Source organism: Solanum verrucosum, unplaced genomic scaffold, assembly GCF_900185275.1.
Source record: "Solanum verrucosum unplaced genomic scaffold, falcon-dt-bn FXZP01000100.1, whole genome shotgun sequence".
In the NCBI taxonomy this organism is placed as follows: domain Eukaryota; kingdom Viridiplantae; phylum Streptophyta; class Magnoliopsida; order Solanales; family Solanaceae; genus Solanum; species Solanum verrucosum.
Window position 1 is genome coordinate 900098 of NW_026020254.1, and position 53392 is coordinate 953489.

The 53392-nt window shown below is 33.9% G+C and overlaps 5 protein-coding genes across 5 annotated transcripts; 3 read left to right on the plus strand and 2 right to left on the minus strand.

Annotated features, from left to right (window-relative positions):
- The first annotated feature begins 1814 nt into the window (after nucleotides 1-1814).
- On the plus strand, nucleotides 1815-3142 carry LOC125833151 (uncharacterized). Its single transcript, XM_049512292.1, has 2 exons — nucleotides 1815-1838; nucleotides 2597-3142. The coding sequence occupies exons 1-2, from the start codon at nucleotides 1815-1817 to the stop codon at nucleotides 3140-3142; spliced, it is 570 nt and encodes a 189-aa protein (XP_049368249.1).
- A 9589-nt stretch (nucleotides 3143-12731) lies between these two features.
- Nucleotides 12732-20268, plus strand: LOC125833192 (uncharacterized). Its single transcript, XM_049512336.1, has 16 exons — nucleotides 12732-13137; nucleotides 14006-14127; nucleotides 14216-14304; nucleotides 14394-14429; nucleotides 14614-14707; nucleotides 15306-15348; nucleotides 15436-15536; nucleotides 15965-16029; nucleotides 16154-16647; nucleotides 16737-16824; nucleotides 16912-17049; nucleotides 17384-17952; nucleotides 18589-18724; nucleotides 18810-18878; nucleotides 18989-19120; nucleotides 19623-20268. The coding sequence occupies exons 1-16, from the start codon at nucleotides 12935-12937 to the stop codon at nucleotides 19734-19736; spliced, it is 2493 nt and encodes an 830-aa protein (XP_049368293.1). The 5' UTR covers nucleotides 12732-12934; the 3' UTR covers nucleotides 19737-20268.
- Nucleotides 20269-21198: 930 nt separating this feature from the next.
- LOC125833219 (F-box protein At5g52880) lies at nucleotides 21199-25698 on the plus strand. Its single transcript, XM_049512365.1, has 6 exons — nucleotides 21199-21480; nucleotides 22497-22651; nucleotides 24476-24563; nucleotides 24707-24894; nucleotides 25124-25266; nucleotides 25390-25698. Exons 1-6 carry the CDS (start codon nucleotides 21293-21295, stop codon nucleotides 25501-25503), a joined length of 876 nt encoding a protein of 291 aa, XP_049368322.1. The 5' UTR covers nucleotides 21199-21292; the 3' UTR covers nucleotides 25504-25698.
- Nucleotides 25699-26253: 555 nt separating this feature from the next.
- LOC125833221 (reticulon-like protein B2) lies at nucleotides 26254-28759 on the minus strand. The gene is made up of 5 exons (XM_049512368.1): nucleotides 28399-28759; nucleotides 27051-27231; nucleotides 26826-26967; nucleotides 26656-26725; nucleotides 26254-26555 (listed from the first exon to the last, which is right to left on the minus strand). Exons 1-5 carry the CDS (start codon nucleotides 28601-28603, stop codon nucleotides 26386-26388), a joined length of 768 nt encoding a protein of 255 aa, XP_049368325.1. The 5' UTR covers nucleotides 28604-28759; the 3' UTR covers nucleotides 26254-26385.
- Nucleotides 28760-32303: 3544 nt separating this feature from the next.
- LOC125833203 (alpha-farnesene synthase-like) lies at nucleotides 32304-35594 on the minus strand. Its single transcript, XM_049512348.1, has 7 exons — nucleotides 35433-35594; nucleotides 34630-34903; nucleotides 34186-34543; nucleotides 33862-34080; nucleotides 33631-33778; nucleotides 32675-32926; nucleotides 32304-32594 (listed from the first exon to the last, which is right to left on the minus strand). Exons 1-7 carry the CDS (start codon nucleotides 35592-35594, stop codon nucleotides 32304-32306), a joined length of 1704 nt encoding a protein of 567 aa, XP_049368305.1.
- Nucleotides 35595-53392: the final 17798 nt, after the last annotated feature.

Here is a 53392-nt window from a genome sequence, read left to right on the forward strand (position 1 = left end):
TATTTTCTCTTTATTAAATTAAAAGAAATATAAAGGTATCATGTGGAGCTGATGTGTAAAATAAATTGAATAACTTGGCTGCTGCGTAGATGCCAACATGTATCAGATCACTCTTTTTCTCTTTTATTTCTTAATTCTCATTGACCAGACCCTACCCTAACCCTAACCCTACTTTCTTCTTTTACCTTTTTCTTATGCTGTTAATAATTTCTTCTTTTTCCCTATCCATCCGTGTTTCATTGAAGTCCCGACTAAATTTGAGTTGCTCACGGTAGAATCCATTCGGGGGTGACATAAATGACATTCCAACAACGTTTTCATTATACTTAGGGCTCAAACTTTAAACCTCTAATTAAGGGTGAAATAGTTTCACCACTGCTCCATAACTTATGTGGTATTAATAATTCATTATTCTCATCCGTTCAATTTTATATTGTCAGTCACTTTCCTACATAAGTGTAACGTGTTGAACTGATTTTACAAATAACTAATTACTAATTTAGATAATGAAATGATAATAAATAATAGTATGCTTGATTGAAAAAAATTGAGACAAAATAATTAGTGATCTTTATGTTTCAATTCATGTGATTTACATTTTTAAAATTTATCAAAAAGCACGAATTTTTTGTATATTTTTTAAAAAAAAATTATGTGTAATGAAATGATTTATGGTACAAATATATATGATTTGGATATTATAAGAGTATATAGTAAAATCACTATTGTATAAATTAACAAGGTGGCCGGGGCATTTAAAGTTAGGTTGGGTTGATTTATAAGTAGTCCCACAGCTCAAAGATGCTTATATATATATAGAAGAAATTAAAGGTAGAGATTCCTAGTTACCTTCTTTATATTGTATACTTTAGAACGTGCATACATATATATGATTTGTCTTTATAATTTAATAAAGTGGCCCAATAATATAATCACACGAGGCAATCCAGTCATACATACACAGATCCCACGGACCCATCAAAATTTCTCAACTAGGCCAAAAAAAGAAGAAGGCATTTTTGAAGATGCAAAAAGTGAAAAAGAGACCAATATATACTACTTTTCTAATTAGAGAAAACATTTTTCAATTCTTGTGTGTCTGGTCAAAATATTTTTTACAGATTTTTTTATTTATTTAAAATGAGAAAAAATGACTTCTCTCATCGAAATAGGAAAAATAAGTTTCATAATTAAGTCACGGTAAATATTTAAATTTGTAGGACTTTACAAAATGAGTTATACCTAGCTTATGATTATATAAGGGTATTATATTCTCTTTAAAAGACAACTGAAAATTCCATAAATTCATGGGATATTTATAAAGAGATTAAGATGTGATCTCCTATGTTCGAGAAATAATCAAGGAGAGGAACAAGATAGTAACTACACTATTTATTGATTACAATTTATTTTCAATCACTTTAAAATTTGTTGTGACATATCAAGTTCATTGACTTTGCCCACTATCAACCCAACTCATGGCCAGGCCACCCTTGGGGGCCTTATTCTGTAATATTTTACTAGATTACAGATAAAAAAAAATTTGGGACAATATTTGTTTCCTTACTTATTAAGTATCATAAATAAGTAAAGAAAATTATGTATTTTCTATTAAAACTATTTCTTTTCTTAAAAAGACATTCTCTATCGTCCAAACACACATACCAACCAATTAATGGATTCTTTCTCATACTTTTTATTTTGTACCTTTGTTTTTCTCATAGATTTTGTCGGGCAATCGTGGCAGTGTTGTTGTTAAAATATGTAGCATTATACTATATACTAATTAACTTTATAACTTTTGGTTTGCTCCAATGGGAAGTATTCCAATAGCTTTGGTGCGTATAATTAACCAAAAAAATGACCTAAATCTTTCTCTGTTATTCGTGATTTAATTAGAGATTCCAATAGTGAAACAAAAGCCCATATTATACACTTTGTGGCCACCTTTTTTACCTACTTTAGCCTAATTTGTTCTCTCCATCTGTTGGGTTATAACTGCAACCTTAAAAAGGAAGTATCGAGTATGTACCAACTTCTATTTGTGGTTCTCATAAAAAAAATATTGGTGATGTATATATTATAGTTACAATTGAAGTTTTGATTGTCACCAAAAATGACATAGTTGAGTCCAATTTTTAGATGACAATTGACATGGATGAACCATTTATGATAGTTCGACGATATATTTGACTTTTTTTCTATAAAAAATAGTGATATATATACTAGTTACCCCAACAACGTAACTTCTCTCATTGGAGATATATATATATATATATATATATATACACTATTGGTTTAATTTATTTAAGGGATTAGTTTCGGAGTCAATAAGTACTATATTTGAACTTGTTTGCAAAGGTAATTTTTGAATTTCCATTGACAATACACAAGAATTTACCAAGAGATTCAACGTTGATATATAACCCCAAACACTTTTTTTTTTAATTTCAATAATTTAATTTTCCAACAAACAAATTAAAGTCAATTGAACCTCTTATTTGTAGCTACCTAGCTCCTATATGGAATAGTGAGCAATTTATAGTTGAGACCTCTAATTCAATAAAGTCGTTTACTTAATATACATCGATAACAGTGCTTACCATGGCAGAAGCCACCTGATCACCACTTCAAACTAAACATTGATGGATCCTTTAAGCCTAAAACAGTCAAAGGTGGCACTGGAGGGTTGATAAGGAACCACTCAGTACAGTGGATTACGGAATTTGCATGTAAAACTAAAGTGGACAGTGCTTACCAAGCAAAATTATTGGCCCTACTACATGGCCTGACACTAGCAAAAACAAAAAATATAAAGAAAGTGCTGGTGGAAACCGACTCACAAGTACTTCTAAATTCCCTATACATTGACGATGCTTTGTGCTCAAACATACGTGTTGATTGCAGGTCATTGCTCCAGCAATTGGAAGGACCAACACTCCACCATCCTCCGAGGGAGGCTAATGGAGTCGTTGATGCTTTAGCTGAATACGGAAGAAAAACAAAGGATCCTACTATGATTGTAAACAAACTACATATTTTTGACGCATCTCCTTCGTTTGCTACTAACATTCTAGAACGAGAAGCTAATGGAATTGCTTCAGCTAGATCAGTTCCCTTTTGTATGGATAATTCTTTATAAATAAATAAAACCTTCCGTTTATTAAGCAAAAATATATATATATACATCAATAATGTATTTTTGATTTTTACACGATCAAGATAATATATATGACCTACACGAATAGGTATCTGTCTATAATAATCCTAGTTTGGTAATATAAAAAAGAGAAAATAGTCAAATGCCCCCTTAACCTATTAACCAATTCTCAACTACACACTTATACTTCACGGGGTCCTATTACCCTCCTGAATTTTTTATTTTCGATTTTTTGTGATTCTTAAACGTTGACCTGTCTAAGAAGGTGAATACACCTCTTGTAGGCGCGCAAGGGTTCAACAAAAAGACATAAAATGACTAAAATTGAATCAAATAGTCCATGTGGCAGTCTCTCACTGGAGATTATACAATTAATTCATTTTTTGTAATTCTTTCCTTGTTCTTATATCACAAAATTGTTATACCCATTTCATGATTTCTTCAAGTTTTTCTCAAAGTCCTTCAATGGTGGTCTTCTAAATTTCTTCTCTAGGAGATTCAAATCAGTTTGTAGCTACTGATTTTTGCTTAGTTAATCATACATTAACCGTTTTTAGCAATAACAATCACCTAAATCATAAGAAATTTTAATCTATGAAGCTCAAAAATGGAGTTCAAGTTTTTTCTTATACCCCTCATAATTTTCGCAAAAAAAAAAGAAGAAGTCAAACCACAATGAACCAACAATGGTGAATTTGAAATTTCACTTTCTAATTTCATTCTTATCAAATTTGTTTTTCACTCCCACATTTGTGAATACTTAATTTGTGGATTTTGTTTTTGGGTTTGATTTCAATTGAAAGTTTATGTAGACCAGCTATGGAATTGTTCCTCTTCTTTAATTTGGTGTAGAGATTTTTTCATCATTTTCTTTTATTATTCTCTAAAGAAATCATTAGTATTTTGAAAAAGCAATCTCTATTTGAAAACATTTCTTTTTAATTTTAATTTCCAGGTTTGATAAAAATGGAAACTTTACATAATTTTACAGGGTATTATTAAATTATTATTTTGATTAGGTTTATAATTTACAAGAAAAAAAATAAAAAAAATGAATGTAGAGTGATTCATCGCGTGTGCTACACAACTTTGAAAAAACTGGTTAGATATATGACTTTTTAGGGAGGTGATTATTTCATATTTAAATAGTTCAGGGGTAATAGCACCCCGTATAGAATAAGTATGTAGTTGAGAATTAGCTAATAGATTAAGGGGTTTTTTTGGCTATTTTCTAATTAAAAAATCTTGAATTACTGCTATAATTAATTAGTTTAATAATACACCAATAGTGCAAAAGAAAAATATTGTACTCGAGTGTATACAGGTTTAATCCATTATGATAAGTTTATACATTTAACAACTGTGAGATTGATGTACTAGAATTTGGTAAACTACTTGCAGAAATAAAAAAATGAACGAATAATTAGCTATATATTTTGAAGTCCTAAAGATAAATATTTTTCTATTTAGACGAAAATCTGAATTTGGATGTAGATTCTGCAAAGATCAGAATTAAGATAAGTAAATATAAAACGGCAAGTTGGCCATAAAATTGGCCAGCAAAGATTTAATTTCAAGTAGCCAAAGGATATATTATTTTTATGACCGTTAACATTCACTATTAAAAATCGCTATTTTTACACGAATAAATAAAAAAACTTCTTAATATTTCAGTCAGAATCTGTTCGCATAATGCATTTTTACATAAACTAGCCCTGCTGTAAAAATGGATGGAAAAAAAATGTTTTACAAACTAATTTTTCATTAATTCGCAATGAAAAACGCTATGTTTATAGTAGTGGAAGTCAAGGAGGCATATTATCTATGGACATTCAAGGGGGAGTGTTATAAAATAATATATTGTGGATGTCCATTACATCAAGAAGTTACTCCATTACTTTCCTCTATTATGAAGATAACCATAACCTCCAACTTTATAACCATTATTCTTGTAACCTTTCACTTCTATAACCTCCTCCATTATATTCATGTTAATGTCATGTTTATGACTAACCTTTTGTATGCCTCTAACTCTATGTTACACTAGAAATAGAGGCATAAGGGTTCATATTGTATATACTTGAAGATTTGGTAAACACTTAAAAGAAAGAAAGTTATCTGATATGACTAAGTCATATTAGTAGACAATAGTTAGTACCCTACCGCCGCCTCATCCACCATCCCTGGCAATATCAAACTGCTTTTGGATTTTTGCTTACAAAAAGAAAACTGTTATTCGATCTGCTTTTTTTTTTTGTAGACTTTCGGAATCAATTTTTCAAATATTTCACAACGAGCTGCAAGTGAAGGACCGATTCTTTTGCGCTAATGCTCCGAGAGCTTCTCGTATAATATGTAGAAAGGAATAATTATGCCTTCCGAGAGATTTGAAAATCTTACTTCAAAAACTTTTAACTTAAAAATGAACTAACTATATTTTCTTTTCGCAAAAGCAACTCATTTTTTTAAATAAAAAATTGAATTTTGTGCGTAATCTGTTTAATAAAACCCAACAATTAAGGAAAATATTTTTAAATAAAACTTTCTAAAACTAAAGGAGATCTAAATCGAGTTGTGCCCCTGGGCAGATATAAAATTAAATGTTAGGGTGTATCTTAATTAGAGAATTGTGCACACCTTCATCGCTCACTCGACTGGGGATTAATGAGGATTCGAATGTCGCTGTATCTCCCTCAAAATAAAAATAAATTCTTTTGGGGTCTCCATTTTTTTTTATTATGAAGAAAATAATAATAAAAATTATAAGATTCAATGTGGAGGTGGGGTCAAGATATGTCAAAATAGTAGGGGAGAAAGTGTAATATAATGGGATTGGGTGTCATCCACAAATCATAAAGTTAGATTTATTAAATTAAAAGAAATATAAAGGTATCATGTGGAGCTGATGTGTAAAATAAATTGAATAACTTGGCTGCTGCGTAGATGCCAACATGTATCAGATCACTCTCTGTCTCTTTTATTTCTTAATTCTCATTGACCAGACCCTACCCTAACCCTAACCCTACTTTCTTCTTTTACCTTTTTCTTATGCTGTTAATAATTTCTTCTTTTTCCCTATCCGTGTTTCATTGAAGTCCCAACTAAATTTGAGTTGCTCAAGGTAGAATCCATTCGGGGGTGACATAATCATAGGCAAATCCAGGATTTGAAGACTTCACATGCACCAATATTATCTCTAAGCAAAACTTAAAATAAAAACAATGAAAAAGGCTTTAGTTGGATTTAAAAACCTGGTCTTAGGGGTGACTTTTCTAGCTTGTACCAACAACACAATGACACTCTTATGCTTCTCATGGATGCACTGTGATCTATATTCTAGTTTCAAAGTTTGTGGGTGCAGTGCACCCCTACGAAAGGTGTGGGTCCGCCTCTGGTGACATCCCAACAACGTTTTCTTTATACTTAGGGCTCAAACCTTAAACCTCTAATTAAGGGTCAAATAGTCTCACCACTGCACCATAACTTATGTTGGTATTAATAATTCATTATTCTCATCCGTTCAATTTTATATTGTCAGTCACTTTCCTACATAAGTGTAACGTGCTGAACTGATTTTACAAATAACTAATTACTAATTTAGATAATGAAATGATAATAAATAATAGTATGCTTGATTAAAAAAAATTGAGACAATAATTAGTGATCTTTATGTTTCAATTCATGTGATTTGCATTTTTAAAATTTATCAAAAAGAACGAAATTTTTGTATAGTTTTTTAAAAAAAATTATGCGTAATGAAATGACTTATGGTACAAATATATATGATTTGGATATTATAAGAGTATATAGTAAAATCACTATTGTATAAATTAACAAGGTGGCCGGGGCATTTAAAGTTAAGTTGGGTTGATTTATAAGTAGTCCCACAGCTCAAAGATGCTTATATATATATATAGAAGAAATTAAAGGTAGAGATTCCTAGTTACCTTCTTTATATTGTATACTTTAGAACGTGCATACATATATATGATTTGTCTTTATAATTTAATAAAGTGGCCCAATAATATAATCACACGAGGCAATCCAGTCATACATACACAGATCCCACGGACCCATCAAAAAATTTCAGCTAGACCAAAAAGATAAAGAAGGCATTTTTGAAGTTGCAAAAAGTGAAAAGAGACCAATATATACTAATTTTTTAAGAGTTTAAGTTTTGTGCACCGTTGATATATATAATTTTTTATATCATCAGTTATTTTTAATTAAATTTAATCATAGTAACTTACTTTAATAAAATAATCATAATTCATGAAAAAAGAAAATCAATAATTTACTAAAAAAAAAAAAAAACATCAACAGGTAGTTGAATCATACTAGGATTCTAACCAAAATTATTTCCATAATTAAATTGTTTTTGGGACAGTATTTGTTTCCTTACTTATTAAGTATCATAAATAAGTAAAGAAAATTATGTACTTTCTATTAAAACTATTTCTTTTCTTAAAAAGATATTCTCTATCGTCCAAACACACACACCAACCAATTAATGGATTCTTTCTCATACTTTTTATTTTGTACCTTTTTTTTTCGCATAGATTTTGTCGGGCAATCGTGACAGTGGTGTTGTTAAAATATGCAGCATTATACTATATACTAATTAACTTTATAACTTTAGGTTTGTTCCAATTGGAAGTATTCCAATAGCTTTGGTGCGTATAATTAACATAAAAAACTGACTTAAATCTTTCTCTGTTATTCGTTATTTAATTAGAGATTCCAATAGTGAAACAAAAGCCCATATTATACACTTTGTGGCCACCTTTTTTACCTACTTTAGCCTAATTTGTTCTCTCCATCTGTTGGGTTATAACTGCAACCTTAAAAAGGAAGTATGGAGTATGGAGTATGGACTAACTTCTATTTGTGGTTCTCATAAAAAAATGGTGATATATATACTCTAGTTACAATTGAAGTTTCGATTGTCACCAAAAATGATATAGCTGAGTTCAATTTTTAGATGACAATTGACATGGATGAACCATTTATGATAGTTGGACGATATATTTGACTTTTTTCCTGTAAAAAATAGTGATATATATACTAGTTACCCCAGCAACGTAACTTCTCTCATTGGAGATACATATATACTATTGGTTTAATTTATTTAAGGGATTAGTTTTGGAGTCAATAAGTACTATATTTGAACTTGTTTTCAAAAGTAATTTTTGAATTTCCATTGACAATACACAAGAATTTACCTAGAGATTCAACGTTGATATATAGCCCCAAACACTTTTTTTTTTAATTATTTCAATAATTTAATTTTTCAACGAACAAATTAAAGTCAATTGAACCTCTTATTCGTAGCTACCTAGCTCCTATATGGAAAAGTGAGCAATTTATAGTTGAGACTTGAGACCTCTAATTCAATAAAGTCGTTTACTTAATATACCTGTATTTTGTTTTTTACACGATCAAAGATAATATATATGACCTACACCAATAGGTATCTGTCTATAATAATCCTAGTTTGGTAATATAAAAAAATCTTGAATTACCTGCTATAATTAATTAGTTTAATAATAAACCAATAGTGCAAAAGAAAAATATTGTACTCGAGTGTATACAGGTTTAATCCATTATGATAACTTTATAGATTTAACAACTATGAGATTGATGTACCTAAACTACTTGCAGAAATAAAAAAATGAACGAATAATTAGCTATATATTTTGAAGTTCTAAAGATAAAACATTTTTCTATTTAGACGAAAATCTGAATTTGGATGTAGATTCTGCAAAGATCAGAATTAAGATAAGCAATATAAAATGGCAAGTTGGCCATAAAATTGGCCAGTCAAAAAATTTAATTTCAAGTAGCCAAAGGATATATTATTTTTATGACGGTTAACATTCACTATTAAAATTCGCTATTTTTACACGAATAAATAAAAAAGCTTCTTAATATTTCAGTCAGAATCTGTTCGCATAATGCATTTTTACAGTAAACTATCCCGGCTGTAAAAATGGATGGAAAAAACATGTTTTACAAACTAATTTTTCATTAATTCGCAATGAAAAACTCTATGTTTCTAGTAGTGGAAGTCAAGGAGGCTTACCATAAATTTGATGGAAAAATAATTTTCATCATAAAATAAAATAAAATTTTATTAGTTGATATTTGCAAAAATATCAATGATCAAGTTGACAATTTGACATCTTTATTTAAGCGATAAACAAGTAGATTAACGGCATGAATTAGACAGTTGTGGTAACAAAAACTTATAATAAATTCGTAGGAAAAATATAAAAAAATAAAAATACAACGTAACTCATCCATATTATATTATTATTATTGGTTAAAACTATCAGATCTGAAGAGGACCAGTTCACAGTGTAACTGTCCAAGTTAATAGTTAAACCACCATTTACTTGGACCATACTGCCATATGAAGAAAAATAAAATAAAAATGGACATGTTTTATGTTGTCTAGTGGTAACGTACCTATCGACCTTTTTTTTATTATTAAATTGTCGCCCACCATTGTCATTTTCTTAGGGTTGGCTTCTATTTCAACTTGTCACACTTTGCTAACCTTACTATATATAGGGTTAATACCTCATATGGTCACTCAACTATCCACTTTTACCTTAGAAAGTCACTCAACTTTTAATTTTCACTAAAAAGTCACCATGTGAGTGACTTTCTGAGGAAAGACTGGATAGTTGAGTAACCATCTGAGGTATTAACCCTATATATATACTCCACATATATGGTACAACAACACTAAATTTGAGTTTAATTGCTTTAATATTGATAAACTTAAGAACAACAAAAAGTCTGATTCTAATGTTGTATTACAAAAATGAATATTATAATTGATTTATTTAATTTTAAAAGCTAGCTCGAGGTATGAATGTTTTTCAAAATAACATAATTAAGGATGATCCCCAAATGGCATCTCTTCTAATCTCACATGTAAGTGATTATCCCCATGCTTTTCTTAATCGCAAAAATGTCAGAAAAAGAACTTTGTACATAGTTTAATTAAAAAATGTTCAAATATGAATTTTCTCTCTCTCATTTTTACTTGCTTACTAAGCAACTTGCAAACCTATATGTATAAGAATAAATTAATAATCCTTAAAAGTGGAGTACAATTTTCCAATAATTGGGACTTGCAAGTTGTACTATGTACAAAACGGTTAAATATACGTCTGGACCACTAATTACTTATTAATGCGTCTACAATTAATCATTAGTCTTAATTAGAAATATTAGAAGTTGGTACAATCACTAAAATGAGCTTTTATACATATAAGGCGACAAATTTACAACTCAACCATTTCTAATTCAATATTCAGTTAATTAGTAGATAGATATAGAAAGCATTTCATAATATGTAAAATGTAAATACCCTCTCCAAAAATACCATAGTACATAACTATTTAAAATTACTTTGTTATTACTTACTACTAAAAAGTCACTATATTCCCACTAAAAAATTGTTTAGAATCTATTTTCATTAAAAAAAACAATTAATTGAATCAGTAAAAAAAGAAAAAATATTAATATTTTCGTACGAAAAAATAGTAAGTTATCCATTATTTCAATAAAAAATTGATTTTTACCATTTATTTTTTTCAGTAAGCTATTTCATAGAAAATGAATAGAAAAATGATATTGTATAACATAAATTTCTTACTGATTTACGGTGCGAAAAGTGTTGGTTTTTAGTAGTGTTACACATTTGTAGCAGTGCATGCAAATTAATTAAGTCTTCATCATATGTGGAAAGGTACAAAAGAAAAGGAATAAAGTTATAAGAAGAAGCAATGCATGTGCCTAAGTAAGCTTTTACAACCGTCCACGTAAAGTAATGACGGCTTTATAATTAATCAATTAATTAATTAAACGAATGTAGTCATGAATTAAGCAATAAGTAGATTAGTCACTTACCCATATGTTGACATTTCTAACTCTCAAAATGATAAATTTAGAATTGTCGTAAGTTTGGAATGCAATCTCAGTTCTTATTCATCGAATTTATGTTTAACATTATCATTAGAAGTAACCTGCTATAGAGGTGTGTTCGACACAAAGGAAAATATAAACGTTTTTTTTTTAAAAATAAGTAGATTTTTGTTTTTGTGTCGATATGTTGAAAAAAAGATTTATCCTAATAGTAATTCGTATATAATCTAGACAAATATTATGACAAATGGGTAAAGTGTGGGGTGACAAGAATTGGAGCTACGGGTGTGGTGGAGATTAAGATGAAGTGTGTTGGAAGGTGAACATGAGATAATAAATTTGGAATGTCACTGATCATGAAACTTGTTTTTCCTATTTTCATTAGAAAAATAATTTTTCTCATTTTTAAGAAACTTGTTTTTAATGCAGTATGGTCTCAATAATAAAGTTTGAAAAGAGTATAATATATGTAGACTTTACCATTTTAATCAAACAAATGTGAGAAAATTGACAATAATTTTTGCAGAAATGTAAAATATTGAACAAATTTTTTGTTAATATACTAGTAATAGTTTAATCCATTTAACTCTCTCAAATATATATTTTTAAACTAGGTTGACTTCTAGTGAATTAACACCAAACTTCACTAATGTTTTCCCTTGAAGTTTGGTTTCCCTATAAACTTTCATTAGACACGAAGGAAAATTTGGTGATATTACCGATACCTCATGCGAATAATTTAAAAGTTAAAAATCACATTGCTCCTTTTTTTCTTCTTCTATTAAATAAAAGATAAAAGAAAGATTGAGAAGTAATTAAAACTGAGATCACAAAATAGGCAGCTATTGACTCTACTTTTAATTAACCTTTGGTACTCGGGCTGAATTATCGGTGATATTTTCAAATGAGAATTTTGATAAATGAAAAAAAATAACGTTTCAAAAAAATAAATAAAATGCAAATGTGTTAGTTAGTCAAAGTGTGTCTGGTACTGAGAAAAATGTCTTTTTATTTTCTTTATACTTGATTGATCAAGATACTTTTTTTTAGAACAATAAATTTTTCAAAAAAAAGGAAAATGATGTTTGCAATAAATTTACAAAAGATAAAAAAAATTACAATCACTAATAAAATATGAAGGAACATAATTTTATTGATGTTTGTTCCTTGAATCTTGATTCTTCCCTCTCAATTAACTCTGTGATTCGAGAGGACCTTGATGACGTATTTCTCAAATTAAGATCGATTAAAACTTCTTTGATCGTTTTATGAATATCCCAACAGGGATATTTAAAATGCCGGATATATAATATCATTTATATAAACATGAACTAGCGTTTAGAATTGAGTAACCTTTAAAAAATCTTAATTAAAAATAAATATCTATAAAATGCCCATTAAAATTAAACACACTTTATAGAGTCAGGTAAAATTTCGATGTCTGCCAAGTAAGAGCAGTCCAAAAACAAGAAATAAACAAATTTAAAGGGAAAAAAGAAAAGAAATGAAAAAGTTGGTACATTTGAGTCCAAAGGTCAACAAAGCTTCCCAATGGGGTTCCGAATTCACCTCTCTCTCTCTCTTAAATTCTATAAATTGAGACGAAGATAAAGCATTACACAAAAATACAGAGAGAGAGAAAAAACAGCGCGCAGTGGGATCAATCGATTCATCAAGTTGTTACATTACCTGTCATTATTTGTCTTCAAAAGAATCCTTCCAATTTTCTCTCTCTCCCTACATTTCATCTTCTTCTTCATAATACACACATTTACATTTTATTACTATTATTTATCGATAGATACAGAGATAACAGAAGAAGAGATTTTGTTGAATATGGAACAGAAGCACGTATTGTTATCGGCATTGAGCGTAGGGGTTGGAGTTGGCCTTGGATTAGCTTCAGGACAAGCCGTTAATAAATGGACAAACGCCGCCCAAGGCATAACACCTGACCAAATTGAAAAGGAACTTCGACGCCTAATTATTGACGGCAAGCTTACCAAAATCACCTTTGAGGACTTCCCTTATTATCTCAGGTAAACCTTTTTTTTTCTTTTTTCATAAGGATAAGATCATTAAAACATGTTCGTTTACAAAAATGATTGAATCCCTGGATCTCGTGATATTAGTTGTATTCAGGCTGCTTGAATGTGATCTTAAGTTGGGAGCTCTCTGCAATTTATTCACTTTTCCCCTTAATTTTCACAAACTATTGGAATTGGTGTCACTTTTGAGGGATAGGTAAAGGCTAATAGTTTTTACTATTCTGCTAAGTACAAGTTTATACAAAGCGGATTCAAATAACCGAAAATATATGATATTGGGGATTCAATTGAACCCCTGAACAGATTTGAGTAATAATAATGAGCCATCGGCAGTGGTGGTGGAACAAGGATTTTCGTTAAGGGGTTCAAAATATGAACAAGTACAACACCAACTATATTTACATTAATTTTTTATGTATATTTTTTTTTTAATCATGGGTAAATAGTGTCACCGGCTAATCCTTGCAACCTGTGAATTTTATGGAGCTTGCATGTCTGCGTTTCTTATGAATACAGCAAAGTTATCGACGAATGTGCAATCACTATAAGCAGAAGAATTCAACAGTTTTTTGTTTGACAAAAGTCAAGTATTGCATATTCCTTTAACACTTACACCTAAAATTCTATAAACCCATGTGCTTTTCTTTTCTGCTTAGTTTCTCCTAGTCTCACTCCTTCACCTAAATGTTCTCTGTTGTTGGAGAGTATGCTAATTCACTGTGGTGGCCTCCAGTTGATATCTTGCTCAAAGTTGAAATATTTTCCAACATATCTGTCTCTACTTCTCTGATAATTTCGATGAATATATGTTGAAAATGGATCAATTTTTATTGATCTCCTTCAAATGTGACTTTGACAGTGAACGAACACGGGTATTATTAACAAGTGCAGCATATGTTCATCTGAATCACTTAGATGTGTCTAAACATACAAGAAATCTTTCTCCTGCAAGTAGGGCCATATTGCTTTCAGGGCCTGCTGGTATGGATTTCTCATTTAAATCATTTTCAACTTTATATGTTATTATCTGTATTTAGCGCTTTGACCGTGTTCTGATACATGAATGCAGAACTTTACCAGCAAACTCTCGCAAAGGCTTTGGCGCATCACTTTGATGCTAAACTGCTGCTATTGGATTTAACTGACTTCTCTCTGAAGGTACTGTGTGAGGCCTTCTTTTCCATTATTTTAACTCATCTTCTGCTGATACTTCTATTCACTCTATTTTATCGGTCAACCATTTGCAGATGCAGAGCAAGTATGGAATCTTCAAGAACGAATCAGTAAGTACTATCATTTATTCTATTGAAGAATTGTATTCTTTGTTGGGCAAAATATTGTTGTCTTCAGGTCCATTTCTTCATGTTTCCTGTAACTGTTGAATCCGAATTCACTTTCAGTATAAGTAAGAGGGAATCATTTTGCCCCTAATGGAATATTACCTGATTCAGCATCTTATTTTTGTAGGTTTTCAAGAGGTCAATCTCAGAGTCTACGTTGGGACGTTTGTCCAGTTTGCTTGGTTCGTTCTCAATTCTTCCAGCAAGAGAGACTAATGGAGGTATATGACGAAAGGCTATAGTTCTTCACTATTGGGTACACTTGACTGTATTTGTGACAACATTATACATTTGCAATTAATGAATATATCTGCAAACTTAAAGATAAGGATATGAATCCAAACTTTTTTTATCTCCAGATCTGCTGATTTTATTTATGCTTATATTTAAAGAAGGTTCTAGATGCTTATTGAATTATGAAATAGTAGCTTTCGTACACACTAGCTTTTACAGTACCTTAATCTTGTGGGAAGTGCAAATTCCACATCCACCCACAAGTTGTTTCTGTCCTGTATCTGAAAAATAAAAGGAACCAAAGCTGATTTTAACTTCGTAAGTCCCAAGGTGAATTAATTTATCGTAGAGAACTTTGCAGAGGCTGTAAAGGTCAAACAACTCATCAAAAAACAATGAAATGTTAAGTTCAAGTAATTGCAGCTATCTTTCATGTGGAGCTCGGAAGCCAGTGAGTCGATGGTTCTGATTTCAATCTAGACCTAACCAGTATTGTAGAACGTAAAATCTAAGGCTTGATACTTTCATGTTGTTTTACATTTCCTGATGCTCTTCATATACAAGTTTCATTCTCTTTTTTTGCAGTCACCTATTCAAGGCAAACAGTTGGGTTTGACAGTAAATCAAGGTATATTAGTTTTATTCATCATTCAGATATAAATGCAGGTTTTTGGAGATGATATATCATGTTAACCCTTACCTTTGGAATATGCAGGAATAGGGAAGGTGCCAGCAACTCTCTAAAGCATCGCAGAACCGCCTCTGTGTCTTCTGATATAAGTAGTATCAGCTCTGAGTCGTCTGCTTCAAATCCAGGTGGGACACTTGTAGGAAATTGATTAAGTTGTCATGGGTTTGCTATTTACTTCCTGCATGTTTATATATGGAGTTCAGGGTCCACTAGCATTTGCAGTTTTCATTTATAATTGTTAGAAAGTTGTTAATTTAGAAATTCATGATTTGACTATCCACTAATTATATTAAAGTCTCATTTTCCCCCCTTCTGATGTTCTTGCTACTATAATGTGGTTTGCATCTTAATGTTTCTTTTGTTGAAGAATCTCATCAAATTTCCTATCTAACCGTCAGCTAGCTTTACCAGATACTATACCTGCAATGAGTTTCTAGATTCATCTCTTGCATTTGCGTCTGTCAAATTCATATTGCTGAATTTTGATTAACCTGTAATTAGTTATCTTACGATTGAAGATCATTTTCTGATCAGTTCTTGTTTCTTCATCTAGCTCCAATTAAGCGGGTCAACAGCTGGTCATTAGATGAGAAGGCTTTCTTACAGTCACTTTTCAAGGTAATAAATATCTCTTGATTTCAAACTTGTATCCATGTTGTTATGGAATATGTTCTTCTCAGTGTCTTTCACTTTATGGTTGTTTCATCTGAAATCAGATACTAAACAAGGAGGTTATTTGCAGGTTTTGGTGTCAATCTCTGAAACCAGCCGCGTTATTCTCTACATCAGGGATGTTGACAGACATCTTCAATCCCCCAGAGCTTATAAACTCTTTGATCGAATGCTGAAAAAAATATCAGGATCAGTGTTGGTTCTTGGTTCCAGGATGTTTGAGCATGAAGATGATTGTGAGGAAGTAGATGAGAAACTCAGTCTTTTATTTCCTTACAATATTGAGATTAGTCCCCCTGAAGATGAGACACATCTTACGGACTGGAAAACACAACTGGCAGAGGATATGAAGATGATCCAGTTTCAAGACAACAAGAATCACATTGCGGAGGTGCTTGCAGCAAATGACCTCGAATGTGATGATCTAGGATCAATCTGTCATGCTGACACAATGGTGCTGAGTAATTACATAGAGGAAATTGTTATCTCTGCTATATCACATCATTTGATGAACAGCAAGGATCCAGAATATCGAAATGGGAAGCTCCTCATATCATCTAACAGGTACATGCCAAACTTTCAATTGTTATTAGCTTCTTTTTCCATTTGCATACTTTATGTTTCACGTGTGTACTTTTCTGCTCCTGGTACAGTTTGTCCCATGGATTAGGTGTCTTCCAGGACGGCAAGAGTGGTTGCAGAGACTCCCTCAAAATGGAGGCGAATGCTGAATTGTCCAAGGTTTCTTTTGCATTTTAGTGTTTCTGTTGAAAATTGAGGAATTAACTGAGATGAGATTGATTTTAATCTCTTTTCAATCAAAAATAGGATGCTGCGGTGGATGATATTGGATTAAAGCCTGAATCAAAGTCGGAGAACCCCACATCCGAGAGTAAGGGTGAGGCTGAAAAATCAGGACCTTCAACAAAAAAGGATGGAGAGATTTCATCTGCATCAAAGGCCCCGGTATGTGCAGCACTTGATAAAATATCACCACAATCTTCTTTAGAGAACCTTTCAGTTGGTAAAAGTTGATATAGCTGAACTTGATAGCTGTATTCTTTCTTTTTTCCCCTCAAATGTCAGGCTGAATACATTTAGGATGTCTTTGTGTTCGCCTGAAAAAGTTAATGCTGATCTATTGGTTTCAACAACATCCTGTCACACTATGCTTATACATTTTTTATTCTCTGATTTCGTATAGCTTTTACTATCTGGTCCAACTTGATTTTTGTTTGTTAATTCAGTCCTCATTTGGTGTTTCTGCCTTTTGCTTCAATGGGTAATTTGATATCTACAGGAAGTTATTCCTGACAATGAATTCGAGAAGCGGATAAGACCAGAGGTCATACCTTCACATGAGATTGGAGTGACATTTGCAGATATTGGTGCCCTAGATGAAACGAAAGAATCACTTCAGGAGCTGGTCATGCTTCCTCTTAGAAGACCTGACCTCTTCAACGGTGGACTGCTTAAGCCTTGCAGAGGTATACTACTCTTTGGTCCACCTGGCACCGGGAAGACGATGCTGGCTAAAGCAATAGCCAATGAAGCTGGAGCAAGCTTTATAAATGTCTCAATGTCAACCATTACTTCAAAATGGTTTGGGGAAGATGAAAAGAATGTCCGAGCTCTTTTCACACTTGCAGCGAAGGTTTCTCCAACGATTGTTTTTGTGGATGAGGTTGATAGCATGCTAGGGCAGCGGACAAGAGTTGGAGAACACGAGGCTATGCGAAAAATTAAGAATGAGTTTATGACTCATTGGGACGGATTATTGACTAAACCAGGTGAGCGCATTCTTGTTCTTGCTGCAACCAACCGACCTTTCGACCTCGATGAAGCAATAATCAGACGGTTTGAGCGCAGGTACTTCTACAGCTTGGCACCAATCATTTACTTAGCTTAATTGCTTTTTCCAGTCCTTTGAGTTGATTTTCACCAGTATGTTATACATTTTGAAACTTCACTGCTGATCTTCCTACATCTCAAAAAAGAAATTCTGGAAAAAGAAAAACAAGAGGCAGAAAGAAAGCCAGATCTTTTTCCTTATTGGCTTGAACTACATGATGATGGCCTTAAGTTTCTCCACTCTTGGATGAAGATCTTATAGTCTTATTGCCATTTTCATTGATATTTTCTACCTTGAGCATAAATTTGAAAATCTACAGAATTGTTATCCTGCATTTGTTATGTGTTTCTGTTAATTCCTAAATAACCTTCTGCTAGACTAGTGGAGCGATTCTCCTGGTGACAATAAGTCTTCTGTCTCAGGACTCAGAGATATGTTGCTTACCTCAATGACTTTGGTAGGAAGTCTTGCCTCATCTTCTGACTGTTTATTAAAAGGCGATTTGTTTTTATAGATATATTACTCTGTGCAGTGGTTCCTATTGATAGATTGACATTAAGGGAACTTTCATTTTTAAATATCATGACCTTTTTCAGCTTATGATGACGTTGCAGAATGACATATGTTCTCAAATTTTGTTTTCTGTTGGGCAGAATTATGGTCGGTTTACCTGCAGCTGAGAATAGAGAGAAGATTTTGAGAACTCTTCTAGCAAAGGAAAAGGTAGAAGATCTTGATTTTAAAGAGCTCGGAGTCATGACCGAAGGGTATAGTGGAAGTGATCTTAAGGTTTGTGATAGTTCTTTTTCCAAAGTGATGTAAGAATAAAGCTTATTATCTGGTAATAACTGAAAGCATTAATCTCCCAAAACAGAACTTGTGCACAACAGCAGCTTATCGGCCTGTCAGAGAGCTTATACAACAAGAGAGAAAGAAAGATTTGGTAATACACACGTCTAGCTCCCAATTGTTCTTCTTCAACTTAACCTTTTTTGACTATCTTCTTTATTATGTATGCTTTGTGTTCTCTTATTTATTCTTTCTTTCTCATAGGAAAAGAAACGGAGTGCTGAAGAAGGGCAGAGTGCAGAAGGTAATTCAGATGAGAAAGAAGAAGCCGCAGAAGAAAGAGTAATTACTTTGAGGCCTCTAAACATGGAGGACATGAGACAGGCAAAGAATCAGGTAACCAGTCCTTATGTTGTGGGTCCGTTGAGTATTTGTAAAACAACAAGGATTCCTCACCATATTATAAAGATATTCCTGTTCTCTTTTGATTGGACCATCTGAAGCATTTAGTTCTTTCTTTAGTTTTTTTTTTGGTCCTGTCATCTGAATTCATAGCTACACAAACTTTCTTGGATAGACCTATCCTTGTAAATAAAATAGGGTTCCTTATACTCTCTCATGGACATTACAGTATCTCTTAGCAGGTTCATGTTTTTCTAACATAAAGTACAATATGAACCTAGTTTTCTTTTGTGGAGTCACAGAAGCAGGAAATATATACTTACAAATAATGCATGCGAAGGACTACAATATGAACCTAGTTTTCTTTTGTGGAATCACAGAAGCAGGAAATATATACTTACAAATAATGCATGCGAAGGACTTATTTCCTTCAGTTTTATTGTTGCATTCATTTTGGATTTGCACACAGATCTTCACGAATCACTTCTTTGGTTAGGTTGCTGCAAGCTTTGCTTCTGAAGGATCCGTAATGAGTGAGCTGAAGCAGTGGAATGACCTATATGGAGAAGGCGGTTCTAGGAAAAAGCAGCAGTTATCTTATTTCCTTTAGGTGGTCAAATCTATGCATCAAGAAATGATTGTCTGCATTATTTTTCGTGAAAGGGGTGATAACCATGATCACTGCATAACCTTCAGAATCAAATCCCCATTCTCCTGAAACTAAGGTAGAGATACTTTGAACCTGTGCCAACTGGTCTCCACTTCCGAGGGGTGTGACATGAATATGCATGAAATGTGTCTGTCAAAGGCTTGCTTGCTTGCTTGCTTTTGTATACGCATGGTCAGAGAAAAGGAAGGAGAATACAGCGTCTGTTCTGCTTAGAGCAACATTTGCCCCACAACAGTCTTGTAGGATATCAAAGATGATCTCTAGTGTGGCAATTGAAAAGGCACAGGGGCTTGGAAATTTCAGAGCAAGTTATGATTTTGTTCATCAATTGTGATTCCATGTAGTAGTGTATTCTAGTGTTGTATACAGTTGTTGTAATTTATCAATCTGTAGTTTCTTGGAACTAATATATTTGTCATTTGGAACACACGGATTTGATTCTTTTTTTTTTTAAATTTATTTTGGAAGTCAATGTACTATGAATGTGATAGCTGCCACTTGTTTCATGCAAAATTCTTTCGACACATTTCTATATCAAGTAATAATTTAACTATTTATAGGTTATATCCACATAAATATCTATTACTTATTTAGTATTTTTAGACAATAAGTTTCAAAAGTTTTCCTTTCTTTCTTAAGTTTCGTGTCAAGTCAAAATAACTCGTATAAAAAAAATGGGATGGAGAAAGTATATGAACAAGTTTACACTTACCTATTGTCCGGTGATTTTTATGAACGAGTTTACACTTGCCTAGTTAATTATATTTTAAAAAAAACCATAGGTATGATAATTGATAGTACAAATCATCGCACTAAACTTAATATGAGAAACATATTTCATCCAATTTAGCTATCATAATAGTTTAAAGTTCTACCTGTTCATGAAACTTGATACAAGAAAATATTAGTATGGCAATCACCAAGTTTAAGGGTGTGTTACGAAGGAAAATATCTTTCAATACAAATATATTTTTGAAAAATAAGTTACTTTCTTACTTACGTTCACAATTTAGGTGAAACATGAATGTAAGAAATTTATTCGACATTTTTTTATATTTGATAAATATACATAAAATATTATTTTCTCTGTTCCATATTAGTTGATCATTTTCCAATTTACACGATTCTTAAGAAATTATAAATAAGAAAATGATTTTACTAATCTACCCCTTAAAAACTTTTTAAACTTTCAAAAAGAATTAGTTACAAGGATAATATAGGAAAAATTAATTAATATTTTCTTAATTTAATAAAGTTATTAACTAATTAAAAGTGGACGGAGGTAGTATGAGACAACTATATATAAACTCCATCCGTCCATTTTTATTTTTCATGTTACGCTTTTCGAAAGTCAATTTAATTAATTTTTAAAATTAAATTAGATTACATTAATTCAAAAAAGAGCAACCGGGGCGCCGACTCTGTAGCTCCCCAAATACACAAAGGATATATAAATTTTACGATCTAATGTGTTGGTTTGGCTCGAAATAGTGGAGATGGGAAGTTCAATGATGGAGAGGTATCAAAAACTAGGGTTAAAGGAGTCGTTGAATCAACCCTATCGTTACCCAATTACTTGTGATGAGCTAAGCCGTATTCTAAGAAATGCATATTCCAGAATTCCCAAAAATTTGCAATCTCTCATCTTCCAAGACTCCCTCGCCGCCTTTGGTCTCCTCCCTGAGTAAGTCACGCCTTCTTTGTCAATTTTCATTCGAAATTACTGCATAGTTTGCCTGAAAATTAAATGGGTTTCCCCTTTTATTTTCTTTCATTCGATTAATAGGATTGTAACTCCGCTCTGTACAGAGCCAGTGTATCTACAATGAACAGGATTTCATGTTGTCAACTTAATTAATTTGGGGTTTGAGGCATAATTGACTAATGAATTAACTGGTAGAAAAGTTTAATTCTCATCAACAGCACATGATTTGTTATGTACTGAAGAATTGAAAGATGAAAAGAGATTGAGAACCGGAAAACTTTTATTAATCCATGAGTAAATGGAAGTATTACACCATTGATAAACTATTCTAACTCCTGCAATTCAACAATGGAAGAAACGAAAGGTTAGGGTGAGAGAGAAGTAGTTAGGAATTAGTTGTACACTTATACTTCATCATAAGAAAAAAAAAAAGAGTTAGGAATTAGTTGTAAGTGATTACTAGCTATTGCCTGATTCTCCAACTTCAATTACGTGTACTTAAATAGTAAGGATTGGTTGGTTCCTCTTCACTCACTAGGAAATTGTTCATTACTACAGTTGAGAATTCGAAGTTCCTGGTATATGTATCAAGAAATGGGGAAGCATGTAGCTAAACTTGTAACTTTGGTTATTAATGACATAGTTGATCAACATTTGCTGTGGGACTTGTCACTTGTGTTAATGTGTTGGTCGACCATATAAAGACACTAGTTACCAAGTTTTCACCTTTTCCTGTTTTCTTGATGGTAAGCATCTGCTGCTAATAAGGGCTTGACGGAGCCCTGCCATATTGAACAAGAGATGCAATCCTCTGTACCTTGTTTGAGGTCCCTGAATCAGAAGATTTTATAGATAACTTAATTTGCTGATATTGAGAAAAGAAAATTTCAGATGTTCCTTGTTTATGAAATTTGTTGTTGTTGGCATGTATTTAATGATATTTTTGCTACTCCAAGTAAAAGGAACTTTAATATTTAATGTTTTTGTCACTTCAGAATGCAGACACAAGCGGCTATATCAGCAGCACATGGCTTGCTTCAAAGCATGGAAGCTGCATTACCAAAACAAAAGAAAGCCTTAGCTGCATCTGAATTCAAACAGGCTATGGTTACTCATAGGAGGCGTAGGAAGGTCCGACCAGTGTTAGAAGGTACTTTTAATTGAACATGTGTTCTAAATAAAAATAGCACTAGACTCATTTAGTGCTTTTGGTGTGGACTCCCTCTTTGTGAAACCCTGGATTAGGACACCTGTAGCTCCTTTGCGTTGCTTTCCTGCCATAGTGACATTTTCTTGCAAGGCCATTTTAGATTTCAACTTGCAGCTGTGTCTGACGGACTAGAGTTGACAGCACTTTCAAAATCAAAATTTTGATATAGTAGACTTATTTCCAGAACTTGGACAGAGTTACCATACTTATGTTGGTGGGAGGTATCAGGTACCCTGGGGAATTAATCGAGGTACGTGCAAGCTGGTCTGCCCACCATTGTTATGTTTTATAAAAAGAGTTATTTCCAAAACTCTGAAATGCAAACAACATCTCTCGCCACCCCCAAACCCCCAGGAAAAGAAATTCAAGAGATGTTCGAGTGTCAAGTTCTGAGAGGCCTTAGATGAGAACATCCCTCCGCCTCTCTTTTTCCCTGTAAAGGGGAACACATTAGTGGAGAGATGGATAGTGTAGTATACTGCTTAGTGAGGCAAAAGTTCATCCTCCAGTGAACAGTTAAAACTCAAAGTTGTACTGCTTCCACCAACCCTCATGGCACAGCTAAAACTGATGTAGTTTTTAATAAGGAATGGTAATGTTAATAACAGATGATTTGCTTAAATAGTTGTAGAGAATCATCCAATATGGCATCCCTTCTTTGTTATGAAGCAAGAGACTTTCATTAAAAGGCATCATGAAGATGCATAACAAAAAAGGGATACAAGTAAAAAGTGAGCCTGCTCGTGTACAAAATCTATGTAAAAACTAAGGAGCAAACGCAGTACAAAAAATGATCACAACTGGAAGCATGGGCCTGATTGAGCCAATTAAAAAGATTAAGCAAACACATAGCCTTGAGGGCTTGGTTTGGAGTTGATATCCCATTAGCCGATTTTTTTTTATGCATTTGCCAACTCTCCACAAACACCAGCTTTCATATGCTTCTTCAATACTATTAGGCATGATCTAGGCTAGTCCAAAATTTAAGAAAAACATATTCCACATGTCTGCGTCACTTTACAGTAAAGAATAAGATGTCTCACATTTTCTGCGTCCATCTGACACATAAAGCACCTTTCATAGTGTAGATGTTCCTCCTACTGAGCATCAACTTGAATCTCTCAGCCCAGTTGCTTAGACCCACATTATAAATCATTTAAAAATAAATTAATAGGAAATTTACATTGTATGAACATTGAGATATAATTATTACATTTTTTTGCTCAACTTTCTAAATTTACCCATGATAGCCCACTTTTTTGGCAAAAGAAGTGGCTCCTCCATCGACTACTTTGTACAAATATGTCTTCACCAAAAGCAGTTGTTGAGCACTATTCTGTAGAATGATTGCATGTACTACCATGTCACTGTTCAGAAATAGTTGAAGCAGTTGGGTTATCTTTCACTGTGAATTTACTTTTTTCCATACTTGTACGAGTTCGATACATTATTTAAACATATTATATATGTTTTATATTATATAATTATGTATAACAATGTAAAAATATGTATAAGTACCTCTTATACACTATTATACACATTTGTATAAGATATGCTTGTTCACAGTGTATATATCTTTCACTAATATATATGCTTGTTCACAGTATAGATGTTCCTCCTACTGAGATTATCTTTTATAAGATATGCTTCATATAAAGTTATCTAGGATGACACCCAATATGGCATCCTTTTTTCAAACATTTCTTAATACTTCTGCATCTGCTCACTGCATTCTAATTTTGTAGTGCTGCATTTGCATTCCAGGTATGAGCCAACTTCCTCAGGATGTTCTTGTACACGTATTTGGTTTCTTAGACTTGAAGTCTCTTGTTACTGCTTCTTCAGTCTGCAGGTATGAGGCTTTCCTTATCCAACTTAAGTAGTTGCATTAATTAAATTCTGTGTAGGCATCTCTTGAACATTGGACCTAGTCCTCTATGTGATTTAATCAATTATCATATCAGATGGTATCTCAAAAAGTGTATAACTTTGCAGGTCATGGAGTGTGGCAGCTAGTGACAATCATCTCTGGCAGTCTATACATATTATCTTTTTTGGGAAGTCAAGTGACATCCCAAACATTATCAGGTTTACTAACGGTGTGGAGAGAATTTCTTTTACTCCGGGAAATACCTCTGCAGATAATGTTGACTGGAAAGATGCTTTCAAGCGAGCTTATAGAGGTATTTCCATTGGCTGTGATCCCACTTTGGTTAGATGGAACTACATTTCCAGCTATGGTTTTCATTATTTTTTCTATGTTGCATGGTTCATAGTCCACTTGGACTATTTTAGAATTATCGTTTGTCTTCCTTCATTCAGAGAGGTCTTTACTATGTCTGCTTGTTTTCTTTTTCCTTTCCAAATTTTCTTGTGTCGGTTCTTTTTATATACCTATCTGTTTTGACTCAGGTATTTCAAACAAGGTATCATCCCTGAGGGGCTTTTGCGAGCAGTGCAATTCAATTGTTTGGTTGAGTAATTCCAAGTGTTCCAATGAATGCGATGGGAAAATTTCTGATGAACATCAGATCATACCTGTGTCACTTGAACAGGTTTGTGAATGTTGTCTCCTCAGCACTGTGTATTCAGATTTTCTTATTTCATTAACTATGTTTCACCATCTTAAGTAGCTAGTCCTACAAGGTTTTCTCAATGATATCTTTTGTCGTTGTCAGATTGTTGACTATGTAATAGAGGAGTCCATACCTTCCTTGGATAGTGATAGTTATTCAGATGACTCAGATGACACAGTTGATAGATCACTCTTCAGGCGGTGGGGGCTATACTAGGCGAGTTAGTGAGCCACATGCATGATGTGGAAGCATATGGAAGATCCTTGTTAATATATCAAAACATACTGCGAATAGTTCCTTTGCTGGGGATTGAAAAAATGATGTGAAGGATTGTAACTAATATCAACATGAAAATACCACATTTTGAGAATCTGCTGCATATCAATCAAATGTAACAATAAATTAGCCTTGCATGTTGTTTCGGCATTTCCGGTGCTTCTGGCTTGCTTGGGGAGCTTTACATGAGATGTTCAAAGTGCATCCTCGCTAATTTCAAGATTATGGAAATGAAAAATTCTCATCCATGAAATAGATTTTGTAATTGGGTTCGTACAGATTGAGACTATTGATGATTATAACAACCTAAACATATATAAATTACCTATCAGAACTACTGCGAGTAGACAGACAATGGATAGCTACCAATCTACAACTTTTCCTAGAGGTAAAGTCACAAAAATATGACAATTTAGATATATCTTTTTTCTAAAGCTCGAGTCTTTCCCATCGTAACTCAAGCTAATAACTGTAATGAAAACCAGTGGATATTTGCATCGTTCCAGAATTAGAGTAGCCACTCACAGAGACAGACATTGCTATCAAACAAGAATCAAAGTTGTGTTTCCATTATCTGACTTATAATTTAAAGCAACACTCACTTGCATATTGATGTTTTACCGTCACATGATGACTGCCAAAATCTTACAGCAGTCTTTAAAAATTTAACAAAAAGAAAACCATATCTGGAACTCAAAACTACCACAAAAACGCCAAGCCTGTTTAGTAATAATCAAGCAAAACAAGTAAACAAAGGGTTTTCTACCATAACTGAATCACAACAACCAGAGGAACCTAAAGGGTGGTGCCACCTATTCATGTCTATAAGAACTTTTTGTCTTTCAGTGGACCTCTTGGAATTTTGCTTAGAACCTTGACGTTAAAAACAGCATACTGCTTTTTGATCTCTGCCTCAGCCTTCTCAGCAAAAGCATCAACCTGGTCCTCAAATTTCTCATAAAGTACAGGGACGGTATGGAGCAATACAAAGCCTGTTTTTGCAGATAGAAGAGATCACACGCACTATTAGAATTTTACTGAATAATACACCCTATACACTCCAAGTAAGCAACATTAGAGTAGATCACTTACATATGTAAAACAAAGTGAGGAAGTTCCAGCAGTTGCCCAATATAGAAAGAACCCACAAACCAGCAATAACCTGCATGTAATTTTTGTATTAAAACATGGAAGTAGTAATCAAGCTGATTCTCTCAAGATAATGGAGAGAATTATACAACAAGAAGGACATGATAACATACAGCGAGGAATTTCTTCAACTCCTTCCCAGAGGCAATATCCCGAAAAATTTCAAGAGCTTTGTTTATTTCAATCCTGAGTGCAGCAGCAACACCCAGGACAATGTCCTCAGGCAGAATGACATCTGGAATTTGGGGTGGAGACCTGGTGCATATATTTCAAGGTCAATCCTAAGGTATGTATATCTGGATAGACAAATTACTAAAGAAGATAAAGAGGATACTTACTTGTTGATGAAGGTGGATGCATTGGACCAAAGGAAAAGGACTGCCAATGCAAGGATCAGTATATGGCACACAAGTGTAAGCAAATGGTACTGAAGCAACTCAAAAAGCACCCAAAGTGAAGTGGCAAACCCAAGCACACCGGCAGTAATTTTCTTGTCCCTCCACAGAAAAATGTCCGCAGCTGCCCATAAGAATTTGAGTAATTAGATACATAAACACAACCATGCAGATATAAAAGAAACTGCATAACTGTTTAACTACACATCAGACACGTCTACTGAAGCTTCAAATTCTATGAACTTCAAAAGTAGGCCAAAAAAAGGAGTTTGAAGAAAATGGGGTGGAAGACACCTGGGAGGCGAAAAAACACTTGGCTATTTTGGGTCAAAGCAAAAGAAGATGAATCCTACATATAAAAGGTTCAAATCTTGACTAATGCACGTAAAAACTAAAAAATCCCTAGTAGACACATGCACACTAGCACTATGACTCAAAGCCCAAAGAGAAGGGGGTGTGAAAAGCTAGAATAGCTCTGACAATTTCAAGTCATTCAAGGAACCTGAACTTTTCAAAGGAAAAATGGACAATTCCACGCGCTTTACATAAATATCTAATGATACTCACACCCTGAACTTTTGACATAAAAAAATCATTTTGCTCTTCCAGAGTAAGAAATTCATGCTTCCAAAGTTAGATTTGTATATCAAATATACATTTGTTACATGAAAATTCAAAATTGGCCTACAAAACCTACTGATGGAACTGTTTTCTTCAGTCCATGGACTACCAATACGAGTAACATCGAAGCATGCAAGTACACCATTGATTTACAGTTATCAAATAGTATCTTTGCAGTGTAATCAATAAAATCTCGCCATGTACCACTACTACTACAACAACTTATACAGTGTAATCCTACCAGTGATGTGTGGGGACGCTATGTACCACTACTAGTAAAGGAAAGGAAAAGAGGAAAGAATTCACCAGGAATCCAATTCGAGCAATCATACTTAATGATGAAAAATAACAATACAACCAATGTCAGATCCATGCGAAGCCAATGAATAATATTGTATTAGAAAAGGACAACAATAGAAAAACGCTCGCCTGGATCCAAATGTTAGCTACATATTTTCATAATAAACGAACGAATGAATGAATGGAGGTCGAACTATTTCGATAGATCTCTGATTTCAGATTTTAGAAAAGGAAAGAAATTAAAGCGCATCTCAACACCAATGCCAAATAAATCTAAACACATTCTGAAGTATAGGCATACTGTGTTAAAACATAAACTACATAAATCTATACGAGAAAAATAGATATTGTGAGTGAGAGAGAGATGTACGTTTTCCACCGCCGAGAACCTTATGGACGGGCCTTTCCCTGCCAAAGAGACGATAGATCTTTGCCTTGACGGCATCGACCGACGATATTTTCTCCTTGTCATCTTCAGAATCCGATGAGGAAGAATCGTGGTCGTGCAACTTGTCGTTGATCTTTTCCATGACGGATTCAACGACTGATTCGTGCTCGCCGGCGTGATCGGCCATCGTATACTCCGATCTCACTAACGTGTGCCGCCGGCAATTGGGGATTTTTTGTTGATGGGTGCTTTTTGAGTGACTTATTCTTACGCTTGCAAAAAGTGTGAGAAAGAGGGAAAATATTGAAAGGCTTAAAGAGCCAGATTTCCAAACCTCAGGCTTAATTTCCGAACCACGCGGTTCGGCAAAATAACGGAAATCGATGAAATGCCTCCGTGAAATAAATAAAAAAGAAAAAGAAATACTGTGGTGTGCGTCAGTTGATTTATTCGAGGAAAAACGGGAGACGTTGGATTCCTTTGACGGCGTCAAGTTGTCGTTTATTCTAGGTGACTGCACAACGCACGGTTCGGGGACTTTTCCGGTAGAGTTGGAAAATGTCGACACGTGGGTGATTCTAAATGGCTTATTAGGAAAGATAGTGGGCCAGGAATGTTGTTTGGGCTTCATTGACCAAATAAGTTTGGGCCGGGTATAACAAGAGGAGACCGGAGTGGTTCACCATACATTACGTATTCAAAGGTCAAACATGGCATTTTGTTTTCTTTTCTTCTTTTTTTTAATGTAATAAGTCCATAAATCTTTAGATTTTCCTATTTATAATTTGGCTATTTCAAATTCAAGTAGGAAGGTCAATTTTGGGATAAAGCTCCTCAATAGTGATTTTATTTTCAGAGCTCGAATGTGAAATTTCTAATAAAACATAAAAAAATATTTTCTTAGTCCTTAATTTTAGTCAAGAAATGAAATTATGTAGTTCGTCATCTTAATTGTGAAAACTTCCTTAGTCCTTAAGTTTAGTCAAGAAATGAAACTATAGATCTATATAGTGATTCAAATGACTTGAATCAAAATTTAAATTTTCAATAAACCTACTTTTAGATTATTACTTTTTATTTTTTTTCAAATGTCCGATGGTCAATGTCTACTGTTAGATAGTTATAATTAAGTTCATACCAATTTCGACTTTGATTCGTAATACACCCCCTTTATCTCACTTTTACATTGTATCATTTAATTCGAGTGAATATCAAGTTTTTGTTTTTTCTCAACTCATATTACAAAAACTGAAGTGTAAGAAAGACTACAAGACTAATGATTGTAAAATTAATTTGTTGGAGACTACTAAAATCGACTAGTTAAATGAAATTGATTCTATGAACCTCTGTAAATTGGATCAGAGGGTTCCAAGTGCAAAACAGGGCAAGTAACAACCTAGAAATCACTCACCTACAGTATGCAGATGATACCTTAGTTTTTTGTGAAGCAGTGAGGAACCATTTTCTGATTTTGAGGACCATTTTCATTATTTTTGAAGCTGTGTCAGGCCTTCATATAAACTGGGGGAAAAGCTACATCTATCCAACTAATGAAGTGGTGCAAATTGAGGAGCTAGCCAATACGCTAGGGGGGCAAATAGGGGAGCTACCTACCATCTACTTGGGCACGCCATTAGGTGCAAAAAGTAAGTCAATAAGCATTTGGAGTGGAGTGATAGAGAAGTGTGAGAGAAAATTAGCAAACTGGAATAGAGTGTAAATCTAAATATTAGAATAGATCAAATAATACCTTATAACTATAAAATAAACGATTCTACATATCTTATTTTAAAATAAGTCATAGCTATTTATCCGTGGGAATAGGAATTTTAAAAATAAAGGAACAGTGCAACTAGGAAATCACGTTCGAGGAACACGTCTGATCATCATGCAAAAGTATATACACTTAGATTTTTTTTAAAATAAGATGAACAATATTATTTATTGGCAAGAGAATAAAGCTTTAATATATTTTATTTTAATTCCTGTCTGCACGTTTGCTTCATTCACATGACAGCAAGCCAATTTAGAATTTTTCATTAATTTTCTAAGACTAAAGATTTGCTTCAATATTCACACGATATACGTCGAATTTTAAATAGCGATACGGGAAAATGATCAATTATACCTTTTGTTTGTCTTAGTTCTACTAGGTCAAACCATATAATATGAGCAGAGTTGTAAATTAGGACAAGATTCTAAAAGGCAAATTGCAATGACAACTTGCTCTCTTAACTAGGTAACTTGAGCCTTGCCATTATTTCGAAGCGATTAAATCAGAATTTTCACTAAAGAATATCAATAAATAAAAGAATAAATCTAAAAAAACAAAGTTAAAGAATATATGTGTGTAATTTTTTGATAAAGAAATGTCAATTCACAACTGAATACATGTGGCACTGCCACTGCCCAAGTGACAATTGTTACCTAGTTGATCTTCGCCATGCTCTGTTTAATATCATTCAGTTAATTAACTGATACTTAAGTATTTAAGGTTTGCATTGTTGGTTTCATTAACTAGTAGGTTATACCCTTAAGTGTTTAGCTACATATTTTATGTTTAAATTAGCAAGCGTTAATAATAAAAAGTCTTTATATTTAGAGAATATATTTCACTTTAGCATGATGATAAGCGTAATCCTAATAAGCGGTATCAAATCAAAAGTCATGATTTCGATTGTCAAGAACAACATGTTGCATGAGGCATATATTGGGAGGAGAATTGTTGGATATATAATGTCTACATTTTGCTTATGGCAAGGCCCACGAGGGACTGAGATGGCCCAAGTTCTTTTTATGATTTGACAGGGGGAGACTTGTGGCGTTTGTTGTTGAATGAAAAGAAAGGGGAAGAATAACAATAGGCTTCTGGAAGGTCAAAGAACATTTCTCTTTTCTAGATGTGTTGTTATAACACAATACTAAAACAATCGATATTTTAGTGTCCTAATATTCCCTGCTAGCTAACATTATAGCTTATTATATTCTAGATCTGTAATTAGTTACCACTTTTACCAATTCAAGGACCTATATTTGGCTTTACATTTATATATATGAACTCTCGATATAAACATATTTATACGATCAGGTCATTTATCACGTAAATATAAATAACTTTCTATGACACGATTTAATCATCAGTAAACCGATAAAAGTATTAGTAGTACTTAAATTCTTACCTCACATTAAACTATACAATAATGATTGACATAAATATTGAAGAAAGTGGATATTGGAGTGTTACCTTCTGAAACATGGAGTAGAGCTTCTTCTGCGCTGCAGCAGCTCAATAGAGATAAAGTAAGTGAAGAAAATAGGCATTTATGTATTCCATTTGATTTTTTTTTGTCTTTTGTTTGGTCATAACTCATAATGAATAGTTTATTCGGGTATATGCTCTTCTTGTGGAACATTTCAAGAATATGCTCTATTGAGAGCAATGTGTCGCACTTCATATTCAGACAAAATTTGACACAAGTTTTCATACTTGAAATAATCACCCTTTGTACTAATTCTATGAATTAAAAAAAAAAAAGAGACTTACCATTGTCATATGATCATTGCCTCTAGTTTAAGTTGTGGAAATAACTAGCTTCTTGCAGAAATGTATGATGACACGTGTACAATATAGGAAGCTAACATATTGATAATTAACGAGTTCATTCAAGCCCGATGATTCATTTTTCTTAACTTCAAATGAGTTAGGTTTAGGCGAAAATTAAGTACACACAAAGATTGTAAATAATAGGTTAAAATCAAATCATCAACAAGATATTTATTAGAAAGATTTTATTATGGCATACAATCGAAAGGGCTCATGCAGAATATAAAACATCATATCTTTCTTGTTCATACATATAACATATTTCTAGAAGGCTAGAAAATGATTATGTAATAGGCTCCATCAAGTTGCTTAGGATATGGTCTCGAGTTTTGCCATCTTGAACCCCAAATCCATCTCCAAATTGATACATAACATGTCCCATTCGCGCTATATTTATTACATGCTTAGCAATTTCTCGATGGGACATAGAAAGTGTATTAAAATGATAATTGATCTTCTTCCACGAATCCAAAATTAAGCTTTCGATATGCTCTCGAGCTACATCCTCTGAGACATTTTCTTGTTGCATGTAACATATAATTGATGAAGCAACATCACCTCTCTCTAGCTCCACCTACGTATATTATGACAAAAAAAACTATAAGGGACAATGAAAATAGAATGAGGTAAAATTAAGTTTGAACTAGGACTTACCGTTGAGGTACCTTGGTCATTGCAAAGTCGAAATATAACTGAAGTGTGGTAAATAATTTCTTGGAAATTTTTGCTTGAATCAAGTGATTCATTTGTGATTTTATTATTTGTGAAACCATAAATCACATAATCAGAAAGTAATGGAACAGTGGATGAAATCCACCCATTGTTAAGATACTCTTCAAGTGTTGGTATATGGCCTTCATTGTACCACTTTGCTTCCACCAGCATGGCTTTACAAAAGTTGAGCCACTGAATTATTGAAACATAGATTAGCAAACTTTGGTTAAAAAAATCATGTAAAAGATGTAATATAAAGTTAATTAATAAGCACATGGTAGACACATAAGACAAAAGAAAAACACGAGTACGTGATTAGATAATTTGGACGACGGATTTTATTTGAATAATATGAATCTAATAAATAATGTTTATATTTTCGGCTTCCATTAGTATTTAGAAAAGAAAAAGAAAAGGATTTCGTTAATATAATGAAGAAATTCCTGGTCAGAGAGGACCTATAGTTAAAGTTACTGATTCGGTAAAACTCAGTAACTTTAGCTTAAGAAAGTGTATTTATATTAAAAAATCTACTTAATAGGTATAAATAACTTACTTCAAATCTTATTGCTGTCAAACCAATCTTAAAATTCGAATTTGAATGAGTCGGGCTAATTGTACTCCCTTTGTTCATTTTTACTAGTCATGTTCGCTTCTAGAGAGTCAATTTGATTGATTTTTCGAAGCTAAATTGAATGTTTTAAAATTAAAATTTAGGTATTCGAAAACTATTCAAAAATACTATAAGTTGCAAATCTTCTTATATTAATATGATGAAAAGGATACATTTTAAAGTGTTGATCAATATTCATGTAGTTTGACTTTTAAGAAGCGAAATATGACAAGTAAAGTAAACGGAGGGAGTATATATTAAGACTACTTTAGTATGTACTTACGCCTTGTTTCAGACGAGCAAATGCTGAAGGGCAACATCCTTTTTGTTGGTCATCAATTTCAGCAGATATCTCTTCCACTGTATCATACAATGCTCTGAAACAAATTTGTATACACTCTGGTAGACATTTTACTTCATTTGGATCCCACCTAATTAAATATGAAAAATCTCATATTAATTTTATGCATTTAAACTATAATAAAAACTCATTTATTATTAACAACGTACTTACTTGTTTATGGCATGAGTAAATTGTTGTGCATCGGCTAATGAACCATAAATATCAAAAACATCATCTATTATTAATACCAATTGAAACACTTTGGTAACCCATTTTCTAATGCTTCCATCTTCAGGCTTAGAGCCAATTCCTCCAGCAAAATAAAAGCATTCTACTATCCTGTCCCTTGTAAAGAACAAATCTTCAACTATGTCCAAATCCCTCCACCATCTGGTAATAAAAAGACGAGAATATAATCGATTTTCATCTGCTTTGATATTCGATGAAATAGTTGAGGTGAGGAATACACACACACAAAAAAAAAAAACCGCGTACCTTATAACATCTTTGAGATCTTTTAGGTGTGTGGCTTGAATTATATTGAAGTTAAGTTTAGCCAAGTTGAGCAATACTTGATTTGTGTTATTGTTGCCTTGTTGAGCAAACATTGTTATGTGTCTTCTAACATCATACCATCTCACTCTCCATGCCAATGGAAAATAATTGCTCAAATTTTCCTTATTATTAGTAGTAAAACTAGTATTCATGAGGTTATTAGTTGTGAACAATCTTATGTCATTTAGTAAATTTTCACCATCCATGCTCAAATATGACCCTTCCAAAAGCTCCAATAATGTTTTTATATCTGACATTTTCTTTGTTCCTTTGCTATCAAACAACTCCTTTAACATATCTGTAGTACAAAAATGTCATTTATTCGTTATAATATACTATGTACTTTTTCTCTATCTTAATTTATATGACGTACGTTTATATTACCTTGTGAAGCATAGTAGCCATGTTGCCTTAGGAGTCTGAAGCATAATGCAGTGGCATATAAGTCCTTATTCTCCTTTGTGCTACTACTACTTTTCATGCACATAATTGTTTTTTCCAAAGCTGCTTTTGTTTGAACGTCGAAGTAATTCGTGAGGCCAAATTTGTCAATTTCATCTACAAGTTCCAGCAGGGCTACTGGAGTATCACTCTTTGAAAACGTGCAACTCATTACTTCCTCTTTTAGCTTCTCAGCTTCAATTTGGTACTTCTTTTTCTGCACCACCAATTATTATTACTAGTAAAATTGACAGTTATTTAATTTAATTTTCCGTGTTCGATATATAAGTAAAAAATATTAATTTTAGAAGCAGCTAGACAAATATTATGAGATGTGATGGTAGACTGGTGTGGGATGGGGGCTACGAGGATGATGATGTGTATTGGAGGGTGGAAATGAGATATAATTAATAAAAAATATCACTTATGAAACTTTTTTTTCTTCTTACCCCTCGACCCACCTTAGGAGCTCCCATCTTTTTTTGCTTCATTGCTGACTCAAATCCACATACATCTTTAAGATTGGAAATTAGGAACGTTTATCATCCGTGTAACTCCTTCTAGTCCACTTGTAAAACTTATGTTTTCTACTTTCACTAGAAAAGTTATTATTTAATTTCGTCATTTTAAGGAACTGTTTCTCTAAAAAATATAAAATTTTAACCAACCAGACATGAAAATATTGATACCGAGAAGATCCTTAGACATTTAGATTTTGATAAACGATTGAACTTGAAAATACTTACAGAATATTGAGTTGTAAGAGAAAGTAGATGATCATATTTCCAAATGTTTGGTTTATATGAAGAAACCTTGGTTTCAGGCTGAATTTGATTTTTAATACTAAGAGTATGAAGTTTTTGTGTTTGCATGGTTGGAATAACTGATAATATGTATCTGCAAGCCATGGTTTGAGTACATTGGAAGGTACATCAAGTGTACATATATATAACAACCATTTAAAGGAGAAGGTCAATAAATAATGAGCCAATGTCATTTAATTAGTATTTTCTTTGGGGGTACATTAAAAAAGACTAAAAAGAAATTAGGGTCTTTTAAAAGCAATATAGAAGAAACTTCATATATTAGAAAGCATTTGTTCAAACTTTAACAAATGTTACGTCATTACTATTAGAAATAACGATTTCTTTTTCACCATAAATTATGAGAATTTGTGTTGAAGAAAATGATTTCCCCTCATTTTCGATCAAATCATCTCACTGCAAAAAAAAAAAATCATGATGAAAAACAGTTTTTTCAAAACATTGGTGATAATAATCACCGAATATTTTTCACTAGAGAGTTTTTATTAGTGTATGACCATCTAAACAATCAGTTCAAGTATAATACTGTTGGGAAAGACAAGACACTAACAAGAATGTCAGACAAGATAGCAGCGGAATAATACCCAAATCTAAACTTTCCCTTTCAATTTGAACCAAGAGAAGACAAACCAAATCAAGCAATATGAAGAATGGACAGCAAGTATATCAATCAAACTAAAGCAACAAGATAAGAATAACCCAATCACACAAGACACAACGATTTACGTGGAAAACCCTTCGATGTGAAGAGTAAAAAACCACAGGACCAAAAGCTCCACTATAAACACCAAGAGTTACAAAATTGTTCTCCAAAATTGGCCACAAAACAAGTGCCAAACAACGAGCAACAACAAATCAAGATTGCACCAAAACTAGAGAATTAAAGAAGAGATTTCACCCAAAAATGCGCTACTGTTCACGCCCCAAAATCAGAAGCTACAGACCTCCAAATCCGATCTCCACCATTGAATTGCAAGAACCAGATGCTGAGAACTCCCAGTTCAAATTTGAGCACGATCCAACGGTTAACGAAGCGGCAAACTCTGTCTGAAGCGGACTGCCTGAGCAGAAAATTTCCAGAAGCGAAAACGGGATTTTTTCTCTTTTTCTCTCAATCTCTAAAACGAAACTCTCTTGATTTTTCTCTCTTGTGTTTCTGAAAATAAGACCAAATAAGCCTTATATATGCCACATAATATTTTGGGTTATGGGCTAAAGTGGGCTAGTCCTAATAAGACTTTTATTTATCCACATAGGAAGGGAAAAAAGATCCTAAACCCAACAATTCTCCCCCTCACAACTATGTGGAGGAGACCGTCATCCCGGCGATCATGCAACAATCCTCAAACTTTCCTCTTGGCAAAGCTTTAGTCATCATGTCGGAACCATTATCATTGGTATGGATCTTTTCAAGTTCAAGCAACTTAGAATCCAACACATCTCGAATCCAATGATACCTCACATCAATGTGTTTAGACCGACCATGAAATGTAGAATTCTTGCCAAGATGAATAGCACTTTGACTGTCGCAATAAAGCACATACCTCTCTTGAGCACAACCAAGTTCCCCCAAAAATCTCTTCATCCAGATCAACTCTTTGCAAGCTTCAACAGCAGCAATAAGCTCAGCCTCTGTAGTAGATAAAGCAACACATTTTTGCAACCTAGATTGCCAAGACACAGCCCCCCCTGCAAAAGTAATCAAGTAGCCTGAAGTAGACTTACGAGTATCAACATCACCAGCCATGTCTGAATCAGTGTAACCACAAAGAATAGACTACCAAAACACAAACTCAAACTAGAAGTGCCACAAAGATATTTCATAATCCATTTAACAGCATTCCAATGCTCTCTTCCCGGATTAGAAAGAAAACGGCTAACAATACTAACAACATGAGCAATATCTGGTCTTGTACACACCATCACATACATCAAACTACCAACAGCTGAAGCATAAAGAACTTTCTTCAAATCTTCCTTCTCACCATCACTGGAAGGACAATGTCTAGTACTCAATTTGAAGTGCATAGCTAAAGGTGTATTGACAACCTTAGGTTTGTCCATGTTAAATCTACGAAGTACTTTCTGAATATACTTCTCTTGTGACAACCACAACTTCTTGGCATCTCTATCGCGGACAATCTGCATGCCAAGAATCTGCCTTGCTGGTCCCAAGTCTTTCATAGCAAAAAACTTATTCAACTCTTGCTTCAACCCTTTAATCCTGCAAGCATTATGACCAACAACAAGCATGTCATCAACATAAAGCAAAACGATAATAAAGTCACCATCAGAGAATTTTTGCACAAAAACACAATGGTCTGAAGAAGTCTTCTTGAAGCCCTGCTGACTCATAAAAGAACCAAACTTCCTGTACCATTGTCTGGGAGCTTGTTTTAAACCATACAAGCTCTTCTTCAATTTGCAAACATACTTCTCTTTTCCCTTGACTTCAAAGCCTTCCGGCTGCTCCATATAAATTTCTTCATCCAAGTCACCATGGAGAAAAACAGTTTTAATATCCATTTGTTCAACCTCTAAGTCCAGACTTGCAACCAAGCCTAGAACCACACGGATGGATGACATCTTCACCACTGGAGAGAATATCTCATCAAAATCAATCCCTTTTTTCTGGCTAAAACCCTTCACAACTAATCTAGCCTTGTACCGTGGAACTGGGTTACCATCTTCATGTTTCACCCGAAAAACCCACCTGTTTTTCAAAGCTTTTCGATCTTTAGGTAACATAACCAAATCAAATGTATGATTATCATGTACAGACTTCATTTCATCCTCCATAGCATCAAACCATTTTTCTTTTTCTTCACTTTCCATGGCATCATCAAGATTCTCTAGTTCTCCCCCATCAGTCAAGAGTACATACTCATTGGAAGAATAACGAGATGAAGGTATTTTCTCTCTAGTAGATCTTCTGAGAGAACTCTCTGGAGCATCAATAATAGTTGGTTGCAGACCAACCACATCGTCTTGCACTGGAGCATCAGCGGCATACTGGTCATTCTGAATATGATCACCATCTTCAATATCAACTTGATTTTCATGGAGATTTTCACCTGGTGGAATAGTCAAAGGCACTGGATCAACATCAACTAGGTTGTCACTACTCTGAGAATCAACTTTGTCAAGATCTTCAATTGTTTGGTCTTCAAAGAACACAACATCACGGCTTCTAACAAGTTTCTTCTCAACTGGATCAAAGAAACGATAGCCAAATTCATCTTGACCATAACCAACAAAGATACATTGCCTAGTTTTAACATCTAACTTTGACTTTTCATCCTTAGGAACATGCACAAAGGCTTTACACCCAAAAAACTTTAAGATTATCATAAGAAACATTCTTACCAGACCAAACTCTGTCAGGGACATCACCATTCAAAGCAACAGTAAGAGATAAATTGATAACATATGCAGCAGTATTAAGTGTTTCTGCCCAAAAGGAATCTGGCAGCTTAGCATCTGAAAGCATACATCTAACTCTCTCAACAAGAGTTCTATTTATCCTCTCCGCCAAACCATTTAGTTGAGGAGTCTTTGGAGGAGTTTTCTGATGTCGAATACCCTGCTCTCTGCAATATCTATCAAATGGGCCAATATACTCACCACCATTATCAGAACGAATGCATTTCAATTTCTTTCATGTTTGTCTCTCAACCAAGGCCTAAAAACTCTTGAACACATCAAGTACCTGATCCTTGAACTTCAAAGAGAATACCCAGAGTTTGCGTGAATAATCATCAATAAAAGTCACAAAATAAAGTGCACCACCATGAGACCTTACCTTAAAAGGACCACACAAATCAGAATGTACCAACTCCAGCAAATCAAGCTTTCTTGAAGACGGATGACTCTGAAAAGAAACTCTCTTTTGTTTACTTGCTAAGCAATGAACACACTTGTTCAACTTTGCTTGTTTTACTCCAGAAAGCAAATTCTTCTTAGCCAAATTGTTCATCCCCTTCTCGCTCATATGACTCAGTCTTCTATGCCATAACAATGATGAAGTATCATTCTCCACCAAATTTATTGAGCCTCTAAAAGTGGAGCCCTGAAAAACATACAAGTTAGACAACTTATCACCACGGGCTACAATCATCGAACCTTTAGTAAGCTTCCACTGGCCAGCACCAAGGGTATTAACATAACCCTCATCATCAAGGTATCCCACAGAAATCAAAATCAAGCGAACATCTGGAGCATGTTTGACATTATTGAGAACTAGTTTGGAACCATTGTTACTTTCCAAACAAACTGTCCCAATACCAAGAACTGCAACCTCATGATTATTACCCATTTTCAACATCCCAAAATTACCTGGAGTATAAGAAGAAAATAATTCCTTCTTGGGTGTGACATGAGAAGTAGCACCAGAATCCACAAACCAGCTAGACTCATCACGAACAAGATTGACGGCATTTTCATCACAAGAAACAAGAAGATCATCATTAGTAACAACAACAACACGATTTTCATTGTCACCTTCTTTCTTTTGTTGTCTCATATCTCTCTTGTACTTAAAACAAAATTTCTTGATATGCCCATTCTTGTGGCAATAGTCACATGTAACATTCTTGTATTTAGACTTTGACTTACCTCTACTTTTATCTCTGTCACTCTGACCTCTGAACTTGTTTCTCCCCCTATCTTCAGTAATCAAAACATCAGAGTGTGAAGTAGAAGAAGTTGAGCCTTGAGATCTTCTTCTCATCTCTTCATTCAAGACACCACTCTTAACATATTCCATGGTCACAACACCACTGGGAGCAGAATTAGTCAAAGAAACTCGAAGAGTTTCAAAAGAGTCTAGCAGAGTATTAAGAAGCCATAGTCCCTGTATTTCTTCATCGAATTTTACATTCATTCCAGATAGCTGGTCAAGAACACCCTGAAAATCATTAATATGATCAAAAATATGAGTGCCCTCTTTATACCTGATATTCATCAATTGTTTCAATAGAAACAACTTATTGTTGCCAGTCTTCGAAGCATATAGCGTCTCGAGCTTGTCCCACAAACTTCTGGCATGTGTCTCATTCACAATGTGATTTCGAACATTATCTTCAACCCATTGTCTAATATAGCCACAAACCTGCAAGTGCTCAAATTCCCATTCCTCATCCGTCATGGATTGGGGTTTATTAGAGGTAAACACAGGTAAATGCATTTTCTTGACAAATAGAAGATCTTTCACCTTGCCTCTCCAAATATGATAGTTACTACCATTCAAACAAACCATCTTGCTCATATTTGCCTCCATAATCCAAATCAATAATGAACAACAACCAAGGCTCTGATACCACTTTGTTGGGAAAGACAAGACACTAACAAGAATGTCAGACAAGATAGCAGCGGAATAATACCCAAATCTAAACTTTCCCTTTCAATTTGAACCAAGAGAAGACAAACCAAATCAAGCAATATGAAGAATGGACAGCAAGTATATCAATCAAACTAAAGAAGCAAGATAAGAATAACCCAATCACACAAGACACAACGATTTACGTGGAAAACCCTTCGATGTGAAGAGTAAAAAACCACATGACCAAAAGCTTCACTATAAACACCAAGAGTTACAAAATTGTTCTCCAAAATTGGCCACAAAACAAGTGCCAAACAACGAGCAACAACAAATCAAGATTGCACCAAAACTAGAGAATTAAAGAAGAGATTTCACCCAAAAATGCGCTACTGTTCACGCCCCAAAATCAGAAGCTACAGACCTCCAAATCCGATCTCCACCATTGAATTGCAAGAACCAGATGCTGAGAACTCCCAGTTCAAATTTGAGCACGATCCAACGGTTAACGAAGCGGCAAACTCTGTCTGAAGCGGACTGCCTGAGCAGAAAATTTCCAGAAGCGAAAACGGGATTTTTTCTCTTTTTCTCTCAATCTCTAAAACGAAACTCTCTTGATTTTTCTCTCTTGTGTTTCTGAAAATAAGACCAAATAAGCCTTATATATGCCACATAATATTTTGGGTTATGGGCTAAAGTGGGCTAGTCCTAATAAGACTTTTATTTATCCACATAGGAAGGGAAAAAAGATCCTAAACCCAACAAATACTAGTGTTTTAAAACATCACAACAATATTCACAAATTAAACTTTTTTTTACCTACAATCTTAATTTTTGGATTCGAATCACTATGAAAGCAAAAAGATGGGAGTTCACGGTTAAAATAAAATGTTGTATTAAACTATGCCAGCTCTTGCAGCGTTCAAAGAGCCGCTGATATGAGAAAAATTATACTTGCAAAATAAAAGAATCTCCAAGCTAAGATGATGACTAATGACTAGTATTCCAGTCATCCATGTTTGTTGTATCCCCAAAAAATTGGAAATTATAATCAATTTGCTTGTTTTTTTAACTAATTTTAGTATTGAATAACGCATGTGTCCATTGACGAAATTGTTTAATACTCTTACCTACACCAAAGAATGGAAAATTGCAACTAATTACTCCATAAATTAAGTGTTCTTTTTTACTAATTTTATTAGGATATTCCAATGGAACAACTCATACTGCATTATCCATTTTCGATATTGTGTGTACTATTCTTAAACAATAGTTGCAACTTGCAAGTAAGTAATTAGAGAAGATTAAGCAAAAAGGACATTTTTGAAAATTCAATTGGTAAAATAGTCATTGATGTTATAAAATGGCAGCAAACAAGAAATGTAAAAAGATAAAGAATGATAAGAGATAGAACTTTTTTTATTCTTTTAAGTATTAACTGTCTTCAAGTGTACACAATATATATATATATATATATATATATATATATATATATATGTTTTAATACTTTATTTATAGTGTACACAAAAGATTGTCATAACATGACATTAACCATGAAGATTAAGAGCGGAGGTTAATGGAGATTAATGGACGTGAGAGTTAACTATACATCATGTAGAAGAGTAGAAGGAGTAACTTCTTATGAGTTATGGACATTCACCTTAATTCTGTTATTTCACAACACTCCCCTCTTGGATGTCCATAGAAATAGATATGATGTGTCTCGTTAAAATCTTATTAAAAAAAAATTCGTGAAAAAAACTCTAGTAAAGGAAAAAACACATATCTATAAGCCGAAAAAATATGCAAAAATTTAGCATCGATGAAATGATCACGTAAGTTGAGTTGATTTTTCAAATGACATAACTATTACTATTGTTGTGGAACTAATTGGCCTGAGGTTCTATTTTGTTTGTTACAATGACGGGCACCAATGTGGAAGATACTGACGGCTACTGGTATTATTATTTTTATTATTATAAATGACTAAAAACTCAAATAAATGGTGTTATTTTGAACTATAAAGTACAAATTGTGGTCAAAGAAATTAAGATAACGCATAGACTGTGTTTAGTTAAGAGCGAGGAAAATGTTTTTTTAATTTTTTCATGTTTAATTGGCCAATTTTTTTTTATTTTTTTTAGAGTCTGTTTGAACATATAATATGAAATCATGACATGAAATCCTGATATGAAGTTGAAGTTTGTTTGGATATGCATGCAATTTGGAGTTTTTATACTGTATGTTTTCTCATAAACATAAAAACTTCAAAACTTGTAAAATTATTAAAATTATCTCAATTCTTTAAACAATCTTACCAAAAATAAGCAAAAGTTTATAAAATTAAACCGCATAATATACTATCACAAAGCTATTCTAAAAAAAATATAACATTTATTGATCAAACTTTAATTCAATAAGAAAAAAATGAACATAAGTTGTAATGTTCGAGTTGTTAGTAAAGAAACTTGTTTTTTTCAATTAATGTCACATGGTTTGTCTTGTCCAATCAATATAATGATGGAAAATTATTTTTTATTAATTATTGATTTAAATGAAGTAGTAATAAATTTGATAAAAAAAAAAAACAATGAATTTGATGAATATAAATTGTAAAGTAAGAATTGATTTGAAATAAAAATAAATTTTATATTAGTGAAAATAATCGTTATATGAGATCTAAATGATTTAAAAAGTTATGATATAAATTATAAATTTTATTTATATTTATAATAAATGACTAATAAAAATATAAATAAATGTGATTTATTTTGGATTTCAAACATCATTTATGCCTAATGCCAACAGCCATTGCCGCCGCATAAGCAAAAAATGCTGATGGACGATGTTATATATCCAAAATATTATACTTGATTTGACCAAAACGTTCGAAGCTGATGTACTCTATGTGTCCACAATTTCATTTTATTTTTAATGAAATAATTTATAGAAAAATTCTATAGCTTACATTTTCAATGTCAAATAATTAGTCACTTTAATTCAAAACAAAACTATTACTATTACTTTAGAAATTTAAGATTAAAACTGATAATTATTTTTAATTATCCCTTTTAAAGTGTGCACAATATTTAAGAGGAAACATCAATATATTTTTATTAAATAGGAGTAATTTAATAAATTAATTTATTATTTTCTTAATTAGTGTGATGAATGCTAATGTGACGATGAAAATGGGATGAAAAAGTATTTTTAACACAAGTTTTAAGAATCACTTTTTCATTTTAAACTTGATGTTTATGTTAGTAATTTCTATTTTTATAGATTTAGATATTAATATATTATACGTAACTATGTTATTATTAAAACTAGCTTATTGTATGATCTTATAAAGTAGTATTAAAGTTTGAAGCCTTAAAAGTAAATATCTATTAATATGAGTTTATTTTAGATAATGTAATGACCCTAAAGGTCATTTTTGGAAATTTTCATAAAATGACCGTTTTACCCCTCCAGATAGTTGCCCCGAGTCCTAATTGTTGTATTTTCGAAGTTGGTTTGAAGGAAAATTGATGAAAAGTTGAGTTTTTAAGAGTTAAAGTTTGGTTAAAAGTGTTATTTCGAGTCATTTGGAGTTTTGAGACTCGAATCGAATTTCCGTCGATTCCAGCAGTTTTAGAACGTCGAAAAGGGTCTATGAGAATTTACGGAGTCGAATTTGGAGTTAAAACGAAGATTTGAGGTCCTAACATCAAGAGTTGACTTTGGTCAACAAACGAGGTTCCGGTGCTCGAAATGGAATTCCGAGGGCACCGTTTGATTCAGGGGGTGATTCTAAGTCTAGAATGAGTCTTGGTTGAATTTTTAGAGGCCCCGAGTGCGCTTCGAGTTTTTGAGCCTATAGTTAGTTTCTTGACGCCTTATCGGATACCGGGTCAAGGAGACCTCGAATTCAAATTCCGACGATTTTATTGAGTCCGAAATGTCATTTTAAAGCTAGTAGCATATTAGGTTTGTGTTCGGGAAGTGCCAAATGAGTTTTGGGTGAGCTTTTAAGCTTCTTGGATGCTTTGACACTATTTCAGCAAATTGTGGCAACTAAAGGGTTCATTATTAGTTTTAAAGGTCGAAAAATTATTCCGAAGGTTTTGAAATTTTGAGCATGAATTATAGTACTTATGTGCAAATTTTGGTGCATTTTCGCTAACCCGAGATTGGACTTTTATCACAAATAAGAAATAATTGTTTACCGAGTATAAATGATATTTGACTGGGAAATGAGCATGAAATTGAGCTTCGATTGAACGAGCAGGTCCGTATCATTATTTAAGACTTTTAAAAAAAAGAATCGGGTCATTTCACTATCGTATGAGGAAATTACGGCCTTTTTAGTGAAAGATTAACTACTATTTTTCTGGTGCATAACAGTCATGTACTGTTATAAAAATCTCAGACTGTGTTCATTTGGTATTTTGAGCATATCGGGAGTTCTAGAGATCGGAATGGAGTGATTCTTACGGGTTTTTTCTTGAATTAATATGAGGGTTAGTATTCAATCTTCAATTCGACATTTTCTCATAATTTCTTTATCTGGTTTTTTTTCCTATCCGTAAATCTCTTGGGAAAAATTGGGGTTTTATCGATTTGGACTCCTTTTTTGTTGAAATTTCATATTTGAACTTATATAAGCATGGGTAAGATGTTTTTCAAGAGATATTTCATTTTCGAGTTGGAATTTCAAATCTGAATATTTAGGCTTCTTCAAGAACGTGGATTTTCCTTCAAATTGAGTTTATGAACTGATTTCAACTCCGTTTTCAAATTGGTTTTCACCATTAGCTTCCAAATACTTTAAGAATCATTTTACATAAAAAATTTCCAGATTTGGATATCGTTTTCCGATATGAGACTTTTGGACCGTTTTGCCCCTTTTCCCTAAATTTCTTGATTTTGGTGTCATTGGACTCGAATTGTGATTGTGATTAATTGTTTGAATAGATTATCGTGATCCGGATTATACTCGGAAAGGAAAGGTTCAAGTCAAGTAACTTTTGGAGTTCGTTTTAAGGCAAGTGACTTCCAAACTTTGTAAAACTCTTAGACTACGCATAACTACTTTCCTAATTGTGTTGGGGAGTAATGGGGATTGAGGATGAGTTTTATTTGTTGATTGAAATTGTTATAAATGAAAGATAGGGAATAAAACGAGCTAAATGTGTTATATGTGACTTGAATTTGTTGAATAAGTCATGTGATAACCGATATTGAGGGAATAGAAGAGCATGAGTAGGTTATGATTGATACAGACATTGATGTTGAGACAGATGATGTGTAATACTATGATGTGGCCGTGATATGGTTGTGATTGAGACATGTGATGTGTAATACTATGATGTGGCCGTGATATGGTTGTGATTGAGACATGTGATGTGTAATACTATGATGTGGTCGTGATATGGTTGTGATTGAGACAGATAATGTGTAATACTATGATGTGATCGTGATATGATTGTGATTGATGACATGTGCATATTCATTATTCATCCCATATGTGAACTATCTGTTGCATGAGTTCTGATACACTGATATGAGGATGGATGGATATGAGACACAGTTGAGACTAGCTTCGGCTAGAGACATATGAGATGGACTAGCTCCGGCTAGCGATTTGGATGCCGATGGGATATGGTTTCGGCGGTGATACATGGTCCATGTGTGGCCCCCATGGGTTCTGATTTGAATATTCAGTGCGGACTGATTACGTCAACAGATGTGTATCGTAGGACAGACATGCATCACGACCACATGACATCATTATTGCATTTTGCATCGCATTTGCCTTATCTTTGTCTGTGATGTGTGGGTTGTATCGGTTTACCCTTCTTATGTGGAATTTGATCTACTTGCTCTTATTTGTTAATCTGAGGTTGATGAAGATATACTGTTGGTTCTGGCTGTTGAATATGATCTGTTTAGTATAGGTTGGTTGGTTTGCTGCTAGATTGAAGTTTCGGTGGTTCGGTTGGGATTGAAAGGAGTTGTTTGTAGCTGCTAGTTTTGCTTAGTTTAGAGTTACTTGCGAGTACCTGTGGTTTTCGGTACTCACCTTTGCTTCTACACAATTGTGTAGGTTGACAGCTCTCTCTCAGATTCGGCATAGTATTTTCTTTAGCAAATTGAGCTTTGGGACATACTCGAGAGGTAGCGGTTCAATCCAGACGTGCCCTTGAGTTATCCTTACTTTCATTTCTGTTCTATTCGAGAACTATACTCTGAGACTTGTATATTTTTATTCAAATTCTGTATTTAGAGGTTTGTACATGTGACAACCAAATTCTGGGTAGTGTTGAGTCTTAATTAAAGTCTTCCTCTTATTTATTATCTTTTATTTTCGTATTTCTACTTCTCTATCGTTGTGGTTGGGTTAGGCTGACGTGTCCGGTGGGAAATGGACACGTGCCATCAAATCCGAATTTGGGGTGTGACAAAATGGTATAAGAGCCCCAGGTTCATAGGTCTCACGTGTACAAGCCAAGTCCAAGTAGCGTCTCGAGGATCGGTACGGAGACGTCTGTACTTATCTTCAAGAGGCTATGGTGACTTTTAGGAAAGGTCTTTATCACTTGATTCTCTATCGTACATCCTTGGTCCGATCTAATTCTTATCACTTCACTATGTTCTCTTTCTCATTGTAATGACTCGTGGTTGGTCCTGCTTGGGTGCGAGTTTAGGTGTCATCGCGTGATTTTAGTGTTAGATCTGGTTTTGATGCGGAGGTGATAGGCTTGTGGAAAGGAAGTGTGATCTGACATGGAATTCTCTTCGAGACGAGTGAGTAAGGTTGTGGCCAAGGGATGTGTTTTGAGTTTATGGTATTTGAAGATGAACATTTATTAAGAGACTTCAGGAACGTCTTATTTCTCCGGTCATTTATTCAACAACGAGAATAGTGCTTGTGTGACTTATACGACGGAAGTGGATAGACAATGAAGAATGGTGTAAGTAAGAGAATGATTATGTTGAGAGTGCTGCGACTTTGGAAACTACAGTTTGTGAAGTTCGTCATAAGGGAATGGATTGCGTAGTATATTATAATGATGAAGTTGCACCAACCAAAATCAGAAGTTCTACGGTGGTTTTATAATGTGGGTGTATATCATTACAGGGTCATTGTACGGCGACTACGACCGTACTCGTGTTATCTTGGTTAGGGTTATGGGCTATGTTGTTTCTGCCATCGATCGGGCTTACGAAATTGTGCATATCATTTTCGGCCGGAGACTGAAGTGCTTTGGTAATGTTTTGCAACTATTTAATGAGTGTAAATGAACAGGTTGTTTGAGTACGACCTTCTCAATGGATCTGATGTCTTCTAGTGGTGGATTTAGTGGTTGTTCATGCTGTGGTACTAGTGATATATGGAAGTGGAAAAATCTGAGTTGTCAGTTGTTTCACCTAATCGAGTCAGAAGGTTGATGTTGCATTCTCGATTGAGAAATCAAGTAGTTGCTACTATGAACGCTTGAGTTAAGCATTAATTATAAAGAAAGTTATAGTGGTGGATCGAGTGAATCGATCCTGTCTTGTTTCTAGGACAAGGTACGACCCTTGGGTGGTCATGATTATATTGGGAACTAATGACTTCATGATGAGTCAAAAGAAAGGGGCAACAATAAGCCATGGATGAAAAAAGTTTTAACAAGTATACTCGTGTAAAGGCAATTAAAGATTTTAGCGAGAAGGTACGATTAAAAAGGAATCGGGTTGGTTTTGTCAAGATGTGGGTTGCCAAGGTAAGAGATGATTGGTTGTATCAACTTTTGAGCCATTGGAAGGACTTTTTGCATGGTTTGAGTTGTAGCAGTTAAATACTTGTGATTGTAGAAGAGTTCGATGAAGTTTCATTTGAGAAATTTGACTTAAGGTAAAAGGTAATATACGGTGGATGTTTGGCCAAGAAACTATAATGATAAATGATTTACGGGAAGAACAAGAGTCTTGCGCGATGGATATAAGTTAAGAGATATGAAGGAATAAGACATCACGTGTGGATCCTTAGTTGAAGTTGAGGATTGTGTAAATTTCTGCTTTTATGTTAGATATGACAATGCAAGGTGGACTGGTTCAACACAAATGTATGATATGTTATCAGCTACTTTCTGAACACTTGTATTGGTGTTGGTGGTAAACGTTGATGTATGAGGAATTCTGCAGTTTTTGAATTGTTCAGCTTATGGTAGGTGGCTTACGAGTGTCCAATCGGAAGGACTTATAGCTCTACATGGTTATTGAGGATTTTGAACTGGGTTGATAACTCTATTTATGGAATTATCCAAACTGTTGTAACGCATTACGTAGATCCTTGATGGTAAATAGAGGTTGTGTGCTCATAGTATACGGAAATTATTGGAGTGACCAAGAACTGCTTCAAGTTTCGGCATGAGATATATGATGGTTTGAATAATAGTTGAAGCTGGGTAAGTAAATGATCGCGTGTAATCGATATTGGTCGTGATTCAATAGTTCTATCTCAATGAAAAGGTACTATGACACTTAGAACTTGGATTATTAGCGATTGGTGAGACCCATATCGATCGTGGAATGCTTCAATGGAAGGAGAAAGGACCATAATTCAAAATTTTGGAAGCAACGATGTGTTTCTAAGAATGACTGGATACTAGTAGCCGTCTGAGGGTAAAGTAACTAGCCGGTGTGACTATGATGTTCTGGTAGTATTGATATTGTTGGCTTTAATGGATTATTGTAAAGAGTATGAGAAAATGGATAAAATGAGTATGTTTATGATTGTTATGAGGTCGGACTGGCTGATTGTGAAGTCAGACGAATGGGAAGGGTATGTTATGGACATCGTGGAAGGGATATCTTGGGTTGTTCAATTTCGGTTTTGTATATTATTATGTGACTACCTACCTCATTTTAGACATGGTTTTGGATTATGATTCTCTGTGTATGTTCAAACGTGTTTTTACTTTTGTGGGTGGATTGCCTAGTGGTGAATCAGATGGACCGATTCATGCTCTCTTGGCAGAATAGATACTTGTGTGGGTGGACCGATTCAGAGATAGTGGGTTCGATGTGGTATTGGGGTGGTGGAAGGTTTTCGAAAGTTCTACAAGTGTCATCTTGTTTTTGGAAAGGTACAGAGAGGCTACCGTATGTGGCTACAGTTTTTGGCTATTTTGGTATTTATCTTGCCCCTGTATGCATGGTTCAGCTAGGTGTGGTTCGATGCTTAGGTGGCCCGTGGGCCTAGTTCTTCTGTTGCTGGAGTTGTCTACAATTATGGATCCTACTTCAGTGTTTTGGTGGCATCCTTAGAGGTTTTATATGCTTGGATGGGTCGATCATCAGTTGGATACTTGATCATTTCTATCTGTGGGTTAGATAAGCGTGATTATTCCAAGATGGGTGCTCGATGGATATGCATCAGATTAGTATGACTCAGACTTGTGGTAATGAGAATGGAATTTTTTCTAGAGTCGGTGATGGTTCGTGTGTTGTGAGAACTTGGTGACTGATTTAGGTTCATCCTTGATTTTTCTGTGGTTATTGATTCCGAAATTTCTCTCGTGGTTACATGATTAGGGGTTTGTCATGGTAAATATGTTGTGGTTTTGAGATCTTAGATTCAGATTCAGTCTTTGAGTTAGTCGATGGTTTGAAATATCCCTTTGAGGGTTAAGTTGTCAAGATTGATTTGGGAATCCTTTTTATGGATTTTTGGGATAAGGTTTAAAAATGGGTTCGTTTGGAGTAGTAATTATTGAGTTTGAAAATTTCACCTCGGGGTTGATAGCTTCGAGTATTTTTGCCTTCTTCTACTTTATGTTCGAGGACGAACATGATTTTTAGTGATAAATAATGTAATGACCCTAAAGGTCATTTTTGGAAATTTCATAAAATGACCGTTTTACCCCTCCCGATAGTTGCCCCTGAGTCTTAATTGTTGTATTTTCGAAGTTGGTTTGAAGGAAAATTGATGAAAAGTTGAGTTTTTTGGAAAGTTGAGTTTTTTAAGAGTTAAAGTTTGGTTAAAAGTGCTACTTCGAGTCATTTGGAGTTTCGAGACTCGAATCGGATTTTCGTCGATTCCAGCAGTTTTAGAATGTCGAAACGGGTCTATGAGAATTTACGGAGTCGAATTTGGAGTTAAAACGACGATTTGAGGTCCTAAATTGCAAAAATTGTGAAATTTTGACCAAGAGTTGACTTTGGTCAACAAACGAGGTTTCGGTGCTCGAAATGGAATTTCGAGGGCACCGTTGGATTCAGGGGGGTGATTCTAGTCTAGAATGAGTCTTGGTTGAATTTTTAGAGGCCCCGAGTGCGCTTCGAGTTTTTGATCCTAAAGTTAGTTTCTTGACGCCTTATCGGATACCGGGTCAAGGAGACCTCGAATTCAAATTCCGACGATTTCATTGAGTCTGAAATGTCATTTTCAAGCTAGTAGCATATTTGGTTTGTGTTCGGGAAGTGTCAAATGAGTTTTGGGTGAGCTTTTAAGCTTCTTGGATGCTTTGACACTATTTCAGCAAATTGTGGCAACTAAAGGGTTCATTATTAGTTTTAAAGGTCGAAAAATTATTCCGAAGGTTTTGAAATTTTGAGCATGAATTATAGTACTTATGTGCAAATTTTGGTGCATTTTCGCTAACCCGAGATTGGACTTTTATCACAAATAAGAAATAATTGTTTACCGAGTAGAAATGATATTTGACTGGGCAACGAGCATGAAATTGAGCTCCGATTGAACCAGCAGGTCCGTATCATTATTTAAGACTTTTACAAAAAAGAATCGGGTCATTTCACTATCTTATGAGGAAATTACGCCTTTTTAGTGAAAGATTAACTACTATTTTTTTGGTGCATAACAGTCATGTACTGTTATAAAAATCTCAGACTGTGTTCATTTGGTATTTTGAGCATATCGGGAGTTCTAGAGATCGGAATGGAGTGATTCTTACGGGTTTCTTCTTGAATTAATATGAGGGTTAGTATTCAATCTTCAATTCGACATTTTCTCATAATTTCTTTATCTGGTTTTTTTTCCTATCCGTAAATCTCTTGGGAAAAATTGGGATTTTATCGATTTGGACTCCCTTTTTGATGAAATTTCATATTTGAACTTATCTAAGCATGGGTAAGATGTTTTTTCAAGAGATATTTCATTTTCGAGTCGGAGTTTCGGGATCGAATATTTTAGGCTTCTTCAAGAACGTGAATTTTCCTTCAAATTAAGGTTTGTGAATTGATTTCAACTCCGTTTTCAAATTGGTTTTCACCATTAGCTTCCAAATACTTTAAGGATCATTTTACATCAAAAATTTCCAGATTTGGGTATCGTTTTCCTGATATGAGACTTTTGGACCGTTTTGCCCCTTTTCCCTAAATTTCTTGATTTCGGTGTCATTGGACTCGAATTGTGATTGTGAATTAATTATTTGAATAGATTATAGTGATTCGGATTATACTCGGAAAGAAAAGGCTCAAGTCAAGAAAATTTTGGAGTTTCGTTTTAAGGCAATGACTTCCAAACTTTGTAAAACTCTTAGACTACGCATGACTACTTTCCTAATTGTGTTGGGGAGTAATGGGGATTGAGGATGAGTTTTATTTGTTGATTGAAATTGTTGTAAATGAAAGATGGGGAATAAAACGAGCTAAAATGTGTTATATGTGACTTGAATTTGTTGAATAAGTCATGTGATAACCGATATTGAGGGGATAGAAGAGCATGAGTAGGTTATGATTGATACAGACATTGATGTTGAGACAGATGATGTGTTAATACTATGATGTGGGCGTGATATGGTTGTGATTGAGACATGTGATGTGTAATACTATGATGGCCGTGATATGGTTGTGATTGAGACAGATAATGTGTAATACATGATGTGATCGTGATATGATTGTGATTGATGACATGTGCATATTCATTATTCATCCCATATGTGAACTATCTGTTGCATGAGTTCTGATACACTGATATGAGGAGGATGGTTATGAGACACAGTTGAGACTAGCCGCGGCTAGAGATATATGAGATGGACTAGCTCCGGCTAGGATTTGGATGCCGATGGATATGGTTCCGGCAGTGATACATGGTCCATGTGTGGCCCCCATGGGTTCTGATTTGAGTATTCAACGCGGACTGATTAGTCAACAGATGTGTATCGTAGGACAGACATGCATCACGACCACATGACATCATTATTGCATTTTGCATCGCATTTGCCTTATCTTTGTCTGTGATGTGTGGGTTGTATCGGTTTACCCTTCTTATGTGGAATTAGATTACTTGCTCTTATTTGCTGATCTGAGGTTGATGAGGATATACTGTTGGTTCTGGCTGTTGAATATGATCTGTTAGTATAGGTTGGTTGGTTTGCTGCTAGATTGAAGTTTCGGTGATTCGGTTGGGATTGAAAGGAGTTGTTTGTAGCTACTAGTTTTGCTTAGTTTAGAGTTACTTGCGAGTACCTGTGGTTTTCGGTACTCACCTTTGCTTCTACACAATTGTGTAGGTTGACAGCTCTCTCTCAGATTCGACTTAGTATTTTCTTTAGCAGATGAGGCTTCGGGACAT

Bases quoted from the DNA above. Each gene is read 5' to 3' on its own strand.
- LOC125833151 (XM_049512292.1), top strand. From the start codon at position 1,815: ATGGGAAGTATTCCAATAGCTTTG. The intron at 1,839-2,596 runs GTGCGTATAATT...CATCGATAACAG, and splicing joins GAAGTATTCCAATAGCTTTG to TGCTTACCATGGCAGAAGCC.
- LOC125833219 (XM_049512365.1), top strand. From the start codon at position 21,293: ATGGGAAGTTCAATGATGGAGAGGTATCAAAAACTAGGGTTAAAGGAG. The intron at 24,564-24,706 runs GTATGAGGCTTT...ATAACTTTGCAG, and splicing joins ACTGCTTCTTCAGTCTGCAG to GTCATGGAGTGTGGCAGCTA. The intron at 24,895-25,123 runs GTATTTCCATTG...GTTTTGACTCAG, and splicing joins TTTCAAGCGAGCTTATAGAG to GTATTTCAAACAAGGTATCA.
- LOC125833221 (XM_049512368.1), bottom strand. From the start codon at position 28,603: ATGGCCGATCACGCCGGCGAGCACGAATCAGTCGTTGAATCCGTCATG. The intron at 27,232-28,398 runs GTACATCTCTCT...TCTTATGGGCAG, and splicing joins GGTTCTCGGCGGTGGAAAAC to CTGCGGACATTTTTCTGTGG. The intron at 26,726-26,825 runs GTATGTTATCAT...AATTACATGCAG, and splicing joins AGTTGAAGAAATTCCTCGCT to GTTATTGCTGGTTTGTGGGT.
- LOC125833203 (XM_049512348.1), bottom strand. From the start codon at position 35,594: ATGGCTTGCAGATACATATTATCAGTTATTCCAACCATGCAAACACAA. The intron at 33,779-33,861 runs GTAAGTACGTTG...ATATTTAATTAG, and splicing joins TTTACTCATGCCATAAACAA to GTGGGATCCAAATGAAGTAA. The intron at 32,595-32,674 runs GTAAGTCCTAGT...TAATATACGTAG, and splicing joins ATGACCAAGGTACCTCAACG to GTGGAGCTAGAGAGAGGTGA.
- LOC125833192 (XM_049512336.1), top strand. From the start codon at position 12,935: ATGGAACAGAAGCACGTATTGTTATCGGCATTGAGCGTAGGGGTTGGA. The intron at 16,648-16,736 runs GTACATGCCAAA...CTCCTGGTACAG, and splicing joins CTCCTCATATCATCTAACAG to TTTGTCCCATGGATTAGGTG. The intron at 17,050-17,383 runs GTATGTGCAGCA...TGATATCTACAG, and splicing joins CATCTGCATCAAAGGCCCCG to GAAGTTATTCCTGACAATGA.